Source organism: Channa argus, chromosome 15 (assembly GCF_033026475.1).
Source record: "Channa argus isolate prfri chromosome 15, Channa argus male v1.0, whole genome shotgun sequence".
NCBI lineage: Eukaryota > Metazoa > Chordata > Actinopteri > Anabantiformes > Channidae > Channa > Channa argus.
This window is the reverse complement of record NC_090211.1, coordinates 1,328,362-1,400,042: the sequence shown is the minus strand read 5'-3', so window position 1 is coordinate 1,400,042 and position 71,681 is coordinate 1,328,362. Positions and strand designations below refer to the sequence as shown.

Sequence of the window (71,681 nt, the reverse complement as noted above, 5' to 3'; positions counted from 1 at the left end):
CTGCTTTCTTTTAGTCACAGTTGTTCTCCCATTGGCCTCAGACAAACTCCAAGTATCGTGTTTTAGATAATTAGCAAATGCTGGTGTATTTGTTTGTTATTGAAATTAGCAAATGAGTAACTCTGCAGACTTTTCTGTTGCCGTTGCTGTTTTATTTGTGTGGTTGAACAAACCTGCTTTGCATTACTTCTGTTTAAACAGGAATATTTCCGTGATTTTATTCTGAATGCCAGATGATAATTCTCAAGGCTTGACTTCTAAATGTTTACTTGGTTTATCAATATGTGTGATTTTTTTTAATCACTGGTAACATTGTGTTGGTGGAAGCAGAAATCCTTAAAACACCAGAGCAAATAAAAATAAAATGATGTGCAAGGATAGACACCATTAGTAATTGGTAGGAAAAGAAAATAATTTTCCGTGGCTGAATCTGTTTACATCTTTGTTGCTTTAACACTGGGAGAACTTTTGTTAATAACATTACTCGACAGTTTACTCTTTTATTTTAGGTGCTATGTAGTTTGCTTTAACTGATACTGACCAAGCTCAGTTTTTGTTCTATCAATTTAAAATGAAAACTACAATTTTTTTTTAGAGCTCAATCATTAGTTTGCTCGGCTTTGTAGCTGATAACGTTGTACTCTCTAGTACTTTTAAAGGTTTCAGAAGGCCATAACTGAACTGCTGTCACAAAAATACACAATCTGCAAACACTTTAGCCAGACTAGCTTCTTTATTTGGAGGAATATACATACACTTCTGCTAGCAGCTCCATTAGGCTGCACACTGATGTGCTAATGAAAATAATGCAAGCTTAGCAATATTAAGCAGCTGTGGGCCTACAGTAATGTTACTGTTATTGTGAACATTGTAGATTAGCATGACTGCGTGCTAAATGAGCTGATTCATTCGGATTTTGACCTGATGATGGTGATGGATAAAAAGTCACAGGATCATCTATGTTATTACAATGTATATCTGGGGGAACATCAATGCTGGAACCACGTGCTTGAGTTTTTCTCTGGATGAACAACCTCCATTCCTATCACATGCACAAGTATGGCAAAAAAATATTGAGTGAATCCTTTACTGCAGAGAAACACTGTACGCTCCAATCAGTTTACTTCATTAAGTTTGACTAATCTGGTTTTTACCATGTTTGATTATCTAACTGCCGATTCATTACCCTGTTTTTCTAGCAAATACTTCTGAAATCTCAGTTCTTCCTTTGGTGATAGAACTGGGTAATACTACTAGAAATGGTGAACAAAATTATCAAATCAAAATCCAAGTTGCAAGATTCTGTATTTAGCTTTTATAAAGAAAATCCTGCATGTAATCCAAGAGTGTTCAGTTTTATATCTTCCCTCCGGTGAAACAGATGAAGTGATCAACGATGAACTCCCTGCTTCTCAATACTCTCCGACTTCCCCAATTTCAGTACAGGCCTTGCTTTCAACTTTGTTCTTTTGGAACAACTTTTAGACTTAATTTTCTCTTGCAGCTAAATAACCTGAATCACAATGAGTTCCCAATGAAGACCTAAATCTTCACTTCACAATAAAAGCTGTAAACACAATTTAATGTAAGGATGCAACAGCAGGAAACGTCTTTAGGGAGTGATATTAGAAAGAAATTACAAACAGTAACTGGATTGCATGTTACATCCTGAAGTTCCTTAGCATTCAACCACTACAATATATATAATAAAATAATTGATTGCAAATGTTTTGAATTGCTATCCATAAAGAACACCACAAATGCTATCAAATGTATGGTCTAATTTGATGAGTATCTAAGTATATGTAAGAAGTATAACTTCTTTGATATTATGTTATATGGAAACGTGTTACTTGTGTCCAAGCGTGTAATTTAATTTGAGGGTGTCGGGCATTGGAGTGGATAAGCTGCCATGTTGTTCTGTGCTGGTGCTGCTAGTTGCATTTAAGTTCCCAAAGGAGATTTCCAGTGAACAACATGAACCCCTGGTTCACTGTGTTGTAAGTTACATGTATGTAGTTATTTTGCATAACTAACGTTTTATATTTGTATCTTTTTGATATTGTGTATTGTGAGAAGAGATGAGCTTTTTCCACTTTTTTGCAGTTCACTTTACTGTAGATTATAGTTGTGTTCCTGAGCTTTTCTCTAACAAAATGACTATGCATTTGATTATTATTTTATTTTATTTTTTTTGATAAAATGAAGATCTAAATGCAGCCAGCCGGGGGTGGGCTTTATCTGTTCCAGTGTCACCATAAATACCTCACTGTTACTTAAGGACATGTGTGAGAGAGAATAAATCAAATGATAATATGAAATCTAACAGACTTGAGTTAACTTGTGCTGGTTAGGTCACATGTTCTGAGTAGATAACCTTTAAGTGTTTTTCTATGAACAATTAGGTCCATATACTGTGCTTTATTTTTAGACTGTAAGCATGTAAATGTAAAGCAACAACATGCAACTCTTGAAATTGAAGCAGCTGTTACATTAGTTGTGAAATCAACCCACCTACGGCACCAAATACTGATGCTGTGTCCAAGTACTGCATCCCACAGCTATATGTGGAGAACCCTTTTGGGCAGCATGTGACACATGGGGCTTGGCCTTCTCTGGCTATAAGATCAAGTGTCACTCTAAAATCTTGAGAAAGGAATATCTCGGCCCAAATGTCAGTACTGCTCTGTAAATCTGTGTCACAAACGTGTCAACAGCACATCTCCACTCCATAAGAATTTATGGAGCAGGTCTATTCTGAAAAAATATTGATGATTTGGACAAACTAACATTTCCATATGGTTCATCTGATATTTTCTATTGAACCCCTAAATTAAAGCAGTTTACACTTTGGCACCTTGTCTCATTTCACATCTGTGGATTTCTCTGCATTCTAACTACATCCGGCAAATACATGAATATTTACATTTTATTGCAGAGCTTTTGCATATTGGAGTATATTTACATTGCAGTGTTGGCATTTTCATTAGTTACGGATCTGAATTGTTCACGGGGACACGTTTACTTACACCACTATGCCTAATTACTGTTTTGAAGGATAGCTACAGTTCATACAGCAAGTATTCACAGCACTTAACTTTTTCCACACATTATGTTACAATGGATCAAATTCACTATTTTCCTCAAAATTCTACTAACAATGCCTCTTAATGACAATGTGAGAGAAGGTTGTTTGAAATTTTTGCAAATTTCAATGTCCAGAAACATCCTAGATGAAAACCTGTTCCAGAGCGGACTGGATCTCAGACTGTGGCGTCGGTTCATCTTTCAACAGGACAATGACCCCAAGTACACAGCCAGAACAAAAAAGCACGGGCTACAGGACAACTCTGTGAATGTCCTTGATTTGTCCAGCCTGAGCCCACACTTGAACGTCTCTCGAGAGATCTGAAAATGGCTGTGCAATGACACTCCACATCCAACGTGATGGAGCTCGAGAGGTAGAATGGGAGAAAATGCCCAGAAATAAGTGTGTAAAGCTTGTAGCATCATAATCAGAAAGACTTGAGGCTGAAATTGGTGCTAAAGGTGCTTCGACAAAGTATGAAGTAAAGGCAGTGAATATACACATGTACATGGGATTTTTTTTGGTTTTTAATTTTTTATAAATTAAATTTTATAAAGATTTCAAACAAACCTCTTCCACATTGTCATTATGTGGTATTCTTTGTAGAATTTTGTGGAAAATTATAATATTGATCCATTTTGGAATAAGGCTGTAAGATAGCAAAATGTGGAAAAAGGTGTAAATACCTACAGGTTTTAGAAAGCAGCTTTTATTAAAGGGTTTATAAACTGTGTTCAGGGGTCATATCTTCTAGCTCTTCAGTTTATTTAGAAGACAGCTCAAACTCATCAGTTAACTACTTTATAACTGCCGTAAAGCAAACACCTACTTAGTCACAAAAGCAGATCAGATGGATGGATTTAGTCATCTACAAATGACAATTTGCTTAAGTTTCCTGCTGCTTATTAAAAAGTGAAATTGATTTAAATGTAGCGACACATTTTTATAAAATGAATAAAAAAATAAAATAAATAATAATTATAACCATGATTGCATCATGAATTATAAAGCAAAAGGCAGGAATTAATTTATGAATGTAAATCACGTAACATACATAAATTTCAAAACAAGGCAGTGATTATGGAGCCTTTTATTTGAAAGAAAAAAAAAAACCATTAAGAAAAAAAAAAAAACATCTGACAGGACTCAACAGTAGTCTCTTTTCCTAATTAAAATATACCGTTGAAACATCAATAAAATACTTCATCGCATCAACTGTTCCAAGAGACAATCCTCGTCTGTCAGCTCATTTTTTTTAGCAGGAAAGAAAGCAAGAAGGCTGGGCTGACAGTGGGAGACATCGACTTATCCAGCACAAGGACACTTTAGGAAACGGATTTTTCACCCGTGTGCCACAATTAAAGGCCATAAAACTATACACACCTCCTTTATACATCAACACAAGTTTATACCATAAGACCCACTGAGGAAGGAAGCAGAATTCCACCAGTTCACCACTAATATACACCCTACAACAGCCAAACTTATTCTGGATTCCTCTGCAAGTGTATGACACCAGTTCTCAACTAGTCAGGACTGTCATAAAATGAGCATCACTAAAAATATTTAGACAGACAATTAAAACTAACAAAGTATAACGTATGTGACATTTTTCCCACAAATAAAAGACACTTTACATACAAAAGACAGACCTCTATCTGGACAGAAAAACCTGATTTTTATACCCACAATCTTCTTAAGGGCAGTAATAAATGATAAAAAAAAAAATGGATTTCAAGTTAGCATTTGTTTCTGAAATATAATTGATTATATTTGAAAGGTTTGCATTGCGGTTAGAGGTAGGCGAAAGCCTGGAAAGACATCCGGCTTTGTCCGAATCAGTCTTCATTTGTTTCATAGTGGCACCTCACCTCTACATGGCACAAACACCTGGTGAGAGGTTCATGTATGCTTTCAAACGCCCTTCTCCACTGCAGCCTTGCAGTGATAATAGCAGTAGGCCTCTGCATTTTCACCTCATTACAGTATAGTAGTGCATGTACAGGTTACTGGACTAACACAAATACAATCCATAATTTTTTTTATAAAGAGCGGTGCCATTATTTATGCAGGGTTCTACCACAGGTGTAGGTTTTCAGTCTTGGCAAAGCCCGGGTCTTTGCGGAGCTTCCAGTAGGTTCCATTATATAGCCACACCTCTCTGCCAGCCTCATCTTCAGCTTTCCTGAGAACACAATCATAGCATTTTTAGTTACAGTTACTGTGAATCTCAAGTATTTTGTATGAACTATTAGGTCCATATACGGCGCTTTACATTTAGACTGTAAGGTTGAATGTAAAGCAACAAGTATTAAAAGTTAATTGCATATTCAGAAGCTCATTGGCTCACCTGAAAAACCTGGGTACATGCTCCTCCCCTCTCTTGGCCATCTCCTTCCTCCTGTCCCTCTGCTTCTCCTCTACCTCATCCTTCTTTTTATCAGCCTCTGCTACCTTCCCCTCCTCCAGGAGCCTTGTGCACAGAAAGAAAAAAAAAAATTAAACAACTAGGCCAAATAGAAGAAATGTTTGAAGAAATGCAATCTTATTGTCCTACCTCTGATCTGGTCTAAAACGTGTGTCTGTAGGTGGGAGGACAGCTTTCAGTTCCGGTGTCAGTTCATTTAGTTCTCTAGCATAACGTGAGAAGCCGTAGAACTGGAAGTGGTCATCAGGCTGTACATCTAAACAGGATCAGATCAAGAATTAAAAGTGTGGGCTAGTTTTATACCATTATCAAAACATTTATTTGTTATAATTAATATACAAGGTATTTTTATATTCTTGTAACCAATTTTCCAAACATAAAGTCAATATTTTTATAGTCAAGGTTTTATATTTTACATTTCAAGAGATTTTACTTACTGGGCTTCCAGATGCACTTAGGTGTAGGCATAGTGTCACAGAAGATTCCTTCATGCCACAGGCCTCCAAAACGATGGACCACCTCTCCAGCCTGGTCCAAAACCACACCTTGCACCTCATTCTTACTGCTGTCAGAACTCCAATAGCGAGACTGAAATATGGGGAAATAAATGGTGGTTAAAAAAAAATAATAATAGGAAGAAGGATTAAAAAGTCCATGTATGTTTGTGCGCATCTGACCTACATTATAATTGTTAACAGAAACTGTAACAATAAAAACTAAATTCAATGTAAACAGTAAAATAAAGCTAAAACACATAATGTCTTGTTTTATAATACATATATAATAACAATTATAATATTATTAATTAATATAATAATTAAAAATCAAATCCCTGGGGCACTTTACTTGCTGTTTCCTCCTATTTGCCAAAGCATTTGTAGAAAGATTATACACATTTAACAATATAAATCAAAACAAAAAACATTTAAAGTGACATGAAAACTGACACAAACCCAATAATAAATAAATAAAAATTTGAAGTAGAAAAAGAAATAAAAGCTAAAGCTAACGATAAAACCACTTCTTCTGACCTTGACAAAGGTGATCTTGCATGTGCAGACGTCACTCTTTGTGTTTCTGATGACCACCTCACCGTAGTGCTCCAACCAGCGCTGCTGACTCAACACGTTGTGGATACAAGTCACTGCCTTGTTCCACTCGTAGTGATCACCATACCTACAAAAACAAAACAGAATTATTGAGAAATCTTTTTAAACCTGTTAGTGGTCATTTACTGATTTGGGGGATTTAGTTTTCAGTCAACAGTGTATTTGCAGTAAAGACCTTAGATTACAGCTTTTCAAAAAACAGATTCATCGTGTGGCTGTAAAAGTAATGTAGCTTTGGGGGAATGGTGACAAATAACTCTCTCCTGTGACGCCAATCTTAAATTACACTGACAAGTTTTGTGAGTCACAAGTTGGCTGAAATCTCTTGAACTTGCAATTAATTACAAATTAAACGTTATAATCAACGGCTTTCAGCTTGTCCCTCCAGGGGTCACTGCAGCAGAACATGTTCCGCACATTGATTTGGGATGCGTTTTTTCTTGTGTGTGTGTGTCCGCTGCCGTTCCTGCCGCAACCCTCCCATTTTATTCGGGCCCGGGACCTCTACCAAGGTACCCTGGATGGTCACACGTGGTGGCGTGGGATTCCAACCTTTAGTTTAGACTCATGAGCTGGAACAGAACTGTTTTTACTAGAAGCTTGTGTGTGTGTGTGTGTGTGTGTGTGTGTGTGTGTGTGTGTGTGTGTGTGTGTGTGTGTGTGTGTGTGTGTGTGTGTGTGTGTGTGTGTGTGTGTGTGTAATTGAACATACACAGTGATGTTGCCTCACACACAGACGTGTCTGTTTCACGTACAGATGGAATCCTTCTGTATGTGCCAACCAGTGTTTGCTGTTTTTCGTTGTGTATTGTTAGGTTAATTGGATTAGGAGATATATGTTTAGGCGTACAGATGATGTCATTAGTGACTTTGATGATTGCCTTTATAGTTTCCCTTTGTGTCCAGTTGTCAAGGAAACAACAGAGTTCAGATGTAGACTAGAAGAGACACAGTAACTGGAGCAAAGGAACTGACTACAAGTTAGTGGTGACTGCAACAAGGCAGAAGTGAAAGGTTAAGTGTGTAGCTGTGGAGGCACACAGTTTATTACAGAGTTCTGTGGGTTTAGCCATTGCTTGGTAAACTTGTTTGACGAAACAGTGTGTAAACCTGTTTGAGAGATTACTGTTCGTAAACTTTGAATGTAAAATTAGTCAGTTATTGGCTAAGTTGACAAGCAAACACAATAAATGTTCAATGTTCGTCATACAATGATCTCAAGTAATTGCTGGACCATCAGATACGAGTAAGATCGCCTCTACCCCCTCTCACCGGTTTTCATCTCAAAGCCACAGGGGCTGTAAATTAGGTATTGCTATATGTCCTATGCAAATGCCATCAGTTACATCGGTTTACAGTGTTTAATTGTATTTGTAATTTTGTTCTTGTTAAGAAGCCTCAGATATCTACTGATGCCCATTGTCTTACCTGCAAGACACAACATACAATGGTAAATGTTCTGGACTTATATAGCGCTTTTCTACCTATTGGCACTCAAAGTGCTTTACACTGCTTCTTATTCACCCATTTACACTCACAACCACACACACACTGATGGGGGAGCTGCTATGAAGCTGGCCAACGTTCATCTGGAGCAACTGAGTTGGGGTCCAGTGTCTGACTCAAGAACACTTTGACATGTGACAGGAGTAGCTGGGGATCGAACCAACAACTGTGGGATTGCTGGATGACCGCTCTACCTTCCTGCACCACAGTCACGCCAAGCTGTTGTCTGTTTGACTAGTGCTTTAACAGGTAACAGTAACACACCTGGGCAGGGCAACATTGACTGGTCCTGAAGAGATTATCTCTACGGATTTTCCCCAGAACTTGTTCTTCCATCTCTGATCTGAGAGCATACAGAACAACAATAACAATCAGAGCATTAGGGCTTAACTGAACTACTGTGGTACAGGTGGATTTAACATTGAGCAGTGAGAACACTGTTCCTACCTTGCCAGAAAGTGAAGTTTTCGGATTCAGCATGGCAGGCAGAGATAGGTGGATGATGACTGACCTGAAAACACAACAAACATCAGTTTGGTCCAAAGCCAGAGGAGTAACTAAAGTATTTGTTCATATTATTTACCTGCTCGCTGGTGTAATGGAAACCTCTGTCTTCTCTGTGACTCTCGTATGTTTCACCCAGAACAGGGTTGAAGGGTTTGTAGCGATTCCTCCAGGATGCCCAGGCATAGCCAGAAATGGAGAATGCTCCCACATACACCTGCAACACACCATTATTCAAATGTTTTTTTTTTTTTTTCACAATTAATAAAGTTAGCAATGAACTCATGTGCATCTCTGTTTGAACTTGTTAGGCATCTAAGTAAACTAAACTTACCATTCTCTCATATGGATCATCAGTGTGGTTGGCAATGTCCAGGAGTTCAGAGTACTCCAACTCTTCACTAAGTCTCTGCAGCAGAGACACTGGTTCATTAAGAGCGACTGGCATGGAGACTCTGGACAGGTCCTTCCCGATGTTGTTGTACAGGATGCTCATGATCCCAATGTGGCTGTTGTCGGTTGATGGGGCAGGGAGGGTGGTGCGACGACCTACAACACAGAAGTAGAATTTACTAATGAACAATAGCAGAACATGACATCAAATGAGACATAATAATGGCACTGAAAAATAACAAAATTAGAGTCCATAAAACCTGTGCGGCTTTTTTGAAGCAGAGCATTTAATTTAGATATATTTTTATTTTATTTTAATATTTATTTGGCCTTATTTGTTTGGGTTTTTTTTGGTTTCATTTTGAGGTTTGTTTGTCCTTTCGGCTTATCCTGTGAGGTAAGGGTCACCACAGCGGACCACCGTCCGCATGTTGATTTGGTATGGTTTTTATGCCGGATGCCCTTCCTCCGTGGTCCGTGGATGACTGCCTTACCAACTGAGCTCCAGCCGCCCCAAATGGCCTTACTTGTTGTATTTGGTCAAAAATTGCAAGAATGTGATTGCAATCATTAACCTAAATTCAGCTAATTCCTGTGAATTCTGTGCAACACTGCCATTTTATTCAACTGCAACTTTCCCAGATGTGTACTGTCCCTAAACACCTTACACTGGAGCTGTTAAGTGCAAACGATAGATCCACTTATGACTAGAAGCGAGGAAATACAGCCTATACAATGCATTTTAAGGGGAGTTTGAGTAAATCAGAATGATTAGTAAATGGCCATTTATATAGCGCTTTACAATGTTCATTGGTGGTAGAGGACAGATATCTGGTGGAGTACTATAAACCACAAAGTTATAGAGGCATGTTTGACTGTTTGCCAGAAATATACCAATAAAAAAAAAGTGTTTTTTGCCTATTTATGATTGTGGCTACAATTTCATTGCAGAAAGGACCTAAAAACATCACAATATGCAGCACGATTAAAAGTGTGCAAAATACTGGAGGGAATGGTCAATGGCACTATCTTTGTCAGTTTTGTTTTTAATCTTTCTATATTACAATAAATCTACTTCACCCAAAGTATTTCACAGTCATCCATCGTATGAACTGATACAAAAGACTAAAGCTCAATAACACTATGGATTAGGTGTGTCCTTAAAAAGCTGCAAGTATCAATATAGGCTCTTAAAGTAGTCTCAGTACTGGAGAACATAGACTGTCGACCAGCATTACAAAAGAGAACCATCATCCTAAATACATCAAATGGTGGTGTTACCAGTATCAGTGGCCACTGGTCTGGGTTTGTCAGGAGCACTGTTCAGACTGGCTCTGTAGCTGAGGGTGGCAGCGGCTGGAGGAGTAGAGGGGAAAGTCAGTCATTATTCCATTCCAAGTTAATGTTCAGTTGCTGGTCAGAAAGTGTTGGGAGTGGTGTAGCAGGATAAACTGATACTACTGTCGACAGGGTGGTAGGCAAACAATTACCGTGTCCCTCTTCTGGCTCAGAGTTGCTGGTGGTGGTAATGTCACTCAGGCCAGACTCATCTGAAGCCTCAGCCTCTGAGGAAGTCTCACACATGATTACCTCACTGGCGTCAAAATACTCTGCCATCGATTCGGCCACAGAGGGCGCGCGATGACTGTGGCGACCTATAGATGGGGTCCTCTGTGATGGAATGCAAAAGAGGAGAGGAAGAAAACAAATTTGTGGTGAATGGGTGGTCTGCAGTGTACACATACAGTCATATTTTAATTCAGATACTACTGTTGCCCCCTAGAACACATGTCTACTCCAGCTCTAAAGCAGAACTGTCCAAACTGTGACTGTGACCACATCATCATTATCCCTTAGATTGGCTAGTAAAGAACATGGTGAAAATGAATCCAGTAAGATAATAGATTTGACAAACATAAACAAGCTTTCACACACGCCCCAGTACACGCCCCAGTGCACGCCACAGTACACGCCACAGTACACACCTGATCTGGACGGACAGTGCAGAACGATTCCTCAGTAGAGTCAGAGGAGAGGGAAAGCGAGTGGACTTTGGTCAGACGTGACTGTATGTCAAGCTACACACACACACACACACACACACACACACACACACACAAACAGGAAACACAGAAAATAAATAATCAGATCATCATGCAGACTCCAGAGCATTCACACAGCACATGATGTTTTACTCTGTTGCTCTCCTCTAACTTAAAGTTTAGGACACATTTTGCCAATTAGATCTTTTCAATGTTGTGGCAGGACCACCTACCTTTGGTCCAAACCTTCAGATTTATGAGCTTGGCCAAAATCAAAACACAGGTATGAAAAGTGTCTGGACCGAAGAACCAAAATTTGGTCAGATCAAATTCATTTTACTTGCATAAAGTTGAAAAAAAAAAAAAAAAACAAACAAAAAAAAAACTAAAATTGACACTTGACAAAATTCTTATATATCCAGAGACAAAAATGTCTTTCAATGCTGACAGTACTGGTCCACTTATTTATATATAGACAATTGTGGAATTACTAGTAATAGTTTAAAAAAAAAAAAAGTCACCCAATCAATAGGTGCAACAATCGCATGGGTGGCATAAAATGTATTTTCTGCTCTTTTCTCAAGAACAGGAGCGAACCCACATGCTAATCACGGTGTGTGTTGCTCACAGGAAGAATGCAGGGTGACAGCCTGCTGCTAGGCAACCACACAACAAAATGAAGCCCAAAAGTACATAAACACACACATCCCTTGAGAACAGACACTGAGATGCAGCTTGGACATACAAGAGGCAGCTACGAAGAAACCCTCATGCAACACCAAACACAAAGGTGAACAAGAGCCATATGCTTGACAGAAATTAACAAGCCGCTCGACTGAAGCAACAGGGCTCAGTGTCGGCATGTGATAATAATCCTATTATTTCTGTATGAAAAGAGAGAAACAACTTGAGGTGTGTTCACACAGGTCACACCTGTGATAACTTGTGCCTTTCCTGCCTGGAAACAGACCAAACCTGATTTGCAGTTTCTCACAGCAGCTCACTAATAGTGAGGGCAGGGCCCCTATAATTTCTTTGTAGGCTGATACCAATATTTTGTTCCAATAATGAGGTTTTAAATTCTCTTTTTTTTACTGCAGGAGGAAAAGTAAATTAATTTTGGTATACGTGTCTGATTGTACATAAATAAATCTGGAAAAATAGTGTGTGTGTGTGTGTGTGTGTGTGTGTGTGTCTTACTTCAGACAGTGTGCTGCACAGAGTAGCAAGATGGTGTGAGGTGTTCTGCCTCAGGTCAGGACTGGTCCAAGCCTGCCGTAGTCTCTCTCTCTCCAAAGTCAAAACATCATGAATGGACTTGAGAGAAGCATGAACTGCAACACAACCGACAGAAGCTTCTTTAAAGACCAGTTAATAAAAATAACATTTGTCCTGTAGCAATGAGTAATACATATTGGGTTGGACATCACAGTAGTAGTAGTAGTAGTAGTAGTAGTAGTAGTGTGGGAGGGTGCCTTTACCTCTCTGGGAGACAGTGCAGATGTCCTGATGGAGTTTCTTGGCTTCAGGTGAGGTGACCTGAGGGTTGGAGAGCTGAGTGTAAACATAGTCAGGGATGGACTGAACAGATGACCCCAAAGCAGAGCTGCCACTGCTACCTAGGTGACTGGAAGTGAACTGTAGAAGGCAAGACCGAGATGAAAAATGGTATAGTTGATCATACTATGATCAAACTGGAAGACACAGAATGGACAGTTTTCTGGAACAAAAAATGAAAGTTAATCACAATACTGCAAACAAGGTGAAAGTACTAAATCAGATGTACCATTCCCCCCATGGCTTCAGCTCGGGATAATGTCCTGGAGTGACCCAACACTTTCCCCGTCTTCCTCTTAGGTTTCTCCAGGGAGAGATTCTAAAAAAAAAAAAAAAAAGGAAAAAAAATTTTTTGACAAATCCTCAAAACATGTAATTTTAATTGTACAGTAATATTTATGGTTCCTTTCTGTCATGTACATTTAAAGAATTTCATAAGTCTGTAACAATGTTACTAACCACAAATTGTGTCAACCAAATAATACTTTTCTATTGAAATAGTAATTTAAGCAACTTTCCACAAAACACCCACCTGCATACTTATTCGCATCTCCAGGTCTGTGTTTGTGATTGGTAGGCCTCCTTCCAGCCATTGCAGTCGCTGAATGAGCTGAGCCAGTTCTGTCAGCTCTGCTTGACAGCGAGCCAGCTCTGACAGAGGTTAAAGGTTAAACTTTTTAGATTTTTGGATTAGAGAACAGATCAGATTTCTAGGGTGGGGAATACTATGTTTGCTTTCTGTATTTAAATATTTTCACAGACCTCGTCATTGCCAAATATGAGAAAAATAGGATAATAAACCAGACTTTGCTGTGCAAATCAAGTGGAATCATCTCACCGTTTGAGGTTGCGTCAATTTCGTGAGTCTGCTGCAGCCATGCTGACACCTTGCTGGTCACGCCCGGGTGGGAGGGAATGGCAGGAGAAGGCCTTTCCATCTCTGGCTGGTATGCTGATGCTGAGCTAGCATAGTTAGGAGGCTGCAGGATCGAACACAGCATAGATAATGTTCATTAATAAAAAGCAAGGTTAGAAAAATTACATTTTCCTTTATTCAACTATAAAAAGACTTTCACTGTGGGTGATAAATAATAGTGGAATGGTTCGTCAATTATTCCATCGTAAGTTATAAAGACATGCTTGCAAATACTAAAATATTACCTGCAAAACTCTACCTCATTTTATCAATATTAATAATTGTGAGTCAAACAGGTATGTAATTTTAAAGGATTATTTAGAAGACAGCTTAGTCATATTTTAGTCACACAGAAGTTATTTGAAGCTTGAGAGTCACATGTTCTGCTGAAACCTTTTTGTAGGGGGTAATCTGCCACCATGGTACTGCTTATGTTCCTCTGTCTATTTAAAAGATATAAGCTTCCTGTGAAGGATGTGTACAGTGTAAAAACTGAAAGCCGCTGAGTAACAATAAAACTGGCACTGTGAGTGGGAACACCACCCTCATGTAGCAGCCAGAGAGTCACTCTATACGAATAGTCTGCTTTGATTGACAGCTCTAAAGCCATGTGTACACAATTAATGGTATTAAGAGTAATCTACTCACTGTTGCTCTGTTTTGGTGTGCAAGATGGGCCATGGCTGGCAGGTTACTCTGCCCCATGGAGAGAGCATGAAGGACGCCACGATGGACACTCATTGCCTCATTCTTCTTAAATACACGGTGGGCACACAGCTTGGTCAACCAGATGTAGAAGATATCAGAGCTCTTTGCCTAACAGCAAAGAAAGAACAAAAACAGTCTGTAAGTGTACATCAGCTGTAAACTGGGTAATGATCCTGTAACTACAGTACAAAATAATCCCAGTGAACTTTGTTACCTTGAGGTGGTAGAGGTTGTCTCCAGCATCCAGGTCTATGCGTTTGGATTTTTTGTTGATGGACATAACAGCCAGGCTGATGTCCAGAGAGCCGTGGAGCTTCCCTCTCTGAATCTAAAACAATGACACACTCATTTTTTTAACACTTGTCTTGCTGGCTATTCAACATGTTTAACAGATCTGTTACACCAGACTGGAGTTAGCTAAACAAACACAGCAAAAAGTTCTGTTGGAAGCTGAATATATTTGAATGACTTACATCTTGCTGTGTCTTTGAATACCTAAGAATTCCCTTCTCCAACATGAAGTATCTCTGAAAAGGACCAATCACAGTGAAGTGGTTAAAGAGAAACTAAAGATGACTCAGAGAGTGTAGTATTAGTATTTAGTCATAATCCGTTTTCCTCTGAGTTTTTTCACTTTGAAAAGTTGTTCTCCTTTAACCATGAAAAACTTCAGAGCTGTTTTGCACCAAATCAGTACAGAGAGATAAATCTGAGTCTGCTCCCAGACAAATCAAATTCCAAGTAACTTGAGTCGGTACTACTATCACAATTAGCGTTTATACTGCAAGTTAAGGGTCACCACAGCTGATCATTGGTCCGCATGTTCATTTGGCAAACATTTGATTCCTGGCGTAACCCTCTCCAATTTCATCGGGTTTGGAACCAGCACTGCACGGCTGGGGGCGTTTGGGGTTCAATGTCTTTTTCAGGTACACTTGAACATGTGGTCTGTGAGAACCGGATGTGAACCTCCGACCCTATGATTGTCGGTTGGTTGCTCTACAAGCAGAACCACTGCTTCCCCATCATAATTGGCATTCTTACTATTATAAAAAGAAACTAATATGTACTAAAAACACAAAACATGTATTAAAGTTTAAGAAAAGAAGCCTCTGAAGTCTCATGCAATGTATTTATTAAGTTAGTTTAGGGTTTTAGTTTCTTATAAATTATAATCAGTTGAGTAAATTACCACAATTTCAATTGTTCTACTCAGCATTTCAAGTCTTCAACTAATGTTTTGGAAATCTGACAGCGAAAATTTGGGAACTGAGTTTTAAACTACAAACCTGAAATATTTATGTTAAATAAATATTAATAGAAATTGTTTAAACACTGAAAGTTTGTGGAATCAAGTTCAGATAAACAGAGCTGAAATGTTCAGATGTTGTCCAATCTGTGCTGTGCTCACTTTATGCCAGCCGTTGAGTGGGTACTTCCGCTTCTTCATCAAGTATCCCTCACAGATCCCCGGGATAGTGAGGTCCAGAGAGGCACCAGGAGCTGCACACGTCTCCAAATGCTGCAAGTCATCCATCACCTCCCAGTTTCGAGACTAGGGCAAACAGAAAATGATTATTACAAAGTAAACAAAATTAGCAGCCAGTGTGCATATTTCCAGAGCTCGGATGTTTTCTAAAAAAACAAAACGCATGAGATTCTGTGGTGGTGAACTTGTTACCTGCTTTGGGTGTCTGGAGGAGCCAGTGCTGCTGTTCCGTGAGTGGCCGGGTTTGAATGTACTGATTGGAGATTTGTCAATACTGCTGATCATAGACTGGCTACTGCTCAGAGGAGGTGGACACACCTGGGGGTCCATTGGTATAAGGTGATGAGGAAAGCGCTGCATTGAGTCGAAGGCCACTTCAGGGCAGGTTCTATCTCATGGCAAAGTACACACGACTGTGGGGGTCAACAGTTTAATCAGAAATAAATTAAGAAGTTTGCAAGAAAAGTTGTTGTGTTTTTCTAAGTTAGCATTTGTAGAAACCAACAAAGACTGACTCATTAAAGTCATAATCGATTCATAGTCGATTACAGGTAACTGACAAGAAAAAACAAACAACAAAAACAAAAGACAGACAAAAATACTAGAAAAAAAAAAACTTGAGCCTACTTCTTGCATTCTAAACACCACAAACAATCCGTCATACAGGTCACTGTTATCTTTTCATCTATACATCCAATTATGTCTTAACTATATTTCTATGTGCTTTCACAATATTTGCCTACTCAGCTTTTTAATCAAATAAGATACCTTAACTCACTGAATGTGAACATTTTAAGAGTCAGACTTCTCTAAACATAATGTTGGATACTGGATTTTACGGCTTAAACAGAAATCTCTGGACATCTTTAATAGATAACACACATTTACACGTGTGAAAATACTCCTAGCTAATCATCAGTGCTGATGTAGGAAGTATGGAAGCCACTAGACGACTGAGTAAAACAATGAAATGCAGTGGCTTTTCCTGTTCCTGTGGAAAAAAAAGCAACACACCCTCCTATGTAACTGCTAGCATTCCATTTGTTCAGCAGATGACAACAGTCCACACACTGTTCACTTAAATTCCAGTCTACACTTTCGAGAACCCTGATAAGATTCTGGTGTTGATGGCTGGGAGCCATTATCACATGAGGGTTTGTTCAAAGAAATGGTAGCCTAAACCAAAACTCCAATAGATTTTCATGCTAGTTCATAGTTGCATATTTTATGGTTACAATGTCATTTATGTAGAGAGAAGCATTTTAAAAAGGTTCAAAAATTAGCAAAACAAATCACAAACACACACCTCAACACTGTTGATTTTCATTGTCCAAAAACAACTACTAGAAACTGAACTTGCATGTAGTTCTGTTGATTTCCAACAACATTAACACTACCTGGTAGTGTTACTGTTGTGTTGGACAAGATGTGATCAAATGTGTGTTCGGACAACTACTGATTATGGTTGATTGTGGCCAACTGGTGTAAAATGCAAGAGGTGTTACTCAGAGGTCTAACTTTTACTTTGCTTTTCTCTTTGCCTTATAGTTTATAATATCAACATAAGACAAAACACTACAATACATTTATGTATAACACCTGCCCCCAACTTTGAATGTATAACAGTGTCAAGTGCAAGTGGTGATAGTAATAATAATGTCGCCAACACTAGCACATAACAAAATGAGGATATGGACACCAACACTTCAGAAATCAGAAAGTGTCTTGATGATGCTAAAGAGTAAAACACACCTGTGTTGGCCCAATGCCTTATCAAGCTGTTCCCCCGGTGGTGCACAGGAAACTCCTTTATCGTGGTCTCAACAATGACTGCAGGGTCCCAAAACGTTACCTCCAAATTCTTCTTTAAAAAGAAAAAAAAAAATAAGTGTTTTTCTGTTTAGATTCCTTCACCATTACAGTGCTCTCTCAAAATCTCTTTTCACTGTTCATCTGTGTTGCACTGAGAGCAATGCCACACCTGACTGATGAGGTGCTTGTCAGACGGGTGCATATCAAAGCCTGTGGGTATCTGGGCGGGGCTGAAAACACAGCAGCACTCTCTACCTGACCAAACAGGCCTGCGAGTTCTACCATGACGAGGATGAAAAGATTGGCAAGCGATTTCTTGTTACTAGATGCACCATTAAACACATTAGAGCTCTTAAACCTAGTCAATCAATTCGGAGGCAAAATGTAACTGCTGTGAGTGTGACTGTAAAAGATTAAAGATGCGTAGTGCTCAAGCTGAGACACTGTAATATGTTCGTTCACTACCATAAACACAGAGTTTGTTAAAAACTATAATGTCCAGCTGTTTTAAAGAAATTACTGCAACTCATGACCAAAATGTTGCATTACAAATATTGAGAAACAACTCTTCACTAGGAACCAAAGGGTTTGGAGCTGAGATAAAGCTCCTAAAGAGTGTTCTTTTTTGTATCATAGTTTAAATTCATTTTGCAGTCTGTCTAATACATTGTAAATTAGCTCCTGGTCGGTTCAGTTTTTCGTGCACCATTATGAAGGTTGGTCTTGAATTCAGTCCCTAACTCTTTTCAGAATTTGTCGCGAGCAGCTAATGAGCTTGACAGTGGTACAGTGTGGGTCCAAAAGGTTCAAGTTAATCGTGTTAGAAGAGTTAACTCTTCTAAACTTTAGACAACTACCAAACATGTTCAAAGAAAGAAGTTCCATTTTACAAAGCAGTTACTGCGCCAACAGATAGGAAGTTTTAAGTGGCCTCAGATCATAAGTGACTTTTTAGCTAAAAAAAATAAAATAAAAATAAACATTTCCACAATTGCAGGCAATCCACACTATAATGAGGCTGTAAAACATATGTGGTAAACTATCAGTATCCCTTGGCCAGAAACAGCTGCCATTCACAATAGAAACCCGGCATAAACACTTAATACACCCACTGTGAGGCGGAGACAAAAGGGACCCCAGAGACGTAACAGTATAAGGTTAAAGAAAGGCCCAGTTTATGCGAATATGCTGTGATGGAGTTTAGCGGCAGGTGGGCAAGAGTTAATTGAACAGTCTTGACTGGAGGAGAATCAAAGCCGAGTTCACTACCTTTATGAATTAATTTTAAACAAATTAGAGGAAAAGCTTATTGCTGCAGCCTCAATTTCCTCATTTACTATATGTGTTTAACATTTTATGTAACATAAATTAGACAGAACACAAATGGGTTGTCTGTGTGTCTGCTGTGACTACTGTGCAGTCATAGCATAACATGTACATAAACATATCCACCCTTAGTAATACAGCTTCACCAGAGCCCAGCAAATTGTTGCTGCTGGTGTGAATGTAGCATAACCGTACTGTAGCGGAAATAATGAAACAGTCTGCCCGTTACTTTACAATTAATAAATTTATTTTAAAGAATGTAGTCAGACTTATAAATAAATATGGTGCATGTGTCTGATATCTATATAAAGATTAACAAAATGTATTATTTTATACAGTACATGTAGACTGGACTTTTAGGCCAAGTCTGCTAGGATGCAAAATCTTCTCACTGTGTATCATCAAATCCAGTAAATGAGTTTTTTGAGTGGATGCCAAATTTTCTTCCATGCTTTGAACTACATGTTATTACCTTTTTTGAATAAACTGGCTTGAGTTTTCAGACACTGAGTATGTTGTGTGGGAAATACGTTTAGGTCCATTGCTCGGTAACACAAATCAGGTGTGTAGTGGTTGGACAGAAGCTACTTTGAATAAAAGTGGTTAAAAACAACCTTACTAGGAGGTTGCCAGGTGGCATTTAAAGAACTCAAAGCAGGAAAAACAAGAAGAAAAATAAAGAAAAATGATTTTCAGGTCTGATAAGACAAAAAAAATGTTACTCTGACCTTTAGGTCCAAAAAGATGACAACAAAACACAATGCAAGAGACCAAGGCTTCTTAGAAATAATGCAAAACAGTTCAACAACTTAAGACCAGTCAAGTTATCAACAGAATAAGTTAGTAAATGATTTAATTTATTGTCTAGGAAGAATTCTGCGAGATGCACAACTGTGGGATATCCTTTGTATGTGGCTTAACAGATCCAAGATCAAGTGAATATTGATGGATGTTCAAATCCTGAATCACATAATCCGGTTGTTTTAGTTCTTCAAAACTCACTTGAGAACTGGATTAGAGCAGATGGATTTTATCATCTGGGATAATTATGTAAGGCAGAAGGAGAAAGATAGAATAAAGAGGTCAATTGAGAGGAAGAGATGGGTGAAAGAGAGGGAGAGCACATTTGTAGAGCAGCTATGAAGAATTTAAAGACGCTGCAAAAACCCCAAAAGACGGAGGCAAAAAGTGTCGGACAAATTACTGGCACCATGTCCACTGATCTGACCGTGAATCGTTTTTTAAATGTCTGCATTTAGAGCAATTAAGCACAACGAGAATGTTGAAATGGGTGAAAGTTACAAGAATATTCTAAATTATCCGACTAACCAGTTAAACCACATTTGAAGAACGGGGCCTCGATCATCTATAAACTCATTCTTTAAAACGCTTCTAAAAGCAAATTGATAATCTTTTAGCACTCTGTCCAATCATCCTTTTACAATCTTTAACTGCAGCTCGTGGACAATGACCCTTAAGAGTCCTGCATCTACCTCTTAGATGAACAACCATAATGACACGTATTCAGAAAAATACATCAGATGATGTCATAACCCAGGAATGACAATGATGAGCCAAGTCATTAATCGGGACTGTGAAAGAAACTCAAGACAACCATGACAATCATGTCATCTGACTAGTAAACCAGAGATGGCGCATGGGCTGAAATACAGCGCTACAGGAATCATTAAAAAAAAAAAAAAAAAAAGAAAGAAAAGAAATGTGAACTAATATTTAAAAGATCTTGTCATTATACCTAATAATTGCTCACTTTTCTATCCCGTCTTCTGTCTAGTATGTATTTGCTGATTTGTCTGAACTTAAACCACCATGAATGTAATAGGTTTCTTGTTAATTTACATACAACTACCTACTGTGAATGAGCTGAAACGTGGTTGAGCGCAATTATACGTACATTCAATGTATTGTTTATTTATTTAACTCCCCAAATATTATTACTGCTTGGACTTTTTATATTGAGTTTAAGTGTTGTAACAAACACAGTTTTTTAATACAATTAACTGCTTTGAAAGAGTTTCAATAAACATTTTGGTATTGAAATACACGAACACAAGCACAAAAAAACTCACACTTCTAGTCACCTGTGTTACCAACTCGGAAGCTTTCTGCCTTCACAACTTTTGAGAGTACTTAAACAACTGTGCACAAACGGTCTAGTGTGTATAGGGAACAGCAGCCCATTTTTAGCTGTAAATGTGTTTAAATGACCAATTCATTAAAAGCAAGAATCTACATTTTAGAAGGTTTCAAAATTAGAGGTGGATTTAGTTGTCTAGAGTCTCAAGACTTTCGCCTGGTTGTCTATGGTCAGAAATGAATTGATGTACATGTAATGCTTTTAGTCACCTGGCTACAAATCAAATTCTCACTTGTACAGGACAATACAAAAATTGATTAGGATTAGCACCTATTCAATTCAACTTTATTTACATATCGCCAATTCACAACAAAGTCATCTCAAGGCACATAATAAAGTCAAGACTATAAAGATATATGGAGAAAGCTAGGAAAAACATTTCATTAAGGGTTGGAAGGACAGAGTTCTGAAGTAAATAAACCCACGAATCTCATGAAAACAGTAATTCTCACATGTGCCTGTGTCAAAACAAACATGGCGACTGGCAACCAGAAGCTTGTAGTTTTATAAACAGAGCAATCTGCACTAAAATTAACAAAAAGTAAAAAAGACAAAGCACAAATTTAGAGCGAGATCCCAGGGGCACGGACAACATAGACCATGTAGCCTACAGAAATTGAGGTAAAACAATTTACTAAACCAACTTCAGGTAAGCATGTAGATTTTGTTTATCTCCCTTAGCTGTCACCAATGTCAGTTGTAAATATTAAAGATGCTATAATACAATAATCTAAATGACACTGACTGGATGTTAAGATTGCAGCAAGCGATAATGCAGAAGTTTTAGGCCCTTAAGGTCATGACATTATTTTTATTTTATTTTTTTTTATAGTATGAAAATGCTACTGAAGAGATTTATTTTAGTAGAATGTGATTTCTAACTTTATAGTGAAGATACAATAAATATCAGCTCTGACAAGGATACAATTATGCTTCTTACAGAGAAGACTGTTGTAGTCTACTATCTGAAATGAGATGTGAGACATGACAAAGTAAGCAGGCAGTGATGCCATCAATGGGGCATTTTGGAGCCTTTATAGAATGAGTCAGAACAAGAGCCATGCACTGAATAAACCTTTAACCTGACAACAGAGCTTTCGGTTATGTAGCCTAAAAGATGACTTTGTTGTGAATTGGCGCTATATAAATAAAGTTGAATTGAATTGAATAAAACTGGGAAACTTACTAGAATGTGCCGTACAGACAGACACCGTAAATACATTGTGTGTGATAAGGGATGAAAGGTGAAAGGACACATCCTGAGAAAGATGTTTTGTCTGATAAATGATAGAAAGATTACATTTCCTTTAATGCCACAGATTCATAAGAACATAAAACATAACAACTGGGACTGATGTCAGACCTGAGTAGTCAGTTTGTCGGGCGTAAAACAGGTAATGTTGCTGTGATGTGTGTCTAAAGAGTATGATCAGCTGTGGAGTCCAATCAGGAAAAGATTTCAAATGAAGGAGTGCCTCATTCGAGTGAAAGACTTCCTCGAAGGGCAACGAGATGTACAGCATCTCCTGTCAAGTCCTTGCTTCTCTGAAAACCAATTCATTCTGAAAACCTACATGACAGTGCACCACTCAGTCAACAGCCGTAGTAGGTACAACGAAGTCACACCAAATGTCAGATTTCTAAACTAGTGCAGCTTGCTACATGTGGTGTGATTTAAGGGAAGTGCTAGAACAATCTGTACTGTAACATTCATGTCTAGTTGAGGCCATGCCAGACAGGACTGTTACCTGAACAGACTGGTTCTCGCCCTCTCTCTAAAGGAATGTAACAGAGCAACATACACAGGCTGTTTGGTCACATGTGACTCAATGTTTATCATACTGTTTACCACCCACCATTACACTAGCAGGGGGATCATAGTTAAATATGAATGCTGGCCATGATTAACAGATTTCAGAACAGCTTGCTCTATATGGGATGTCAAAGTTGCACAAAGCACAAAATTAAAACTACAAGGGAGAAATTATTATTTTGGCTGATTGGTGTGTATCTACTTTAGCCTGATGTAAGGGAATCTATCAAGTACCTAACGTTTTACAAATTATAAAAGGAGGAAGGAGGCAAAAACCCTTAAATTAATGGTTTTAATTGACTAATTTGTTAAATGAGAAGACAGCTTCAGCATTTAGTTCTAATTTAAAGTCAAACATTGTGCAATATTTGACCAATTTATTTGGCCAATTTATTTTCTCACACTGCTTTTGTTCAGACAACAACAAACATTCGAAATTTTTCAAATTCTCTTTTTGATCCAATATTTTCATTTTTTCCTAACAAACTGTAGTTATGACATCTGTGCCGGTATCACAAAGTAATGGAGCCTACTCCTAACCTCTTGGCCTCTTGTCTCTCAGATTATTATGTGCAACAGAGTTCTAGGAAACTAGTATAACAGAGACATCTACCACCTCACAGCTAGAAGGCTGCGTTTTCGCGTCCCTGACCGAGGCCTTTCTGGGTGTTCTCCCTGTGCTTGTGTGGATGTCCTCAGTTTCCTCCCACAGTCCAAAGACATTTATGTTTGGTTAATGCCCATAGGTGTGAATGTGAGTGTGAATGGTTGTCTGTGTATGTCTCTCTCTGTGTTGGCCAGGAGATAGGCTCCCTGTCTAGGATGTACCCTGCCTTTCACCCTATGATGGCTGTGAGAGGCTCCATCCCCCACGACCCTAAAACACAATAAGCTGTTAAAAGATAATGGATGGGTGGATAACAGATATCAACAAGACGTACTGATGGCGAGGTACGTGAAGAAATACACAAATCTAAGACTTATTCATGTCTGAGTAGTACAGGTCCACGTTTTGTGTGCGGTGTGTGTCATTTATTGACAGTATGTTTGTTTCACAAAGCTGAGCGTCCCACTTTCCAACCCACACACGTTGTAAAACCAAGGAAAAGGTGTTTACCAGTTTTATTGGCATTTGAGGTTTCTTAAATAGGTTACATTTTATTGCAAAATTAAAAAATATTATACAACATATTTGGCTTGTGTGTACCAAAGAACTAGTCTCAGTGTTAAATAGGTTTTTTTTAGCAGTAGGATTAGGAAATGCCACTGTAGCTACAATGTGTTAAAAATATTTTTCTTAACGCAATAGGGAAGATTACTGTTTTCAGGATGACTAACGTTAAACTGGTCTTTCGGCAAAGCGACAAACACATTCAGATGCGCGACAATGATTTTAAGACCCACTATGAAGTTTTTCTCGTCAGCAAAATCTTACGGTCCGCTCAGTCATTCTAATGGAACAAAACACAAACTGTGACTATGAGCAGAAGATAAAGAAAAGAGTCAAAACACTTACGTGAATTCAGCAGCAAGGGCAGCAGAGTTGAAGTCTCCCAAACCAGACAACACCGCCAACTAGCATCTGTGGAGGAGGAGGTCGCGTTATTGTGCAGCACCGCTGATTTAAACAGGTTCGGTTCGACTGGAAAAATGTTTAGCTACTTGTGTAACGCTGAACTACACGGCAGAAGTTCTCGCTAACCGTCTTTTTCTGTGACGGAATTTTTTATTTTTATTTTTTAATGGTGAAAACAAAAACATTTGCCCACATATTTTAAATTTGTAGAACAACTCAACCATACGACGCGCATATACACTACGGCCTCGGACCACACACTCCACCAAATCCTAAAACTCTCTGTTTCCGTTTTAAAAACTGAAACGTTAAATTATGAAGCATTTTCTTCTCACTAACTGGTCCAATTCACAATTTCTTTCATCATTCACTCACCTGTTACTATTATCAAGCTACCTACTAACCGGCGACTGCACCTGCTAAACTGATGAAGACCCTCTGCTACATGTAACCATCCGCATTCACCTGAGTCTGCACGCGCGCACATAGGAGTTTCCAAATGAACCAGAATGACAGGTGCATCATGGGAAGAGCTTTTCTTTCTTTTTTTTATGTGCTAACAGATTATGAATTATTCAGATTTACAATTAGGGAACATGACCACTTCTTTGTGTATATTAATACAATTAAAACATTCGGTTTTTTATAAATTTAATAAAATAAAGATAAAATTACAACAGTTAAATGAATACACTATTTCTTCATTTAAAGATAATTGAATCACATTTTCATAATTTATATTACGAGTTTCCCTGTTAGAAATTACACTATCTATCTTTACTAAAGCATTCTGCTGCCAATGACATAGGAATATAATTGTTCCACCATCATTGCTTATTTCAAAACCTGAGATTGATTTATAAATACTGCACATTAAGAAACAGTAATCAGAGAATATATTATACAAAGTCAAATCTCATCTAGATTTTTGTATGTAGATTTTTACTTGCTGTGCAATTGACCTAAAGAGATGGACGGTGGCGTCTGGTGTAGCCATTTTAAGAAAATTGATTTAGAATATTAGATGAAATGTTATTATTTACAGCAGAGATATTAGCAATACCATGGAAAACTTTGGTGGAGAAGATGAACCAATCAATTAACTTTCAGTGAATAAGCAGCACATGTAATTAAAATAAGAAAAACTCATTTCAAGCCTAGATTCAATATTCTAACAGAAGGTTTTCAGATTTAGTTTCTTTTTCAATCTACAGAAATCTCATTCTCATGAAAGGTAAAAACTATTATCACCAGAGGAAGGACCTGGAAAGAAACCTGGAAGCACTTAGCCAAAGTGTTTTTAGTCTTTATGCATTTAGTTTGGATATCTGGAGAAAGACTGAGAAAGGCTGGAGTATTTACTCAATACTGCATTCACCGGTCAGCCACAACATTAGGTACACCTGTACAATCTCATGTAACCAAATCTGCCATGAGTTCTACTTGTCCAAGGTTAGAATTTCTCAGTTTTTAAGTCAAAACTGTCAGAAGCATCATAATTCTTCTGTGTGTTTGATCTCGTCATAGTGGATGTGGAGTGTAAAAACTACAAAACAAATTCAAATCTGCATCAAGTAAAACATTTCAAGCTACCTCAGGTCTTATTTTTCTGTATTAAAATGTATTGCCAGCCTTTTTTAAAACTTTTTTAACTGTTACTGACCATATACTCTAAACTCTGTATCTGCCTCTCTGTTTGAAATTATCCCTTTTGGATAGTGACCAACATTAAGAAAATTTCTCACTTAGTCATACCTCTCATTTGTGTTGACCTTTACTGGATTGTGTGTGTTTGTTTAAAATAATGCAGCATAGACATAGTTGAAAATCCCTTCATAAACATTTTCAAACATTGCAGGTCATGCTATAGCGTAATCACAGCAGTGGCGACTCCAGTTGTGTCTGTGCCACCTGTGTTTACATATTATGGCACCATCTTGTGGTTGAATCAAAATACATAGCTCCAGGCAAAATTATACATCAAAAATCGAAAAATGTCACTTGAAAACCAAATTAATGTGATGTCATAGCAATAAAAGGTCACAAATCATGTTTGATGTTGTGAGACTTGGACCAGAGTATGAGAATGCGGGACAGGTGAAAAGGGTTTATTTACAGAAATAAGTCAATGAAGGTTCTCAGTCGTCCAGGATTGGTTTCACAACGGTTGAGTCATAGCAATTAAATTGACTTTCTTCTTAGTCAGAAATGTTTCTCTGCATATCCGAGTCCAAGAGAAAGTTGGCTGTGGGACCTCCAGGGTAGGTCCTGTTTCTCACCTGTCCTGAATAGGCTTGTTAGGTGGATAATAAAGGAGGAGAAAAGACAGGATGTGATTATCACACCTCTTAACACCCTTCATCACCTTAGGGTAGTATCATAAGGTGTGGCCTCTTTAGTGGATGTGTGAAATGGTCTCAGTCTTTTCTGGTATGGGTGAAAGGGCAGCACTGAAAATGACTGTGCCGGCTCCTGTGTTGACAGAAGGACTTTCAGTGTTGTGATGGCCTCAGGCCCAGGTTTTGGTTCTGCCCTGTCCATTCCTCTCACTTTCCTCCCCCCAAGCCTGTCTGCTGACTTCAACTGTTGTTTTGTCTTACACCTATATGTATAGTAATTTCAAACAAACACTAATTATAACATGTTGAACTATTTCAGAATTATGTGAGGCCTCCCTCGTTTTTCACATATTGTTGGACCAGGTTGAGCCCTGTTCAAACCATGTACACTGTTTTCCTCAATCAGGCGTCCTTTGGTCCTGAGGTGTTGCTTCTCCTGTGCTGACCACTGTTCACTGCACCTGACTGCATACACCATGAAGCTCTTCTTGTGCTTAGTTGTTCTGCGTTTTGGGGGAACAAGTCTCTCTCTTAATATGCTACTGGGTTTCAAGTGAACATGTACATGAACATGTGTAGTGTTTTTAAAAAATCTCTTTCAGCTTCTGTAACCCTCCAACCATGTAAGGAATCACAAGGTTTATTCTGACTTTGAGTCTATACTCTGTGCTTTGTCCTCTGTTGGATCTGGATGAGGGCCACGAGATGTCCTCAGACGTCTGTCTTACTTCTTTTTGGCCCCAGTGGAGCTGGGGATGATTTTTTCTCCACTTTCTTCATGTACAGGTTGGCAAGAGGTGACACTAGAGAACCCATGGCACAGCTTGGTTTCTGGCTGTAGAATGGGTATTCAGACACAATTCCAGCAGGGACCAGATCTTGGTTAAGGTTGCGTTCAGTGTGCAGGACTCTGACCCAACCTAGTCGGTTGTAGGAAAGCTGGTGAAAAGAGATCAAAGGATATCATGGTTTCATCAGCATCTAGTTTCAGCTCTCTGACCCTGGCTGAAAACTCTTTTGAGTTATGGAGTTTCTTTTGTTTTATTTACAAAAGCTCACAATGTATTTTCTTGATCACAAAAGGTTTGACATAGCTCCAAAGGTTGATTCTTGACCACAGAAACAGGAAGGAAAGGACATGAGATGAGATGAGATGAGATGAGATGAGATGAGATGAGATGAGATGAGATGAGATGAGATGAGATGAGGTGAGGTGAGAGTTCTGAGCCTGGAGCTTGTACAGCAATCTGGTGATGAGGGGCAGTGAGTGCAATAGGTAAATGCATATCAAAAGATGAAATCAACGATTTGGTGGCCAGTGAGTCACAAATGATGCAGTTGGTGCTGTATACAATAAGCAACGCTAGTCTCTACTGCAGCAGTAGTAAATGCAGATGTTTGATATGTGTCAACATCACCACAGTGTGTTCACATTGTTTTTATTAGTCTTAGTAAAATTCTGCATTGAAAGTTTTATTTTTTTGGAAAACACCAAATCTAATATAATACATTATAATTTTTTTTGAAATATAATATATTTTTAAAAATGCTCTCCTCAGACAGAGACACAATGAATTAGAAGCTGATAATGTCAAATCTTGAATGATCATGTTTATCTCTGTTTAGGATAATAACAGGACAGATAATAATTACAAGTGTCAGTATTATAGCACAAACAGAATTGCATATGAAAATAAGAAAATGATTGTAGTTGTTAAAAGAAATTCTAATTAAAAAAACTTGAGATCTCTGTCACCTTTTAACAACTGACTGACCACACAAACAGTATCGTTAGTAAAGATGTTGGATAACAAATTAATATCCAATGGGGATTTTGGTCTGAATGTGCTCCAGTTTACGCGCTACAATGTTACAATGTTGCCAGATCTTACACTTTATCACTTATTAGACATGTATACTGGAGTGAGACAAAAGAAGCCCAAAATATGCTACTACATTTTACAAACAAGCCTTAAAATCCGCAACCCGCGACTACAAATATTTGTAAGCGACTTTGTGGGAAAAAAGGCGAAAGTCACTCATAATAAGAAGACTTGGCAACAATAGCTGTCGACTGTATGACGAAGGAATCAATATTCAATAAGACAAGCATAAACAAATTCCAGACCATGTGAGAATGTCAGGATCAGAATGCAGATGTTACAACCATGACCTATCTACCTATGTCAGGCCTATCTTTGTGACTGACAGTTATCTAATGCAATGTACATAATGTTTGAACTCTGTTCTCATACTGTGTTACTCCATTGTTTATTGATTTGCTCCATTGATTTTTTTTTTACTTGTTTGTATAACATTGTCTGATTTGTGAGGAGCAAATGATGACAGCAGTCAATGAACTGCTCCTAGAAACACTGTTAGATATGGGAGATGAAGACCAACAAATCTTCAGGTGGTTCCTGCAGCAGGCTGAAATGCTGAAAGACCTCCCAGCTACCCCAAAGTGGCATCTGGAGATGGCAGCCACGCTAAACACACTGGATGTAATAGCGCAGACGTACAATGAACGGTGTGTGGAGGAGATCAAGAAAGTGTTGAGGAAGATCACCAGGAATGATCTACTGCAGGTTTTTTCCCAAGTGAGAGTAATCAAATTTGTGATGTGAACAAAGAAAGTGTATAAAATATCGGGTTGGGGGCATTAATTTTGTTTTGTTTTTTATCACTCAGTTAAGCTGCATGATGTTTCACACACCAGCAAGGCATCCTCTTTTCAATTACATGCTGCATCTGGTTCTCACCCTCCTACCTGTAACAGACAGGCTTAAGGTCTGATCCAGAACCAAATGTAAACCAAAAACGAAACGTAGGCATCTTTTAGTGGCTGATGCCGATGCATTGTAGTAAATTAGGCTACATTGTTACTGCACAGTAGCCTACATTCAGTCAGCTTTAGCTTTAGCGTGTTTCCAGTAATTGATGATTAGGGAACAAGCTCATTGCGATCAACTCTAAGGTGAATGAGAGATCACGGGCAGAACTGATGTTACTGTTATTCTGAGAGTTTAACTTAGTGAACATGTGTTATGCATATGTTTGCTGGAACTAGATTCTAGTCATCTGGAACCCATTGCATCATACCAGCAGATACTTCAGTCACACCACCAGAACAGGTTTATGTGTGCACAACAAGGATGGACAGAAAGGATGGAGGAAAAAACATCTAGAGGACACATTCATAGAATCAGAAAACCCTACACTGCCTGCTAAAACAGACAATAAGTACTTCAGAAGCCAACCAGGAGAGAGTGCAGTGCATCAAAGAAAAAATCCAGGTGAATCCACCTTCAGAGAGGTGCATCAACCTGTTTCCCTTTCTGAATGAACTCAGTGATCATTCTCTACTGGAGGGGATCCAACAGTACCTGAGCTCAGGAAGCTTCTCCACAGACAAATTGCCTCCTGCTCAGTGGTCAGCTCTGGTCTTCATCTTACTATAATCAGAAAAAGACCTGGATGTGTTTGATCTTAGGTGGTACACTGCCTCTGAAGAAGGTCTACTGAGGCTGCTGCCAGTGGTCAAGAACTGTATTTTATTCAAGTTCATTCACTGATAATATTTAATTTCACACATGAAATGAACTTCTGACAGAAGAAATGATTTGTGTCCGTCTGTCAGCCTGTAAATTCTTAACAACCACTGTTTTAACTGACACAAATTGAGATTTTTTTTGTTTCTGCTTCAGTGCGAGTGGCTTTTAGCCTGTCAGAGATGAACTGTAAAGCTCTGGCTTCAATTCTCAGCTCCCAGTCCTCCAATCTGAAAAAGTGTGTTTGTGGAGGGATTGGATGGTCATTACTACTTTAAGGAACCCCCCCTCCCAAATCAATCCAATTGATCTCACCCATACATATTTTTCATCCTTTGTGCTACTGATCACAGTGTGTCAGGATTGTCAAGATTTGAAAAGGTTCAGTTTTTCCTCTGCCTCTTTTAGTGATAATGGTATATGTAATAAGTGTAAGGTTTTTGCAGCTTTGGAGGCGAGGCTCACGGAATTGGAAGCGTGGCTCTGCACCATGGAAAATAATCCAGCTAGTCAGGCCCCGGTAGCTGATGCTGGCCAACCTAGCACAGACCCTGTTAGCTGTCCCCCGGCAGTTCCCGAGCAGCCGGGAAGCCAGTCTGTCTGAGTAACGGTTCGTGAGAGATCTAATGCTAAACAGACGCCTGAGGTTCACCACCAGTCGGTTCATGTTTCTAATCGATTTTCCCCACTCAGCGACAAACCCGCTGAGAAACCAACTCTGGTAATTGGCAGCTCCATAGTCAGAAACGTGAAGTTAGAGACTCCAGCAGCCGTAGTCAAATGTCTTCTTGGGGCCAGAGCGGGCGACGTTGAATCATATTTGAAACTCCTGGCTAAAGATAAACTAGGTCTAGGTGGTGTCCAGCAAACGATGTGGGCTACATAGACAATTGGAAACGTTTTTGAGGATTCAGCAGTAGAGCTGCTCTCTGCTGGATTAGTTCATCCTAAACTGGAAATTCTCTTTAATAATGAAATGGATTCTTAATCCTACAAATGTATGTTTGTTTAAATGTAATTTGGAAATAAAACATGTTACATAGAAGGAGGTTACAGAGTTTTCATTTCAAAATATGCTGTCTTTGAACGACCATTTGAATTAGATCAAATTGTTGTCCAGTAACGGTTCTTCTTTTGAACTTTTGGGATTCAGGGCTTAAACTGCTCTCTGATAGATTAGGGAGCCCACACTCAGGTCAAATATCTGCACATTAATTATTTAAATTGTCCTTTATATGCATTTTTTTCTCATTTATAAATTTTAACACAGCTTATTTTGTTATTTTGTTATAGGTTTTATCAGTATATATTTGTAATTTTCTCTTTCTTGTCTGTTGTTGTCTCCAATACCTTAATTACCAAAAGCAAATTGTAAAACAACCAATTTTAAAATTTGCCAACCCGACCAGATATAGGCAGAAACAATAGGAATAATGTGCATGTGTTCATTTGAACTTACCCTGAAAAAAAATGCAGAAAGCTAGAACCTGACTTTTAAGCCTTTGATTTGTATTGTTTTGTTTGGTTTTTTTATTAGTGTTTCTTCCACACATCCACAATCAAACTGATAGCACACTGAAGAACCGTCAAAGTGTATCAGCAATGGTGTTGCACAACTGGAAGCAAATGTGACTCGTTTTGTTTCAAGCGGGGAAGCAAGAATTGGAATTTTGATGCAGCTGAAGCTTAAAACTTTGGTTCTCTTTTGTACGAGTGTGTGTGAGGTTGATGTGAGGTTGTCAGGCTGACTGCTCACAGAGGAAGGCTGCTCATCTTTGAATTTAGCCCTGAGCTCAATCCTCTCCCATCTAAGTGAGCTGGATCCGAGCTACAATCATCCAGGAGACTCAGAAGACAAGCTGTTCTCTGCTTGACTGGTGGATCCACAGTGGAGGCTGTACACACTCAGGTATGAAGAGCCAGAAACTGCTAATGCACATTTTCTTAGTCTCATATTTAACAAGGTGACGACTGATAATGCGTGTAAAAATATTGGTCAGATTATCTTATTTGGTTTCCTAGGTTGGACCACATCTGAACACACTGGTTGAAATCTGGTGTGACGAAGTGTAAGACGGTATTCAAAAAATATCCCTCAAAGACAGTTTTCTTAATTTTAATAATAATAAAAGCAAGTAGTTAAAAACACATCTATGTTGTTTAAGACTGTAAAAAACTGACCATATATTTAGTTTGGTTTAAGTTGTTCTAACAAGTGACAATCCTGGGAATTTTTTTCCTTCGTCTTAACTGTTTTTTTTTTCTCCATCAGATGTTTTAAACCTTAGACCCCAACACAGCCAGTAAATACTTGTTTCTGTCCAAGGATGACAGGACAGTAAAACTGGTAAGGGAGAGTCAGCCATCCAGAGAGATTCCACCACTGGAAACAAATCCTTTGTGGTGTCTGTCTGGCCGCTGTTACTGGGAGGTGGAGAGGGATGGGTGGGTGTCTGTAGCAGTGACTTACAGAGGAATCGTAAGGAGTGGAAAAGAGGTTGAGCTCTGCTTTGGATTCAATGAGAAGTCATGGAGCGTGTGCTGCTCTCGTTGCCATCACTCTGCTTTTCACATGATGTATGCATGAATATCTACTTCCACCTCTGAATTTGGCCTGCTGGCCACGTTTTTCAGTTTCTAGCTGAACAACTCCTCCAGATGAGGAGTTTTTCTTCATTAGGAGTTCAGATGATGTCCTGTTGGGGAGTTTTGGAAGAGCAGGTTGATGATGATAAGAAACTGCATCGTGTTAGCAACAAGATGACATATTATAAATTGAAGGTTGATCCAAATTATGTCATTAGGAGGCTTTTTTCAGCTAGAAGTAAAGAAATATTTTTTAATCGGAAGTTTAATGGCATTAATCGTAAATGCAATATATGCAATAGGACTAATTTTATTTTTATGAAGCTCATGCTATTAGACTGCTGGTAGCTGCAGGATTAAGCTATTATCCCTTATGTGTTTGATTATTCTCATCTGATCTGATCTGAATTACAAAAAAAAAGAGGAGTGTGATAACTTTTATTGTCATCCAAATGAGGCAGACAGCACATGAGGGAAGGGATTTTCTAATTAATTAAGTCTCATTAGAAGATAACTTGCCAGTACACTGCAGCTTAATTTCCTAGAATATATATGCTCATGAAATATATGAAATGAAATTTATATAATAATAATTTTGAAGTTGCCTCAAATTTACTATTTGTTTTTTAATATAAAATATGTCTTTAAAAAGCTACATATAACATCACGTAACAAGAAAACATTTGCAAACACCTTGTAAATTTGCTAAATTAACAGGTAATTTGTATGCATATTTGTGTGTTTCGATACATTTACAACCATTGAGTTGATTAAATTAACAAAAGATGATAAACAATAATGTGTACATGTTTCCAAACCTTTTCTTGCCAGAGGATTTGAGTAAAGTTACATTTTAATCACTTTATTTTTTTAAATGCATCTTAGCCTTACTATTTGCAACTTTATACTTGTTACTAACCTAATTCTTTTTCAATTATTTCCATTCCAAGTCTGGCTGGATGCACATTCATTTACTTTATTAAGGTGTTATGACACATTATTATCAATTATCTCCTATGAAAGTCTGTCAAATGTATTGTTAGGAACTTTAGATTACTTTGTTAAACACTGATCACCTCTGTGGATAACAGCCATTTTGACTTTATTAGAGAAAAGATGTTGTCATATTTAGTTTGAGGGGAAAATGTTCAGTTCCTGCCATTAATAATTAAGCTCCCCTTCCATAAATTTCACACTGTATGTCTGTACAGACTCATATTCTAATCAGTTCATCCATGATTTCAAATGGATGTTTGTTCCAGAGGTAATTACATTACTTCCAAGCAGTTCTGAGATATAGCATTGACAAGAGTGTGAGGGATGTGAGTTCACAGTGACTTTGACCTCTGAGAACCAAATTTGAATCGGTTCATACTCGAGTCCAACTTAATGTGAAAATATTCCATCAAGGTGTTCTTTTGATATTACATTTAGAAGAAAGAGAAGAGCAAAAAGTCACAGTGACATTGACCTTTGATCATCAGGTCATTCTTAACAGTCCATCTTACCACAAGATGTAAACCAGTGGTAAATCTACGAAACAAGAGTTTGTCAAAAAAAAACAAAACAGGTAAAATGGCCTGTAGAGGTCTCGAACAACAACACATCGTATATTGGCTGTTTATTCAATATTCCATTTAGTTTGGAAAACAAATCAAAACTAATAAACGGATCCAAAATTTTTGAAGGATTCATTCAACCTTTTAGCTAAACCAAAGATATGCAGGTAGCTCATTCTAACCACTCTAGCAGGCACAGGCAAACAGATCTTGAGATACCTCACAAGATGGCGCACGTGTCCTGTTCATAGAAGCACCTGATTTAGGCTTTAAGATGCTTTTGAAAAAAAGATACGTCCAATCCTATAATCCAAGGGACATAAATGTGCTAGGTTTTGATGTACATAAATAAAATGCAACAGATTATTATAGTATAATAGCAGTGGTAGGTAGTAGCACAACAGAAAATGGTATCTAAATATGTTGTGGTTTTAGATTATAGAAAATTGTGTGCATTTGTTCATCCACAAATTCCGTATGTACAATAAAAACACCTAAAAGATAAATAAAAGAAACATGGATTATCATTAAATTTACTGTAAATTTATATTCTATAAGCCTTTGTATAGTTAAGGTTCAAATGACATGATGGCAACAGTTTTCTGATTCTGCTTTGTATGCTTTGTTAAAAAAGATCAGAAGAAATCCAAAACACAAACACGCACAAAAAGTACATAACTGGTCTGAATCCGCTGGACATGTTTTAGGTCAACCGTAGCTTAGTCCCTATATTTCCTTTGTCGGTTGGGTTGGCTCTGTTTTTAACAAAGAAGTTTATTAAACAGGATGGTTACAGTTAATAGTGAAGTCACCAATCAGTAAGGATCTTATTTGATAAAATATAATATTATTGTATAAATACAGTAAAACTTTGAGATGCCATTAAAAGTACTCCTTTGCGAGTGAAGTCGCTAAAGTTTTATTTTGTACCCGTCTATCAGTTGAGCCATTTTAGAGTGGCTGTCGTGTTCTATTTGAAGTAATGTTAGGCTAGTTTAATTCATATCTTTTCCCAAATGTATGTTGGATTTAGAGGAGACTCATCAAATTCTGACAGTCACTGCAGACAGTGTCCAAACAACCCACTGGGTCATCAGAGATAAAAATCACAGTATCTGATGCAGCTTTAGCAGGACTCTGATGCCACCGATACCTATTCGCGACCAAGTCATTGCTATCAGACCTTGAATCCACAGCAAAGAAATGTGCAATGAAGATAAGGGTCAAGTCTCAAAGAGGTTTTCATTTCTTGGAAAGGTATATGACGTTTCTCCTCCAAGGTCTGAGGTCGCAACATTGTGTGCTTTAAAATGATCCAAGTCCTGCCTGTTGACAAACCAAGACTGTCTTAATTCTGCCTAATTAACCAATATGTGTATGAAAGTATTGTTTTTCAGCAACACATAAATAAAATGCAACAGATTATTATAGCAGAGTAGTAGTAGTAGTAGTAGGTAGTAGCACAACAGAAAAGGGCATCTAAAGAAAACTGCATTTGTTAACTGCTTCATCCACAAAAGTTTCCCCCACTTTCGCATTTCGGTGTTGGTCTACAAGAAATAAATACTAGTACAAAAATCGGGACTGAGCATTTTATTCTGTATTTTTCTTTAACTTCTGTACAATACAAACATTGTCAAGACCTGGAATGGACAACTTCCATCAGTAATCCAGGCTTTACAGGTTCACAGAACAACCCTGCTTTAATCACAACACAACACGACCAGACATGGATATGATCTCTTTAACTTCCACTTCGAAAAGTCAGTTGCAATCAACATTTTGGCAATTACATATATTCTGCTAGGAACTGCACATCATGTAACAATTCCATACAACAATAAAACAAATAAAAAGGAATGCCCACGATTATTAATCCCATAAGAATCATCAACCTACTCCCCACCAGCGGGCCAGGATTCCTCTCTCCACTACCAGGGGCTGTGGAGAGCTAAAGGCAGGCACTGGAGGACAATGGAAGGCAGAAAGAAATTACAACAAGCACTGCAGTCATTTACTGGACTTACCTTGTCTCAACATGCTGAAAAGTGTTTTGGGAAGAATATATGAACTATACTGGAGAGGATGAGCTTCAATTTGAATTTAAAGGAACAGTGCAGCATTTTGTACACTAAAATGTGCGTAATGTTTCCTTACAGAGTGTCAGGTGAGAAGACACCATTGTCATATTTGTGTTTACATCAGCCAATTAGCTTTAAGACTGGAAAAATGGCATATAACCATGTGAAATATCAATGTCATTTTTACAATTATTACATGTATAAAACAGTAGGTAATCCATGTCCTTTTAATTTGAGATTAGTCATGCTGATGAACTGTATTCAGTTTCCGAGAGGACAGGCTAACCATTCTAGTCTTGATGCTAAGCTAACAGGCTGCTAGATGTACTTATTTACAGTACATACACGAGGTGTCATCATGAAGACGTCACTGCCAGAAATCCAACAAGCAGCATTCCAACCCTAGCTTCAAAGGGTAAGTGTTGATTTTTCCAACACCTGAATACACTTAAAGCAGTTGCTGATTAGTATAATTATTCCTCATTTCCAAACTGGCTTTACATTGCTCCCTCACTAACATTCAGCATAATTTTGTAAAGCTAACGAGCTTTCACCAGTTTGATTAAAACAAAAACGTATCTTTTGTTTATATGTGTATTTAAGTACAACAATCCCTCTTTCCCTTGGTGTCACCTACAATTACAAGGACACTGACTTGATTTGTGGAACTCAACGACTGCCGTAGGAGTGACATAATTGTGTAGGCCAACCCGGAAGTAAGCATCTCCCTGGTCCCCCTGGTCCCCCTGACAAAAAGCCAATGGGAGTGAAAAAAAAAAAAAAAGCAACTAAGATTTTGGATTATTTTAAAATATAAGCATACTTACATATTTGTTTAGCAAAATAAACTTCGCAGATGAAGACCAATGATATCATTTTCAAAGCTAACAAATACTAGAAGTAAAAAGCTACTGGTGGACTATAAATGAACTACAAAAGACTCCCATGACTTCAACATCAACACCACTAACCATCCAAGTGGTAATTTGATTTAGAGTGCTAACCTCTTCTACAAAAGCCTTTCTCGGAGTAGTGAGTAGCTGGAGAATCTGTGTTCAGCACAATGTCTAATGCTCTAGACAATCAAAAGTGTAAAATTGCTACTGTATTTGATTGCCAGGTCATTTTTACGGCACTGTAGTGCTGAAGCATTATTACTTTAAGATGTACTGGAACAAGGACTGTAGATTTCTCCCATAATTAAGAATTTAGTCCAGCAAGACAGAGATTCCTTCACTGCCAGGGTTAACAGGTGGAATGACTAAACAACCAATTAACGTTTAATGAACATGTAGGCATGTGAGGATTGAAGCTATCCTTGAGTTTCCTCCACTCAAAGCCCGGACACAGTGCCCCACTTCTCTTATTCATTGCATTTAGATCCAATCAATGCGGAGCATGAAACAACGGGTAAAAAGGATGTTTCTCAAATCACTGTTATTAGATGGGATTCACCAATTCGGTTAACAACAGGTACCTTTTTTCTTAACGTCCTAAATTAAATTACATAATATTAGTTTAAGACTTGATCGGCCTTCTGTATGCACATCTTTAAGATGCAATAAAAACCTTGGATAAGGCCTTCACTTAGATCAATGTAGACATGCGAAACCCTCATCTCATCTTTGACTCCAGGTGGATCTTTCTACAGCACAGGGTGATTTGGTATGTACCTTGACTGACGACAAGAGCTAACAACCCAAAGAACAGCAGGTTTTCTGAATAGACTACATAGCGAACACACAGCAACTTAGCATCATCTTCAGCAAAAAGAATGAGAAAACTAAAAAACAAAACAAACAAAAAAAAAAGGTATAAAAGGTGGATGTCCTGTTTCTCTAAGGGCTTCTTACCTGGTAAACAGATTTACTGTCACTTCAGAAGCACTGTTAGAAAGCCCAACAGAAATTATTGTATATTACACAATAACCAAGAGTCGCTGATGGTTGTGTGTGGCCTGCTCGTGGAGGCAGCCGAAGTCCACTCTGAAAGAGGTGTGGTGTGGTTTCACCCCGGACAAAAGACACTAGGCAATGTGCCTCAGCTAATCTTCACTTTCTCCAACTCGGTGTCCATGGCAAGTTTGTGTCCTATATTTTTCCCCCTTCTTGTACTTAAAGAAGACGAAGTTACATAGAGGGAGGGGGCTTGCTTTGATGAGCACTTAGATCATCATTGGTCAGTCAACCCAACATCCCAAGGACAAGTCCCTTCATCTAGTCTCCACATATCTCCACTCTCCTTGACTTCTGCCTGTTCTCCATCAGTTTTCCCTTGGAAACAGGAGTACGAAAAACTGGCTAAATTTCTGTTTGGACTTGTAGAGCAAAGTGGAACTTCTTTAGAATATTGTTGTGAAGCAAACATTTCACAATCAAAAGGCCTGGTTCAGATACCTTGGCCGCAATCTTTGAGAATAAACCAGGACATCAAAACAGAGCTACAAAATGTAGCACAATGATCTCATACTTGGCCAAATTTACCAGCATTTGACCAGTGGATGGTGTTGATTTTACACCATCAAGAAACCAGTTAGATTTCTTCTCTTTTTGCAATATCCGTACAATAGAAGCTTGATTCCAAACCTGAACTCTCGACTCACTAAAGCCTTGAACATAGATGCATTCTTTTTATGTTTATTTTGTTCCTCCACCGCAAACAAAACAGAAAAAGGGGTCTTTATTCTATGGCCTGACTTGGAGTACAACTCTGTTTGGGAAGTCAGGGCTGGGAGCTGCCTTGGCTATCAGGGTCCGTCCCTGAAGAGCTGGTGTCCGAATCAGAATCATCATCATTCTGGTCGTCCTCTGCCAGGCTTTTCTCCCGTATTCGCATGTGGGTGGCACTGAGGCGAACCAGCAGACCCTGGTAGTCGAAACGTCCCCGCTTCTCACCAAATGGGTCCTGGATGGAGGGGACACAGGTTTTAATATCAACAGCATTGTATTCAGGACTGTTCCTGTAATGGTAGATGTATCAGTCCCAATGAGTTTGCTGGAATAGACATGTAACATTATTTTACAGCACCCATCAGAAGTTTTCATCTTTAACTACGTTACGACATTAAAACATGGTTACCATGGCTTTTTTTGATACTGATTACTAGAAAAGACCCTTTCATGTAAAAGATTTCTAGAAATTAATCTAAATCATCATAAACAGAATTACCCTGTAAGAAGGAGAAGCTGCTTCAGCAGCTGAAATGGCAGGCTACAACTGTTGCCTGTGTTCAAACTGCTGCACCAGGTTAGGTCATCAAGGGCAAATAGCAATAATCCTTTGCAGTGGGCAAAACTCAGTTAAATGCAGGTGGGTGGTAGATGAAAGTTGAGAATAAAAATGGTAGAAATAAAGCTTTTCTTTAACTAGCACAGTTTTTGTCCAAGTATCATTGCTGAGTGGAATGCAGCTGACTGACCAGTACTTGACATTAGGCTGTTTCAAGTAAAATGTGATTGAAAAAGTTAACTTGGCCAAAACAGAAAATGTAGGCCTATTAAAAAATAAATAAAGAGAGATTTGGACAATGACTATATTTTAATAATAGAAAAACAGAATATTGACAGGTATTAATATATAATCTTTTTCAAAATGATTATTAAAACAGTAACTGTGTAAAGGGTTGTCCATCAATATTAGGGTAATTTAAAAAAAAAAAAAGAAATGCTGTACTGGATGTAATGTTTTTCAGTATTTTTTTATGTTAATTAAGAAGGTAAATATACTTTCGTGTTATAGTGCAGAACTACACTCATTCATTGGGAATTTAAAAGAAAATACAACTCACCTAAAACATTTTGCTGATTTATTTGCAAATGTTTTGTTGTTACAAACATCAGTAAAAAGCAGACAGACCCTTACTTGACGCACAGCTGCAGAGACACCTGTAGGTAGCACGTGTGATTGGATGGTATTTTATAGTAAAATGGTCTACTTCATTGTGATGTTTAAACAGTCACAGTTTTAGGCAACTGGTAAAAATGTTACTATGCCAGACTTTATACAAGATGAACTGGAGTTTTTAGGTTTTGGTGGAGTTGACACAGATCACATTTTGCAGAGCTGATGTGCTTTGGTCACTGATGACCTTGAGTGTGGACAAAATTGGGAGTCAGTTTCAATTTACTAGTTAGTTCAGTCGTGATATTTGAAACCATTTTGATGTTGAATTGAACATTAATGGCGAAGAAACTTGTTTACTACTAAAATAATGTTAATTGTGGCAAACCTATACTGCTGTGGCAATTTAATATAACATTACCTACTGAAAGAAAAAGTTCCAGTGGCTTCTTTCAGTTGCTGCAGCGTTTGGTCTTTCAGAGGGGAGACATTCAAAGACTGGCTGTGTGATTGTTAATGCAGCTGTTTTAACCAGAAATAGCAATGATCCCCAATAAATGATCAGTAAAATGCAAACCTCTTCCATGAATATTTTTAATGCTTTGCTTTGGCCTGGTGCACACGTTATAATTGTATAGTGACAGAAAATGTGGCTTTCTGGCTTTTTTAATGTGTGTGTTCGTGCTGCAGCAGAGTGACACCACATGGGGAGAGAAAGGAAAAGAGACGAGAGACACACACAGCTCATCCACATAGGGAACTATCAAAACTTTACAAATCTGTGGGAGGACAGTGACTTATTTCTGTTCCTACCAGGCACTATGTGTCGGTAAATATTTCTTTTTTTAAAATGTTTTTGGTCTTTGTTTTGAAAATGAGATGTGCCAAGCTTTTTGCAACTTGCAAAATGTGACCTCTTTGATCGGTGCCTACATTTATGTTGTTCTATAATGCAATTTATCCTCACCACCAACTACAGTGTTGGATTGATGCTTAGTATCCCAATTAGAGCTTTAAACCTGACAAATCATCATATAAGATATGCAAATGTTTATTTCTTAACATTTTACTTTCTGTATTTACTGTATTAATAATAGACATTTGAGATTCTCCCTCTTATGTTCTGTAGCTGAATATAAGTGCAACAAAAACAATTGTTAGTCCTAAGAAAAGGTCAATCTTTTTAGATAACGTAAGAAAAGAATGTCTTCACTTATGAGACTAAAAACTTCCAACATTACAGAGTTATAGGAGATGAGTTTCAGCCTAGTTATAGTCTAATGAAACAAAATGCCTTTTGATTATGTCATTTTATGCGTTTGCAGGCACCGTGTGTTGGGACTATCAAATCTTGTCAGTATGTGATGCGAAGAAAAGTGCATTTTTCTATAAGCGTTAATTGAGAGAAACCTCACAAGTGGTAAAAGTAGCCTAAAATATCATAAGCTGCTCAAAACATTCTCACCACAGAAGTCCAGGAACATTAAAAAAATGACTAATGTTTTGGACTGCATGTTGAAATCTTATTATCTAACCCTGTCTACTGATTTTGCTTGATTATGTACAAATTCAAACATTTAGGGATAGATAACACATAGGGTATTTTTTCCTTCCGAGTGTATTATCTGAAATGCAATCTGACAGATTGACCCGATCTGCCCTGTTATTTATTACAAGATAAAATGGTTAACTGATATTCTATACTCTTGTGACAGCAATAGCTACATACAATAGCCATTTTCTTTATTATAATTATAGATCGTTTTAAAGAGATTCGGATGAGGCACTTTATCAGTTAAAAGCAGCAAGTAAGTACTCAAACATGTCTACATTCACACTAGAGCAGGCCAATACGGCCAAAAAGTTTTTTCAGCATTCTGATACAGGATTTTATTCAAATGTTTTATCCTACATGAACTCAAGACAAAACACTACTCAAAACGTGCTATATGCTGTACGCCAAGGAACATATGTGCTATATTGATAAAGTAGACTAACAAGACTGTTGTAACAATAACCTTAGGAACCACTCTGCAACATTAACAAAAAAGTCGGGCCTGGCCGTAAAAATTACATATTGGGCTCTGAACATGTAAAAGTGCACTGTTTTCCAGTCAGAGACATGTCAAATATGGCTAAAACACAAAAAAGTTCATTTGACTTGGGAATGTTGGTAAAAAAAACCTCAAAAGAGCATATGCCAAAAATGTACATGCTGTAATTTTGCAAGAATTATTTATGTATAATGAGCCACATTATATTGGCTCATTATACATAAAGTTCTTTTTGTAAAAATTATTTATTGTATTTATGTATGTAGAACATAAAATAAATATTCAACTCTTATTTTTTTTTCCATTTTGCAAAATGAAACTAAGCACAAAGGTGAGGTACACACCCCCCGCACAGATTAAAATATGAATGTAGGCTGAAGTATGGTAACACTTGGTAGTGGTACCATCAAATGAGCCCCAAGCCCATTTGATTTTTTTTGGACATTGTTACATACCTATGTTGGATGCACATTAGGACATTTTCAATAATACTCATTTTATATTTCCCTTACATTCTTAGATGAGAGGGGAAAAAAAATTATTAATAGTCACCTGCATATTCTGTCCCTGTAGATGCAGTCTCTCTTTGCAGACTCCTTCATAGAAGTCATAGTATTCCAGGAAGGACTTTTCCATCACACTCCTAAAAACACAGATGCATACACCAATCAGCTGGTAAGACGAGAGGACGTGAAGAGTGAGTGAAAGAGCAGTGAGAAAATAGGAAGGTTAGAAGAAATGAAACCACGTCACAGGCAAAAAGGAAAGTAAAGAGATGGGAGAAATCTCACCACAGAGCATCAGGACACGGGACTTTGCCTTCCATCATGTCACACACTGCCACCCTCATGGTTTCGTGGCGGATACACTCGTTGTAGTTCTTACTGTCTCCTGGGTGACGCTCCTGAAACACACATCACAGCTTTATGTAGCATGTAGCCTCTCCTTTCGGCTTATCCCGCAAGTTCAGGGCCACCCCAGTAGCCACTCTACCAACTAAGCCACTGCCTGCCCCCCACTCTTTTACTACGTCTCAATTAAAAGGAACCATCTCATAAATTAAATGTCCCATATGATGCCTGCAAATTATGTCTGACAACATTAAAAGTCATTTGTCACGTCAAACCTGCAGGCAAATAAACCTTCACCTGGCAGTCATGTGAGGGGTGTGACACTAAGGCCCACCCTGCGTCACAGGTTTTGCTTTTGTTCTGTGTACACAAACCCACTCTGGGTATGTGTCCCTGAAACTAATAATTTGGCACTTTTCTTCTCAGAAGAAAAATAAACAGCCACTAATAAAGCAGGATGTGTGATTTACCAAGGACAAAGACAAGATGTTCTGATTTAGACGGTTAGGGTTTTCCTGCCTTTGTGTCAGTTTATACGTTGTGTGCACACAAGTTACAAATTTCAGACAATGAGACAATTTTAGCTACATTTCCCAGGAGCTTTCCGATAATGTACATATTTTCAAATAAGGTTTTTAAGTAGGGAAAAAGTAGAAACACTAGATGCACAAACCTGATCCTTTTCAGAGACAGCATGCAAAAAGGGATGAAATGTCTGTCAACTAAATGAACCCGAACCTTAGTGCTAACTTCTAACCTAAACCTAATTCCAATGCTGAAACCTAGTCTTAACCCTAAAACAGCCCTTAACTTACCCTCAAATGGGTAAGACACACACTCACACACACTCACCTGCTCAAACCCAGGTTCATTGTGATAGGGGTTCTCAGTCATTAGAGACTGGATGGAGATGAGGACAGATGAGATACTCTGGGCTGGACTCCATGCTGGGCCTGTCCATGTCCTACACAAATAGGCATATGGACAGACAGAGGTTAGAACACTGCACAATAGTTTACAGTATTGACTCCAAGTTGCAAGACAGAAACGCACACCAATTATTTCTCACTATGATGGATCACATCAGTGATTTTGCATTTTCCACAACTTGGGTCTACTTTTTCTGAGGTGATGGGCAGAAGAATACCTACTGAGACCTTTCTGATTCCCTGGGTTTGTATAAAGACTTTTTTGACACAAGAAACAATTAAAAGTACAGGAGTTGCCTTACAGACAGACGCATCAAAGACGGCCTCAGACTGGCAATCTCTAGCTATGAACCAGACTATAAAGCACCTTCAGAGAGTTTTCAGTCAAAGCCATCACGCTGACAAGTATTGCAAGGATTAGAAGAGTTTTGCATTCTGATGGCATTGTGAGAAGTGATGCTGCATAAGATGGGACATGCGAACTGCTTAATTACACTGACTGGGAATTTTATAAGCAAACATTACAGTTGCTGTTATGCATAAAACTTGATGTGCCCACTGCAAATGTGTTGTTTTGACACCAAATTACCTTGAATTTTTGATATAAAATTTTTAAAGCATAGTTCTGACCTGTTTGATATTTTGGCTACAGTCATTTGATTCAAAAACAGTTAGTCTAAATAAAAGGTTTTAAGTTAAATGTATAATCTGGGCTTTCTATTCAGCACTCGATGCACTTTACATAGCTTGTGTTGTTTTGTAGCACCTTGGTTCTGGAGGAACGTTATCTCGTTTCTACTGTGTACTGTGTATAGTAGAAATGCCAATAAAAGCCACTTGACTTGACTTTAACAGGTGGATCTTACCTTTCACCAAAGTTTAGAAATCTTGTGCTTAAAATTGGTGACCACTGCTGTATTGGGCCACGTGCATTAGTCAGGATACAGCATTGTTTATACACAGGAAAGAGACGCGAAATCAACCTAAAGCTAAGGAGGTGGAGGTACAAAGCTGGAGTGAAAGAATTAAGAAAGTTGGATGCAATCTCTGTCCAATAACATGGACAGGTCAATGGTAATAATCTAAGAACAGGGTGAGACATGCCTGACCAAACTAAGTCCCATCTCAGTGTTACTGAATGGTTGCCCAGCAGGTTCTTTGTCACTGCTGAAATCTGATTATAGCCTCTATCGCTGCCAGAATACTCAAGTGACTCAGATGAATACATTACTGATTTACCAAATTGCTCAGCATAAAAACTACCTGTCAAGCTGGTCACACTGTTGCCTTTCTCCAGAGAAAATAAAAGGAGTTTTGTTTATCTATTGATCAATCCATCTATCTATCTAACTACCCATCTATTATTCAGTGCTTTGTCTTACAAAGCATGCAGCCATAATGAAAGCCTTACTGCTTTGCCAAAATAATATTTTCCTAACTGGATGTTTGTTTACTAGCTAGTACGCAAATTTTCTATCTCTGATCACTGAATAACAGCACACATCTAAGAATCATGTGGAGTAATGTTGCATTTAAGTGGTGAAGGGTTGTGAGAATGGCCCCCAAATGAGGTCCCTACTTCTTTAATCACAAATGTTTTTTTTTAAAACAATTCTCATTATTCCATATTAGTATTTACATCCCTGTTGAACTTCCTAACTTTGCAGCTTCTGAATATAATGCTAAATTGCAGATGCATGAAGAAGATTAATCATCACACCTTCACTTCAGCATGTGAATGCACTATTTACTATGAAAGGTCTGAAGCCTGACTTACCCCAGGATGCTGAGGCAAACCTTGCCATTGCGGTAGAAGTTCGGGTTGAAGCGGACGGTGTTGTGTCCTGTGGTTATGAGCTTGACTCTGGGTGGATGGATGGGGTAGTCGGGGGGGCAGCGGAACAAGAAAAGGAAGAAACCGCCTTCGTATGGTGTGTCGAATGGCCCTGTGATCAGGGCATGGATCTGCAGGAAATGAAGATTAAAAACAAATGTTATGACAGGGGGTTGAAACGTAGGATTAATGGGTAAGAACAAGCATAAGAGATGTACACAAAAGATATGGTAAGGATGAACAGACCATGAAGCAGAAACTGTGACCCAGAAAAATAAATAAAATGAATAAAAACATCCGCATTACAACTTGCTTTGGGGAACCAATGTTAAAAAAGAACATCATCATTAGTTATAGTCACATCATGACTGAGACACTTGGCTCCAATCCTGTTTTTAATAGTGGTTTCCAGTTTAGTTTAACGTAGTAAAACTGGAAAACCCCATTGCGGCAGAATTGTGTATTAAGAATCACACAACATTGCCAATAATTTTTTATGACTTGATCAAAACATACATACAACTTGTTGTCAAAGTTGTCAGTATTCATCAGTAGATGGATTATGCTCAGTTGTCATGGAGATGCCTTCTACGTGACTATTATGACATCTTCATGACAACTGAGACGACTCCATCCGCCGACAAAGACTTTTAGATGCAGTGCAAAGTACTGATAAGTGGCACTAGAGGTAAAGTAATCTCATCATATTTATCTTTACATTCTCTAGTGTAAAAGAATTTATAGAGAAGGATTATTATTGCTGCTAATTTAGTTGTATGACAAAGACAGTATATTTATAACCCGGTTTCTAAAAAGGCTGACACAAAATGTTGAAAATGTGAAATTGGATGAGCAACACAAAACTGGAAAAGTCATATAATGCTAAAACAAACAAACAAACTAAAAACATTTGGTGGAACGTCTCAAAACTGATAAGGTCAGTTGGCAACAGATCAGTGTGACTGGGCATAAAATGAGCACTGTAGAGAGGCTGAGACTTTCAGAAGAAACGATGAGACAAAGTTCATCATTCTGAAAGATTGCATGGGCAAGTTGTTTAACAATTCAAGAATAATGTTTTTTAATGTAAAACGTAAACGTGTAATAGTCTCTGCATACATAAGTCAAGGCCAATAACCAGCACTAAAGAGTTGGGATCTTTAGAAACAACCATATATAAAAAGAACCATTGACACTGATGTCTTAATTGAAAATGTACTAAAGTGATGTAATAAACTGTACTTTGGTCTGATGAGTCAAAAGTTTACTTTCTTTTTAGAAATGATGTACGCTGTGTCCGCCATGCCAAAGAGGGACTATTATACTTGTTTTTAGTGCACAGTTCAAACGCCAGCATCTGTCATGAGGCAAAAACACATACAGCATGGGACACACCTTGCTGTAGGTATAGGAACCACTGCTAAATTATATACACAGAGCAACCAACTTATGCTGCTATCCAGAGGAGGTCTTGTTTATTTCAGGAACACAATGTTAAACTATATACTATATACTATGACCTGAGTCATGACAGTCCTGTAAACTGCTGAGGGACCACAGAAACATCCATTCACTTCAAGGTTTACACTAATGTTGTGGTTCAAGAAAATATGGCCAGCTGTGATCTACTTTTCTTTTAAGCTCAGAGCAATGTTTGACCACTTTGTAAGGACTAGTTTTCCACAAAGTAGACATTTTAGACACAGCGCACCCCTAACTGAAATTCATACAACAGTATACATATAATGTATACGTATAATGTTCAGATATACCATGTTTCACATTACTGAAAACAGGTGCAGCAAAAATCCAACTCTGGATTTTATGAATTTATATTGAATTGTTTAAACGGAGAATCGCAATTAATCAGAAAATCTATTTGTTTCTCCAGTTATAACAGATACAATAGTCCCATAACACAACCAATGAAACCTTAGTACAGGCAACATAAGTATAGATCAAATTAGCAAAACTGTCAACTAGCTTTAACTTTGCAGATGCCATCTAAAGCCCAGACTTTATCACCAGGATCAAATATATGAAATGGCAATTCATACCAAGTACTGATGCTTCTAGTATGACTTGCTCAACAGTAAAATCCCCATTAATCAACTGCACAGTTAAAATTTATGAGAGACAGTGGCAGATATTGCAGGACCAAATAGTAGTGGGGACATGCCTGAAGATTAGCTAAGAATTTTAAATTCTGGACAGTTCATACTTAAACATTGTTTCCACCAACTGTCATAGACTTTTAGTCTCTGAAAGTTTGGAAGGAGAAAACTCCTGATGACTGGAAGCTCTGAAGGTAACAAACCTGTGATTATGTTGATTATGCAAATTCTCAAATCTGGCAGCGACCAGCATTTTATTAATGGAGCAACTTTTGCTCAAAATTACAAACATTTTAATAAATAAATAAATGAAAACAAATATTCAAAGTGAGACCCTGGATAGAGAAGCAGGGACAACATGGACTCTAAAGCCTACAGATGAAAACAACAAGAAAGCAAACTTCAAAGAGCTCTACTATAGATATTTACTACAGATATTTACTATAGATCGCTTCAGTTTCCCCCTGGCGACAATATTAAACAAGTTTACAATAATCTTAATATAACTGTTAGCAACTAGATGTGAACCCTTTAATAGAGCAAAGTTTTGCAGTAGACTTAACTTGTCAGCCCACTCAGCCAAAGGGAGTTTAATTTGGTATCAGGTGTAGTATCTGAGAAGCTTTATGAGTAAGACTATGAACACACAAGGACAGTATCAGATCGAATACCCTTGCTGGTATTGGTTTCGGGACATCCCTAATAGTGGGCATCCTTTGTCCGAGGGGGACCTGGCATTTTACCTTGGTCATGTCTTGAGGATCAGGGACAACAAACATTCCCGGTGGAGGTTCCTTGTAGATGGACATGATATCTCTGCAAAGAGAGGGACAGATTATGTTCTTGAAAAGTGATCATAGAGAATTTTACACAGAGATCTAATCAAGGAGGTCACTGAAACTTCTGCAGCTACATGTTAAGAAATATTGACACTGATGGTGAATCCTTGACTGGATGCTAAGAGGCATGTACGAAACATGTATTTTTTTAATTTTATTTGGATGAACTAACAATAACTTAATAACTAACGTTAATAAATGTTGATCTAATGTTTAAAGTAAGTTTAATGTTTTACTTTGATGTATACATCAAACTAATTCAAGTGTGAACGTTTTCAGCATGTGATCTGTGTAACGTTAAGATATTACTGAATAAAATGCTGTAAGTGGAGAAATTTCCTGTAATATCCAATCATTGGTAAAGTCCCTAATGTTTTCGGTGACGGCAGAACCTCTGTTGAAAGCTTCCACTTTCGATTTGAATCACTCTATGAATCAGTCTGTGACAATTTCATTTTGTCGACTATGAATCATTCATCTTACCTCTTTATCCTCAGGATGCACTGCTGCGACGCTTTCTCGTTGTCCCAGTCCGTACTGAGTGTCGGGTCCCAGGAGGTGGCGTGGATTTGGGACAGAAGGCCCGCTCCTGCCACCCCGGCCATCCCGCCTACCCCTAACCCAATACCGCTGAGAGGAGAGGAGCCGTGTACGGCCACGACTGGTGGCGAGGAGCCTGGCGTGAATGTGTTCCCAAACCCGGCTGTGGTGGCAGTGACAGCAGACATAGGGGCCACCACAGCGGTAAGGCCACTCTGTGCGGCCGCAGCCAGAGGAGGAGAGGCCGGGTTAGGGCTAGAGTGAGCGCCGCTGGCAGCCGCGTACCCACCGGGCAGAGAGTTGGCCAAAGTCGGCAGCAGCGAGGCTCCGCTCCCCTGCCCGGTAACGCCTATGCCAAGGGCTCCGCCACTGGACTCCTCTCCAAAGCTGTCCGCCATGGCGCGAAAGCTAACAAGCTAACAAGACTAATTTACGACGCTAGCTAAACGCTCGCGGGATTAACAGTGGAGTGCGAAGTTACCTCGGTTTGATTTGTTGTCCAGTTCGTTCAGAGAGCAACAGAACGGGGCAGAGGCGAGGCCACAAAACAAGACATTTCTTCCGACGACATAGTGGCTATTTATCGTTAGCTTAACGTTAACTGTGTTTTCCACGGGCCTTCAAAAAGTATCCAATTTTCAGCCAAATTGCTTCGGCTTAAAATAACCTTACCGCCTAGTTGTTGTCGGTCTAAAAGAACACGGTGTCACAATATCTTGTGTTATACCAACCACATCCCTACGAAGCCATTACCACAACGCAACTTCAAGATCGCTGCTCTCTCACTCGGCAAGCAGCACTGTAACGTTAACACACTGGACATCCGGCAGGAACTTTCAAAGTAAAGTTCCTGCTGGAACATGTTTAAAAAAAACCAACAAAAGACATTAAATTAAAAAGGTGTAAATGTAATAAACTAATTAAATTCATATTTTACCGTTGAGTATTTTCCATGTTAACACACAGAACTTGAAGGCTAATGTGAATATTTGGCACCACTGGCTGAACGCAGCAGGCTTATAAGGTTATCACCACTCAGTAAAAAAGAAATGAAAAACACGCATTAAATATGCCAAGTTAAAAACTTATAATGTGTACAAATATAAAACTTTATACTTTTTCTTAAACCTCTGGAAGGGTTTAGTGGTTTACTTGATAGGGAGGAACTGATACCTAATCTGGGACCAGAAACTGGGATGGTCTAAATTTTCCTCAGTCTAATAAGGTTGGGAAGTGCCTCATTTTGGATTCAATTTTCCTCTCATTGTTAGATCATAATTAAATATAACCACCATGCCTGATGTGTTTTATAAGACATTATAATTCAGGAGTTAGACACTGAACAAAGAAATTTAACTACATTTATACACAGAAAGACTAAAAGACATCAAACCAGAGGATGGGTTACATAGGTATGAACTGTATTATGTGAGTAGCTACAAAATCTCCAAATTTAGAATTTGACCTTAAAGCAAGACAAGATCAAGTAATACAATATCAATTCATCATATTCCTACAATGACCAAGGAAAACAAAACAAAATATTAATGACACTCACTGAGAGAGTGCTCAAAATGTTTTTTCTGTGAGTAAGGAAAACTTAGTTCAATGGGCAGAGATTTTGTTGGTCAAGATTTTTTTACTTGTTACGTACTCTTGCGGAGATGCTCCGAAACCTAAAAATTTATAATCATAAGTTGGGTTTGTCTGTGGCCAAAAGATTAAATTACTGGGATCTTAACATGTATTGACAAAGTAAGTAATCAGATAGGCAACTTTGGGCCTCCAATCTAAGGGTTATAAGGCCCAAAACATGATCAATGCCAATAATTATGTAAATATTTAACATTTTTCTTAAATAGCATCTTTTAAATATCTTACTGAGGTTCCCAATTTGTAATTTATTTTCATAGATGTAGACCACATACTTCAGAAGCTGTCAATTGATTGAATGAGGAAATAGGAAACAGTAATGTTATCAGCTGACTCACAATAACATTACCTGTAAAAGGTACTCCTTTAAATTATGATGCAATTAGTGAGTTGTTAAATAGCCAAGTTATAATCATTTACAGAAGAGCTTGATCTCTCAGTCAAACCTGGGGAAATACAATGTCATTGTCCAGTATTTTCAGAACAGTTAAAAACTCGTTCACAGAGTAAACAGATTAATAAAGTCAAAATCCTGAAATAAGATTCAAAGCTCATTTCATTGCCTAAAGTAATTTACATTATTCGTTTAGTTTTAATATATTCTGACTCAAATATACCGATTTGAATTTCAAAATTTGTTAATCTAGGAGCACCTACAAGCTTGCGACTGGAAGGTCGCAGGTGCAAACTCAAGCCCAGCAGCATTAAATCTGGTTGGTCAAATGAAGCAGCAGTACCTGCCCTGCTTCATGCCATTGTGGTGCCCTTGAGTATGACCCTTAACCCCAACTGCTCCAGTGGAGCTAGTCAGTGATCATGAATCAAACTGGATATATTAAGCACTGTACTACCTCACAAGTTACTTTAAGTCAACTCTGGGGACAAACAAAAACGCTGAATGATTTAACCTACTTTACATACAGTTCAAGTAATGACTGTCCTGGTGAGGTCATTTGAATGCTGTTCAATTTAAATCTAAACATTCATTAAATGTGTATTTCAAACATATTTACCCTGATTTTGAAAGTGTTAACCACATTTGGGGCATTGCACTCAAAAGTGACAAGCTGCTTTTAAAATAAATTACACACAAACACCCTGTAACATGCTGTTGTAGTCTCTAGAACATTTGTTCTGATCGTGCCTATAACTACAGGTTCAAAGCTCTGCTTTGTTATTTTGTGACATTACAACTGACCAATTCCCTGACCTTCAGTTTCGTGATCATTACTTAAAGGTAAAAAACCTGGGACAGAAACTAGAAACTCAGTACTTTGAGTGTGCAACAAAAACTTAAAGGAAACAGAGTAAGTTATCCAACCATTTATTTTGGACAGATTACAACCGAAGCTAGGTCTTACATAAAACTTCAGAAAAACAAAAATAGCAGTAGGAACATAAAAATGTTGATGTGGAGGTTTTGTTAACCTTATATGTAAATATTTTTACTTTAACATTACTTCCGTTGATTGGAATGGCCTATCAGGATGTTCAGAGTTCCCATTCTGGAAACCCCCCCCTCCAGAAATAAGGAAGGGAAGTAATATGGGACAAGGGTAGGGAGGCAGGGATTGTGGGGAAGGGGGTAAATGAAGGGAACAGGTGTGTGTGTTTCCAGGTTCACATGGCAAACAGGATAAGGAATGCCACCATCAGACAGAAGAGACCCATAGCCTCAGAGAGAGCAAAGCCCAGGATGGCATAGGAGAAGAGCTGCTGCTTCAAGGAAGGGTTCCTGTGGAAGATAATAGGTATCGCAGGTTAGCAGCTAATCACTGTTCAGTTCAAATCTTCAAAGTCTTGTCACAACTTTACAAAGTCTACATTCTGGCCAAGGCACAAAACCTTTAGGAATCAAGCTAGATGTAGCATGAAAGATAAAATGAATGATGCTGTGAGGGGAATTATTCTAAATGTTATATGGCACAGACCTAGACAAAGCATGCAACTGCAGCCCACCTCCTCACCAGAACAACAACTCGATTTACCATAGACAGGCCACAGAATGTTTAAATGAGTAATGAAGACATTAAGCCAGTTGTGCCAGTGTCATGTGCGTGTAACTGGGCACGGTTCTACTCTTACACATACTGGAGACATATTGTTCTTGCTACAGATATAAATTAATATGAACCTCTGTCAGAGTAAGACTGTCTTCCTGAAAAGCCACGATGTTCCAAGAGAAACAAGCGACAGTGCCTATGGTGTCATGTCAAAATAAAACAGCAACTGGGACACAGATTCATGATCAGGGACATATTCAGGACAAGAAAGAAAGTTACCTCAGTGCACACATTTTGGAGGGAAAAATAAAAGAAATTGCATCTCTCTACATCTCTGGAGCAACTGTTTGTCTTTCTGAGTGAGGGCAGCGTTTAGCCAAGTCCACATGGCTGCAGCAAATAAGCAGCAGGTAAACTCAAACTTAGTTTACTCCAACACAAGTGGACAATCTGTGCTCATTTGATTAAGCACTAGAAAACGCAACAAGTCTTTAGCACATACGGAAGGGAAACATGAGTAATCTGTCAGGACTTTTAGCTAAAGTACATCACATACAGGCAGAGAAACTGTTTAAATGAGTCGCTAGCAGGCTGGAACCCACACACTAAATTATACAGATTTTTGAATGATTAGGAGAACCATTAGTCAGCTGATTGTTTATGGGTACATTCATAAATTCAATCTGAAATCAGAACCGTTTCTCAGAAATTCAGTTTTAATTTCAGACTATTCAAAACAAATGCAGAGTTGGTAATTTGGTGCTGCAGGCAAACTACCATAAATTAAAATCAATAAAAAGTTACTGCAATGCCACATAAATGAAAAGTGAGGATGAATTATCAGCACAGTGTACATACATTTACTTAACATTTGTTTAAACTCTTAAATTCTTATGTTGGATTGTTTGAGTAATTAATCATATTTTGCATCTTTACAATCTTACATTGCACAGTGCTATTTTGCACTCAGAGGGTCAGATTAAAATAGATACCCTTTATAAATTTTGCCATATTTTTGTTAAAGATGGAGCAATCAACACTCTTTCCTCTACTAGTGCTGTTTCAGTTTGCTAGTCAGTAAAGAGTTGAGGTAGTTCCCATTAGAAAAAATATATTTTTTTAGTAGTTCCGTTAAAAATGTAATGCCCATCTATAAGTGGCGTTCAAAAAATAGACTGGTCACTGAAAATACACATTTTGATCTAATTGACAAAATGCACACATGAACAATAGCTCAATTTTCCCTGAGGTCTCTGATTCTTCTGTGATTGGTGGATACACTTTGAAAGCAAATTACATAAAAGGGGACCAAATGTTAAAGTCATGTCATGACCACAGCTTTCCACTGCAATATCAAAAGAGCCCCATAAGCATTGAGAAACCCTTCCAGCTGCTGTGGATTAAATCCTCAGATACAACTGTAAAGACATTACCTGGCGTAGCCAATGATGAGGCTGCCAAACACTGTTCCGATTCCAGCTCCTGAGCCAGCCACACCCACTGTGGCAGCACCTGCACCAATGAACTTGGCAGCAGTATCGATGTCCCGGGAGACTACGCTGGTCTGGAAGGAGCGGGACAGGACTGCAGACTGGCTGACTGGCAACAGGGCCTGAGAGAGGAGAAACAACTACACCACATCAATCAAAAACCAGAGGACATAGCAAACAATTTCCACAAATTTCAGTTTGCAAAAATGGCACTATAACAATATTAAATTTATTTATAAACATTATGAGGGCTGAAAAGAAAGCAGACATGGTTTAAACATTGTAAGATTGCTAAAGTGACAAGACTGACCTGCTGCTCCACTGTGGCTTCAGGTCTGTTGAACAGGGAGACTGAGACTGGCCGGGCGAAGACTCTGGACCCCCAACGCAGCTAAAAATAGCCAAACAAACTTTTTTCAAGTAGACACACGCACATATATATAACAATATATTAGGTATAATTCTACAGTATGGTATCCTATGGCAAATATATTAACTACCTATCAATCCAAGTCACTATGGTAATCAATTCTAATTATAACTACACAACTCCACCCTTTTCAACCAACATCATAACCAAAAGAAAAATTAAGCCAAAACAGTGCCAGTTGCAAATACCTAGGTGGAGCTGAATTTGAGACTTAAAATTTATAGTTGCATATAATTCTTGTGATTAATTTCTGTGGAGCCTAGTATGTGTAATTTAGAGGGTAATCCATTCTTTTATTTTCTACTGCAATTGGTGACAACTGCTTTAACAATGCCAACTAAATTTACACAACTGGCCAAGTTGTGCCTTTGTGACTATTTTAGCTAGAAGAGAAGGAAGTTGAACACAGATTTCTCACAGCAAAACCAATAGGCAATAACTCCATAGTACACCTTATTGTAATGATATGGCCAAGACTCTCTGCATTTCAGCTCCAGTACCAAAACTGTGTTGCCCCATTACAGACAATCAGTAAGAACTGGTTCATGGTACATGTTTATTCTAAATATTTCTCCATCAATAACAAAACCTTGTATGTCTATCTTAGTAAATGTGTCAGTCACTTAAGACTTCACTGAGATGCCCAACATGCTGCAATGTTGACCACCAGGTGAGCATGGACCAAACATGGCTGTAATCTAATTGCAATAATAAGAACAGTATCCTTGAACTCAAGCAAGAACACGAAATACCTCATGCAACCATTAATTAGGACTACCTCACTGAAATTAAGATTACTTGTTTAACACTGATATTAACATCTGAAACAACCATCAAAGCAAGAAGACTCAAACACATCCAACAAACGTAATATTACATGCATAAAGATAATTATTCCTTCAAATATGACAGCTGACGTACCAGAGCAGGAGAAGTTATAAACTTGGCGCAGGCATTCATGGCTGGAACCTGGAGAGAGCAGAATTATTTACAACTTTAGTCAGTGTTTAAATACAGCCTTGTAGTTGGTAAAGCAACAGATTTGCAATCTAGTTAAAAGCTTGCATGTTCACAGGGAACAAAAATTGATCTATAAGTTATGAACAGATATCAAGTATCAACAGGTCTACTTTTTTGTTACCCACATGGCAATTACAGGTGTGTGCATACATAGACAGTAACACAGGGATTTGTCAAGGATTAAAGAGTTTTGTTTGAACATATGAGGACTAATCTATTAAGGTGGACTCTGTGCCACATGTATGTTCTTTACTGACCTGTAGCCATGGTACATGGTACCTGGCTGTCTTATATTCCACTTGGGGTCAAAGTACACACTCGACCAAGTAAGTAAGCCTACAGTGCATCAAGTCATCCACTGAACAAAACATTTGTGTTTTGTCCAGTCACAGAGAAAGGTCAGGAGCATGCACTGGTCAAGTCTGGCAATAACTTCCCCATGGAGAGTGCAACTTTGGTCTGTTGGTCAGTTCAGACATGAGGCTAATCCAATTGCATGAACTACAGCAAGAATCCGATCCAATAAACCACTACAAATCCATTAGTGCTCAAGTATGAATTGTTGTCATTACTCCTACGTGCAGACTCGATTAGAGAAATCGCTTTAAAGTTTAAGTAACGTTACCCACAGATGTTGTAAATATCAGAAAAAGTTAAGTTCGCAGGTCAGGTTCACCTGTTAAGATGTGGCTTTGGTTGACTGTCGTCCTAGAAGCAGGGAAGCGCCGGAGCTAAGCTAAGATTGCTAAGCTAATCTACCTGCACTCGTGAAGGTCATAAATTAGCTGCAGACAGTCACTTAGGGCCTGGACAAAAACCATGGTAAACTTTCTACTAAAATAAACGTTACCTGCGACGTGGTGCAATGTGAAAAGGCACCAAGAGACACCAGGACCCTGGCAGGGGTGTTTTGCAGCGGCTGACGGGTTCAGAGTTACTGTAGGCCTTGAGTGTCAGACATTTTACATTTAACGGTCTGTCTAGGGAGCCTGGCCGCCCTGTGACCGGTATGTGACACGCTGCATGCACTCGTAGTACAGCCGTAATATCACGGCATCTGACCGAGACCCACTCTCGGCGATTCTACTACTCAGTGATTCGTCAAGTCGATAAACGGAAGATGCACTTAAGAAATTAAGTCAGAAATCATTCCCAAGAACCAAGCCTTTCAATGGCCGACTTAGCTTGCTAACGTTAGCTACCGAATGTTAGCAATGACAGCTAGCTTTCCAGGCGTTTCTTGACACTACATACTTACACGTCTTAATGCTATACACATGTGGATTTAAAGTGAGCCAAACGTATTGTAGAAGAAGTGTGCGAGTTTAAAAAATTACAAACATTACCGGTTTGGTAGGGCTTTACGGAGGGTCCGGGATAATCTGCTCTCGCACTCAGCGACAGTGAATGAATATAGGATGAGTAGGCTGTCACCTTGTCATTTATAAGCTCAGTGCCTACGTCCTAAAAAACGATTGGTCAGAGAGAACCCTCCTTTATTCATAATTGGCCCATCGCCCTGTCACGTCGGTTTCGTCAGCCTATCGAAGAGAGTTTTATTAAACCACTGGGGTTTTGATTGGTTGGGAGGTTTATAAAGGCGGGAGCAAAGAGCCTTTCATTAATTCTATTGGACAATATTCCCGAGACTCTCGACTTTACGAGGAGCGACCTTTCAAAGCACATCCAGTGTCCTATGTATGTATTGGTCCGTCTGTTAGAAGTCCCGCCTACAAGAGAGGGACCTTTAATTCATTGATGTGCTCAGGTGTTTTGAATATTGCTTTTTTTTATCCAAAATTGTGCTGACACTTGACATTTTATTTTTCATCAAAATTCTTACCTTTTATTATCGAGCAGTAAAAAGAGGCAATGTGATACAAACACAATGGCCAAAAAATATATATATTTCAGCTGTTTTACAGTGTGACAAATATATAAAATTAGCCATCCATGCAGTGTGTGTGGTATTTGAGGAGTGAATGTGTGTGATTCATAAGTTTGATTGTGTGGGCCTGGGTGTAGTATTAAGTTTTGTGCATGCATCCATCTCTCAGTGTGAGGTTGATCTTAGATTTGGAAGTACATGTTACTATTCATATCATGTATGTTTGTCTGAGTATGTTTTTTTGTTTTTTTTGTGAAATCTGTCTTACCCAACCATTACTTCTTCTTTTCCTTTCGGCTGCTCCCTTTCAGGGGTCGCCACAGCGAATCATGTGCCTCCATCTAACGCTGTCCTATGCATCCTCTTCTCTCACACCAACTAACTTCATGTCCTCCCTCACTACATCCATAAATCTCCTCTTTGATCTTCCTCTAGACCTCCTGCCTGGCAGCTCCAACCTCAGCATCCTTCTACCGATATATTCACAGTTTCTCCTCTGAACATGTCCAAACCACCTCAATCTGGCCTCTCTGACTTTATCTCCAAAACATCTAACATGAGCTGTCCCTCTGATGTACTCATTCCTGATCCTGTCCATCCTCGTCACTCCCAAAGAGAACCTCAACATCTTAAGCTCTGCTACCTCCAGCTCTGCCTCCTGTCTTTTCTTCAGTGCCACTGTCTCTAAGCCGAACAACATTGCTGGTCTCACCACCGTCTTGAACACCTTTCCTTTCATTCTCGCTGATACTCTTTTATCACACAACACACCTGACACTTTTCTCCACCCGTTCCAACCTGCCTGCACTCGCCTCTTCACCTCTTTTCCACACTCACCGTTGCTCTGAACCGTTGACCCTAAATACTTAAAGTCCTGCACCTTCTTCACCTCTGCTCCCTGTAACCTCACTGTTCCACCTGGGTCCCTCTCATTGAGACACATGTATTCTGTCTTGCTGCGGCTAAGCTTCATTCCTCTGTTTTCCAGAGCAGACCTCCACCTCTCTAGATTTTCCTCCACCTGCTCCCTGCTCTCACTACAAATAACAAAGTCATCTGCAAACATCATAGTCCAGGGAGATTCTTGTCTAACCTCATCTGTCAGTCTGTCCATCACCAGAGCAAACAAGAAGGGGCTCAAAGCCGATCCTTGATGCAGACCCACCTCCACCTTGAACTCCTCTGTCACACCTACAGCACCTCACCACTGTCTTACAGCTCTCATACATGTCCTGCACCACTCTAACATACTTCTCTGCCGCTCCAGACGTCCTCATACAATACCACAGCTCCTCTCTCGGCACCCTGTCATACGCTTTTTCTAAATCTACGAAGACACAATGCAAACTCCCTCTTACCTTCTCTGTACTTCTCAATCAGCGTCCTCAAAGCAAATACTGCATCTGTTGTACTCTTTCTAGGCATGAAACCATATTGCTGCTCACAAATACTCACCTCTGCCCTTAGCCGAGCTTCCACTACTCTTTCCCACAACTTCATTGTGTGACTCATCAGCTTTATTCCTCTGTAGTTGCCACAGCTCTGCACATCTCCCTTGTTCTTAAAAATTGGTACCAGTACACTTTTCCTCCAGTCCTCAGCATCCTCTCACTCTCCAAGATCTTGTTAAACAAACTAGTCAAAAACTCTACTGCCACCTCTCCTAGACACTTCCATACCTCCACAGGTATGTCATCAGGACCAACTGCCTTTCCACTCTTCATCCTCTTCAATGTCCTCCTCACTTCACTCTTACTAATCTTTGCTACTTCCTGCTTCACAACAGTCACCTCTTCTACTCTTCGTTCCCTTTCATTTTCCTCGTTCATCAACTCTTCAAAGTGCTCCTTCCATCTTCCCATCACACTCCTGGCACCTGTCAATACATTTCCATCCTTATCTTTAATCACACTAACCTGCTGCACATCCTTTCCATCTCTATCTCTTTGTCTGGCCAACCTGTACAAATCCACCTCTCCCTCTTTAGTGTCCAACCTAGCATACAAGTCCTCATATGCTCTTTGTTTGGCCTTTGCCACCTCTATCTTCACCTTACGCTGTATCTCCCTGTACTCCTGTCTACTCTCTTCAGTCCTCTCAGTGTCCCACTTCTTCTTAGCTAACCTCTTTCTCTGTATACACTCCTGAACTTCCTCGTTCCACCACCAAGTCTCCTTGTCCGCTTTCCTCTTTCCAGATGACACACCGAGTACCCTCCTACCTGTCTCCCTGATCAAATTAGCTGTAGTAGTCCAGTCATCTGGAAGCACCTCCAAACCACCCAGAGTCTGTCTCAGCTCCTCCCTGAAAACTAAACGACATTCTTCCTTTTTCAACTTCCACCACTTCGTCCTCTGCTCTGCCTTAGTCCTCCTTATCTTCCTCACCACCAGCATCATTTTACACACCACCATCCTGTGTTGTCTGGCTACACTCTCCCCTACCAATACTTTGCAGTCACTGATCTCTTTCAGATTACAGCGTCTACACAAGACTTCGTCCACCTGAGTGCTTCTCCCTCCGCTCTTGTACGTCACCCTATGTTCCTGCCTCTTCTGAAAGAAAGTGTTTACTACAGCCATTTCCATCCTCTTTGCAAAGTCAACCACCATCTGTCCTTCTGCGTTCCTGTCCTGAACACCAAACCTGCCCATAACAGTCTCATCACCTCTGTTCCCTTCACCTACATGCCCATTGAAATCTGCACCAATGACAACTCTCTCACCTCTGGGGATGCTCTGCATCACTTCATCTAACTCACTCCAGAATTTCTCCTTCTCTTCTAACTCACATCCTACCTGTGGGGCATATCCACTCACAACATTGAACATCACCCCTTCAACTTCCAGCTTCAGACTCATCAACCTGTCTGATACTCTTTTCACCTCTAGAACATTCCTCACAAAATCCTCTTTCAATATAACTCCTACTCCATTTCTCTTCCTATCTGACCCATGGTAAAACAACTTAAACCCTGCTCCTAAGCTTCTAGCCTTGCTACCTTTCCACCTGGTCTCCTGGACACACAGTATGTCCACCTTCCTTCTCTGCATCATGTCGATCAACTCCCTAGCCTTCCCTGTCATAGTACCAACATTCAAAGTCCTTACTGTCAGTCCTACATTCTTACCTTTCCTCTTCTCTCTCTGCCTACGAACACACTTTCCTTCTCTTCTTCTTCGTCTTCGACCAACAGTAGTCCAATTTCCACCGGTACCCTGTAGGTCAACAGCACTGGTGGCGGTCGTTGTTAACCCGGGCCCCGACCGATCCGGTATGGAAGTCATTGTCACGATTCGCATGTTTGATTTGGCATGTGTTTTACGTCGGATGCCCTTCCTGCCACAACCCTCTGCATTTATCCAGACTTGGGACTGGCACAAGAAGACACTGGCTTGTGCCCCCTTGCAGTTGCATTCTTACCCAACCATTACAAAACTACTAATTCCTCCTCTTAAGTCTATTATCCACTTACTTGTTTGCAAATGTAAAAATGAAAAAAAGACAACCATGTCATCATGATAGCAATGTTTTTCTAGGGAGTATCTAACAATAACATGTTTGTAATGTTTGTGAATTCAGTTTAATTTTTGGCAAGAATTAGTATTAGGAGTATCAAATTTAAAAAATAAATATTTTTTTTTTTTTATAAAAGGAAAAATTAAATGCCTGGAAATCGTATCATCCAATGCAGATTGCATATTTACGATTGTGAGATGTACAGTTGACCTTTCTTGAATTCTTTTCCTTTATGATACTTTATCTAATCACTTTTCTTTAGCACTTTTTAGCATGTTGTTGTATTATGTTCATTTGGGAAAAATAAACCTTTGTATCCTTAAATGATTTTATTTGAATATTCAAATTTAGATTAAATACTAAGATTATCAAAGACACTCAAAGATACTCTTCATCATGCAACCCAGACTTTGAGCACTGATCTCTATCTTTCTAATGTTATCTAGCTAATATGTGCAGCCAACTCTACCGGTGCACCCATTTCTGCTTTCCCCAGATGAAAACGTCAGCTAAATGTTAAAGATGAAAATAATTCAGAGCCATTTAATGCCACCACTCAACTGAGCAAGCAAGATGTCAGCTGATTTATGTTTAACATGCTGCCAGCTGATTGGCTAATATCAGCCAAAGGCCTGCTAATAAATATTCATTATATGCCATAAAAAATATAGATTTCTCTTCGGCTGAAAGAGTTTAAGCATTTACCCTCCAGTGCAGCAGAGGGCCCCAGAACACAAGATTTGGTTCGGTGTAGGATACTGAGTGTTTAAAAAACTGGTGCAGTATGTAGGTCTGCATACTGTATACATATTTATTCTAGCATATGCTGAAATAGTGGCGCAGGATAAATAAAGATTATCTTGTTGTCAGATAAGAAACATTGACCTCTGGCACCTGGTGCATCTGAGTACTTAAAGCACATTTCTAAACCACTGTCTGCCCCAGTTAACAAAAAAAAAAAGTTTTAATAAACACAGGAATATTTCAATTCACAATAATGCTTGCTGGGCAGTGTGTACTTTTTAAACTACTATTTTAATTCCTAATTGATAATTGTTTTTGATGTATTGCTTTGATTCTTGAACCAGCTTTGTATTAATTTAAGAATACATCACAGATAGCATCATATATATATATATATATATATATATATATATATATATATATATATATATATATATATATATATATATATATATATATATATATATATATATATATATATATATATACATATATATATATATATCACCACATTCAGTAGTATCAGTATAGCTATACAATTCCTTCCCAACACACAAGAGCTACAGGTAAATCTAAATGAATAAAGACAGAATAATAACTCTAATATTAAACATGGAAATAACATGCTCTTTTATTAATAATCAGAAATGTTTGGTATTAAAAAAGTGGGAAGGGGAAGAAACACAAATGCTAAAACAAGTAGTAATCTCATTTGAAAAAGGAAACAAAGGTGAACAGTCAAATTATGACACAAATGTAAACAATTATAACAGTTTACAAAAGAAATAGTTCTTGCCTCAGCTTTAACGTGCTATATTCAGTGAAGGTGTGTGATTTAACTGTTCAATAAGAATAAGATGTGTTATCACTTTCTGTTCGACCCCTATCCATCCATCAACTTATCTTGTTAAGGGGGTGCAGGGGACTAGAGCCTATAGTGGTTTTTGGGTGAGGTTGGGTACCCTAGACAGACTGCCCGTCTATCTCAGGGCCACACAATTTTACCAAAATCATGCCAACATAATGGCATGAAACCCACACAAGCATAGGGAGAACCATTTATCGGTTACCGCTTATCCTCCTTGGTTCGCAGGGGGGCTGGATCCTATCCCCGTTGTCATCAGGCGAGAGGCGGGGTACAGCCTGGGCATGTCTCTAGTCCATTTCAGGGCCACAGACACCTACGGGCAATTTAGAGTCATTAATTAACCTAACCGGCATGTCTTTGGACTGTGGGAGGAAACCCACGCAAGCATGAGAAGGCCAGGAACGGCTGGCCAAGCATGAACCTCCAACCTTCTAGCAGTGAGGCGGCGGCGCTAACCACTCCACTTTTCAAAGTGCTAGTTGTAGTGGAAGTAGAAAAGAAACATTAGAAGGCTACTGTGATGTACATGTTTGATTTCATCTGCTTAGAATTGGCTTATGTAAGAAATGCCTGAATAAACTTTACAATATTTCATTCAGGGTCAGTAAAGTCAGGTTCCTCCTCCAGATTCAGTGTGGCTGTATAGGAGAACATTGCACACTTGTCACAGTCCATGGTAAATGTAACCACACCCAAGTAATGCTGGAGACAACGAAACCGTTTAAAAGTTGGTACCATCTAGGTGTACTAATACACACTGTATCTAGAAGAAACGTTTTTGAACATTGCCCGAATGCTGTATCATAAAATATTTTGAGATGCTGAATGCCTGTTATTCAAGCAATTGTCAATAGATAACTGAACTTTCAGTCACTCTCCTGTAATGTTGTATCACTGACATCCTGGTTAAGGAAGAAGATTTTATTGATGTTTGTTACATAATAAACACAAGTATTCAATTTACTGTATATATAGTCCACCACATTCTCAATCCTGAAGTTAAGCCCAGCTTGTGACTCTCATGTGGTACATACATTAGACTCACAGTGCTAACTCTTTGGATAACCTGAAAAGCAGCACATGGCTTCCAGTTATAATTCTTTCTTGAATCCTGAACTATTTTAGTTCCATGGAATCAAAAACAGTCCACTTCGGCCTTGGAAACACAATTTTTAGTCTGTTTCTCGGTTATGACTATTTCTTCTAAACAAAAACAAAGCTGGCCACAGGAAATAATGCTGTGTAACCCAAAGTTGAGCACAGTATTTGTTTGAAGGACAACATAAACGTGATGATGGCTGCATAAAGGTACAAATAATAACCATCAAGATAAAGGCAAATTATGTTTTCATCATTTCCCATTGCCATCTTTGTTTTTGTGGAGAAGAAATTGTCACACCTGAGAAACAGACTAAATTTATAATTGTCTTGTATCAAACTGGATTAATTTTTAATCCAAAATGCTAAAAGAGTCTATGAGGAGTTGGGACAATACATAAGTGTTTTTTAAATGGACACCATGAACTGCTTTTCAGGGTATCTGGAGAGTTAGCACTGTGACATTTATGTATGTATAAGGTGAGAGTCTTCAGTGGATAATCAATTATGTATATATGGAGAATATACAATATAATTATGCAAACAGTAATAATTGACCTGCCAATTGTTTGAGCATAAAGGGACATTTTGCTGCAGTACTCCACTGGATTAAACTGGTAGTAAGTTTAGGTCATCGACCGATGACAATAATGTCATCGACATACAAAAAATCAAACTTCAAAGTGATTCAGCAAGAAAATGTAACAAATTTTTTGTGTTTTCTACTGAGGCAGACAGATTGAGCTCTCCATCTCTTTACCATCCAGCACATACACATACACACACACACACACACACACACACACACACAGAAACACACGAGAGAGTCTGCGATCTTCATTAGTGCTGAGTGCCAATGTGGCCTCTGGATTTATTGGCAAGCAGACACACACACACACACACACACACACACATCTCTTTAGCATTCCACTCCCCAGTAGCCTAGTAATAATGACCAACCTCAGTGGGATCAATAGAGTAAAGACAGATGAGACTGGTTGACACACACACACACACACACACACACACACACACACAGTCATGTCTTTACCATGATGGTCTAGTCTAAGCTGAGTAAAGATGGATAGCCGCATTTCCACTGCAATTAATACGATTTTTACAGGACTTGGAGATCTATAGCGTGGTGGAAACATGGCTGGTTATTCCTCCCTCACCCTCCCATATCCATTTATCAATTTTCTAAACAGCTTCTCTTATTTATGGTGACGTGATTCTGTAGCCTGTCACAGCATGCAATGTGCAAGGACTGGGGTTGTTGACTGGAGGTCCGTCGCTTCTGTTGTTTCATTTGTTTAAAATGAAAAAAACGGATCAAAATAATTTATTGCAGTACAATTCAGATTGCTTTACACCTTACTGACACATTTCCTCTTATTATTATTATTATTATTATTATTATTATTATTATTATTATTATTATTATTATTATTATTATTATTATTATTATTATTATTACCAATATGTGACATTTTACAAGTTCAATAAACATTCTCTTTATATGTGTGTTTAGTTAAGGGACAATAGTATGTGACCAAATAAGCTTTTGAGACTGAATGTCTCAAAAGCTGAACTGAATGTCCCTGTTATACTGTAACTGACAGTTTAATTGTCAGGTCAGAGATTTTGAAGACTCCCATTTGTCCAAAATATCATTGTAGTGTACAGTAATGTATCTGTAGTGCCCCAAAAGAATTGTCTTCAGGATATAAATGTGTCCCAGATAATTTGCTACTTTTTTATAATTACATATATTAGTGTTTAATGTATTACCATTAACATAAAAATTCATCTACATATTAAAAACAGACACATCTTTGCACAATATTTAGTATGGCACAAATATTACAAGACAAAGTACTACTTCTTTATATATTACGTATAAGGTTTGACTCACCATGGTGGTGGAGTGGTTAGCACCAAAGGTTCTGGGTTCGATGACCAGACTGAACAGGCCTTTCTGTGTGGACTTTGAATGTTCTCCCTGTACTTGTTTTCTCTGGTTGCTCCAGTTTCCCGTACCCCTAAAAACCTGTGTTTTCGGGACCAGGTGAGGATGGCCCACAGTGGCGGCATACTCAGTCGCAGTGGCTCAGGAATAACCCTCCATCTTGTCATCTGATGCAATATCATTGTCCACTTTGTATGTATAATGAATAAAGCACTTTACTTTACCTTTTATTCATGAATGTCTCGAATGTCATTGAGCAATCCAACTGCTCTGACCATGCCGAATGCTGGAGAGAACTTCATTTGCTGGAGTTAAACTCCATTTAACAACAACAATAGACAAATATTCCCCAGCTGTTCAAGAACTTAATAGTTAACAAGCTAAAGAGCCCAAATGTAAGGTTCTGCACCAAAGTCTTGTAGATCATCTGAGATGCTCCGAAGCCAGAGGACGTTTTGAAACCAATAAAGGGGAATATTACAGAAGGCCCAGGAGGCATCATTTTCTGATGCCCAAACTACCTCATCTACCAGATGCTTTATACGCTGAAGCAGTATTATTTTAGATGGAACTATTTCAGGTAAATTGAGGTTTTGCATTTGGCAGAAGGTTTTTCTAAAGGACTTGAAACAAGATGGATGACTGCTGATAGTGTTAGAAAATCCAGATCGCTTCATGCTCCATTGTTTCATGCCTCAACTTGCCTCAAAGTCTTGATACCTCCGTCTGCAAATGAGTCCTGAATTTTCTCCCATGTAAGGCACAGTCTGTCTAGAGCAGCAGCTACACATCCAGCACCACTGCACTGAGGTCTTTAAACACTATAATGGGACAAAGGTTTAGTTTTGCATATGAAGTCAAAATGGTAAATGGTAAATGGTCTGCATTTGTATTCTATCTCTAAGATTGCTTTAAGTTTTCAACTTTTTGTTAAAGTTAGTATCTTTTAAGGATGTTTCCTGAAGGAGCTAAAATTAACAATCAGGACAAAACTCCACTGCAGTAACTACAAACAGTTTACCACAAGATGTAACTCAAAGTCCCCAAAACAGGAAGACCAGTATACATGTAAAAACCTGTTTAGTACTGGACCAACATCCCATGGACATATGAGACATCAGAAGAATAGGAATAGTTTGGTGAATGGAAGGGACTGCATACCACAGAAGAAAAATGATCAAGCCGTCCAAATACTTATACTCAAGTCTATTTCTGTATCACTGTATTGACACTGCCATTGCATACGTCTACTTGTGTTTGTGTACATGGATGTATGTTCATGTGGTACTTATTACGCTCTATGTCTGTGTGTGTGTGTCTGTGTGTGTGTGAGGGAGTTTTACAAGCAATCTCTTTACTGCTTTGTGTGGTGCACACCTACTTTTACTACCCTACCACAGTGAAAAAAGAGCAGAACATAGACTGAACATACACACCCGGAGACAAACACACACACACACACACACACACACACAGGCGGTTCCAATAAGAGCCATGTGAATGATATGGGTCGGTTGGTTTGGTATTGAGTTCTCTCCGGCTCATTTTATGAGGAAGCTGCAGTGAAGGGTTGGGTGGGGGTGGGGGGTGGTGGACTTGGGCTGGGCAGGGACATTAGTTTAATTGTACTTTGGCTCTGTAAGATCTCATCTCATGCATCACTCATGTACAGTGCAGAGCCTCTTATCCACATTACAGTGAGTAAGACTATATTTCCTTTGTTCTATAACTAGGAATAGAGGTAAAACATTCATTATAAAAAGGCAGCGACATATAATTAAGATGTCATCAAAAGACTGGTTAAATTACAAAGAGCATTATTTCTCACTTTGCTCCTATGGTTACCCTCATTTATTTTTATGAAGATAGTTAGTTTTTTATTTTATATTGGTATATATAATACAGACCCTCTGACATTAGAGAAGGTGACTGGAATTGCTGTGCTCACAGAATTCAACTTGTAATTCAAAAACACAACATGTAATTCCCGAAACAGCCATTTATTGCTTTTCTTTGTTTTACAATTCTAAATTCAGTCCCAGAAATTGTCGTAAGCATTTTTTGATACAAAAGAACCTTCAGATGTAAAGCTAATAATAGTTGTGGCCTAAAAATCACTGTTAAGGGCCTGAAAAATTTGTCACGCTTCATGCTGAGGTCAAGTCTTATGTTCGATTTGTATTATTTTCTTTCTCTACTAATTTAATACTCAAAACAACAACATTATATAGGTAGAAAACCAGTTTCTCCTATTTTAGTTGTGTGTAAAATGAAGTGGACTACGTTGATCTGGACCGAAGAACTAAACCATGGAAGCTGCAAACAGGAAGTGAATCTGACTCTAATGTTTGAGTGTGCACCCAGTTATTTCTCTTCACTTAGCTGTATTGAGGTAGTTTAGTGCTGCAGGCTTGAACTGGTCTAATCAGCAATGCTCAGATAAAAACATGTCAAACAGGCCATAAAAGAACTATACACTGCAAAAGGCATCACAACTGCTGTAGTGGCCATCTAAGTAAAACCGGTATATTACTGCTGATCGGCCGTGAAAAAAAACAAGTAATACACATGGCAACAAATATTGTAAACTGGGTTACCAAACAGAACCAAATGACTCCTTTATAAGTATGAATTTTATATTGTCAAACTTAAGATTATTGGTTTTATAGTCAGTACATAAAAACACTAGTTTTTTCGGACCAGTAATACCATGTAGTTACTTAGTGTATTACATTTTACAGCAACAACATTTTCAGCATGCATTTTATCCTGCATTATCACAGTCTTTTCTTCCTTCTTGTAGTTTTAAACATGTTATAATACATAGACAATAGTTTGTTTGACATCCATAATTAAAATGCTAACCATGATAAAGGTTAGTGTTGAATTGAGCAGAACATAAATATGTTTGTGCGAGCAGTCTTAGATCTTGCATCATATTAATTCTCGTACCAAACGGCTCCAACAACTGCAGCTTTACATTATTTATACTCTATACTCTATACTATACTTATACTATAAACCCCTGCTCGAAAACATTCTGAAGCTTTCTACTCACCTTGAAAAATGTATGTGTCTAGAAGAACTGGAATGAAATGGAAGGACAACTTAGTTACATTGATACCTTTGATGAACTCATTGAGCTCAGTGAGCATCAGTATCAGTTTTCGATTATTCTATTAACACTAAATACTGAGAGACAGGTACAAACAAATACCACATTTTAATAAAATAAAAACAAAAAATATGTTTGTATATACAAGCAGGATTGAGAAAACCTGTGACTCTTTCGCTAAAGGAATTATATGAAATGACTGAGATTAAGAATCCCCGAAGAAGTAATGTTAGAGGAATTTACATGCTGTCTCAGCGCACAGACAGCATCATACTATATTACATTTAAAGTCTATTTCCATTTCTCATTGTTTATTAATCCAGGTTATCTGTTCATTAAGCAGCTACCTCCTTTACTGGTGCAGCTTTATTAGTTAAAATAAGCATCTGATATGTGATACTTGTGGTTGTGTGGGCACTTTGTATGGGATTAATGTGTGTGTTTATGGTTCCTTCATGTGGCTTTGTGGTTTGCAGTCATCTCTAGCACAAGCTACTGTTCCCACATAAAACATAGTGCTTCATTTGACCTTCATTTACACAGTAATTAGCACCAGATATGAGAAAATTTCTGCTGAAAACACAGTATGTGACAAAGGATACAGTTTATGTACCATGTGTGAGTAACGCTCAAGGTCATTGAGAAAGGACGCTGTGACAGTATTGTTACAAATAATAGCAGTACAATGTAACTAACCAGAATAATCCAGGTTTTTAGTATATTTTTTATAAGTTACCAGTAGGTGCAGTAGATTCTCAGAAAACAAACAAGACCCAGCAGCTCTTAAGTCTGTGCAATTGGGCAATTAGTTGAAAGGGGTGTGTTCAAAAAAATAGCAGTGTCTGCTGTTGACTGTACAAACTCAAAACTATTTTGTACAAAGGTTTTTGTTTCTAGGATTTAGCATCATGTGAATCACTGAACTAATATTTAGTTGTATGACCACAGTTTTTTAAACCTGCTTCACATCTGTGTGGCATGGAGTCAACCAACTTGTGGCACCTCTCAGCTGTTATTCCAGTCCACGATTCTTTAACAACATTCCACAATTCATTTACATTTCTTTGTTTTGTTTCAGAAACAGCATTTTTGATATCATCCCACAAGTTCTCAATTGGATTAAGGTCCAGGGATTGTGCTGGCCCACTCCATAACATTCATTTTGTTGGTTTGGAACCAAGACTTTGCTCGTTTACTAGTGTGTTTGGGGTCATTGTCTTGTTGAAACAACCATTTCAGGACATGTCCTCTTCAGCATAAGGTAACATGACCTCTTCAAGTATTTTGACATATGCAAACTGATCCATGATCCCTGGTATGTGATAAATAGGCCCAACACCATAGTAGGAGAAACATGCCCATATCATGATGCTTCCACCACCGTGCTTCACTGTCTTTACTGTGTACTGTGGCTTGAATTCAGAGTTTGGGGGTCGTCTCACAAACTGTCTGTGGCCCTTGGACCCAAAAACAACAATTTTACTCTCATCAGTCCACAAAACGTTCCTCCATTTCTCTTTAGGCCAGTTGATGTGTTCTTTGGCAGATTGTAACCTCTTCTGCACATGGCTTCTTTTTAACAGAGGGACTTTGTGGGGGATTCTTGAAAATAGATTAGCTTCACACAGACGTCTTCTAACTGTCACAGTACTTACAGGTAACTCCAGACTGTCTTTGATCATCCTGGAGCTGATCATTGGCTGAGCCTTTGCCATTCTGGTTATTCTTCCATCCATTTTGATGGTTGTCTTCTCTTCCACGTCTCTCTGGTTTTGCTCTCCATTTTAAGGCATTGGAGATCATTTTAGCTGAACAGCCTTTCATTTTTTGCACCTCTTTATAGGTTTTCCCCTCTCCAGTCAACTTTTTAATCAAAGTACGCTGTTCTGCTGGACAATGTCTTGAACAACCAATTCTCCTCAGGATTTAAAGTGCTGGCTTCATCCTTAAATAGGGGGCCACCTGATTCACACCTGATTTTCACAAGATTGATGACCTCAGTGACTGGAAGCCACACTGCTATTTTCTTGAACACACAACTAAAAACCTGCATTATTCTGGTTAGTCACATTGTACTGCTATTATTTTGAACAATATTGTACTTGTTAGTAATTACTACTTTTCAGATGAACTATTTAAAGGTATGTTTTTTTATACAACTGTTAATGAACAAATCAAGGGTTTTGAAACTTTTTTGACAGTTAAATGAATCCCTCCATTACTGCAGAATAAGCATCCAAAGCAACAGTCTTATTCTTTCCTTGAAGCTCAGTTCCTCTACTAGAGCCCTGGGAACTTGAGGGTCCTGCGCAGTGTCTTTGCCATTCCTAGGACTGGACACT

At 38.5% G+C, this 71,681-nt stretch overlaps 3 protein-coding genes across 11 annotated transcripts; all 3 read right to left on the bottom strand.

Moving 5' to 3' along the window:
• Positions 1-4,163: 4,163 nt before the first annotated feature.
• Positions 4,164-24,925, bottom strand: LOC137099966 (oxysterol-binding protein-related protein 7-like). 8 transcript variants are annotated; one of them, XM_067477455.1, is made up of 25 exons: positions 24,801-24,925; positions 24,366-24,431; positions 17,493-17,604; positions 15,933-16,153; positions 15,663-15,806; positions 14,725-14,778; positions 14,466-14,579; positions 14,192-14,359; positions 13,466-13,607; positions 13,160-13,278; positions 12,857-12,946; positions 12,552-12,708; positions 12,271-12,404; positions 11,014-11,106; positions 10,519-10,699; positions 10,310-10,384; positions 8,970-9,184; positions 8,715-8,852; positions 8,579-8,642; positions 8,396-8,474; positions 6,548-6,692; positions 5,954-6,104; positions 5,646-5,772; positions 5,439-5,561; positions 4,164-5,273 (listed from the first exon to the last, which is right to left on the bottom strand). In XM_067477455.1, exons 4-25 carry the CDS (start codon positions 16,098-16,100, stop codon positions 5,165-5,167), a joined length of 2,790 nt encoding a protein of 929 aa, XP_067333556.1. In that variant the 5' UTR covers positions 16,101-16,153; positions 17,493-17,604; positions 24,366-24,431; positions 24,801-24,925; the 3' UTR covers positions 4,164-5,164. The 8 variants fall into 8 exon arrangements, with proteins under 8 accessions (XP_067333556.1, XP_067333560.1, XP_067333557.1 ...); XM_067477459.1 differs by having other exon boundaries at positions 15,933-16,128; XM_067477456.1 differs by having other exon boundaries at positions 17,493-17,601.
• An 11,113-nt stretch (positions 24,926-36,038) lies between these two features.
• ube2z (ubiquitin-conjugating enzyme E2Z) lies at positions 36,039-50,347 on the bottom strand. Its single transcript, XM_067477115.1, has 7 exons — positions 49,486-50,347; positions 48,907-48,979; positions 45,993-46,180; positions 44,139-44,250; positions 43,227-43,339; positions 42,988-43,078; positions 36,039-39,445 (listed from the first exon to the last, which is right to left on the bottom strand). The coding sequence occupies exons 1-7, from the start codon at positions 49,938-49,940 to the stop codon at positions 39,263-39,265; spliced, it is 1,215 nt and encodes a 404-aa protein (XP_067333216.1). The 5' UTR covers positions 49,941-50,347; the 3' UTR covers positions 36,039-39,262.
• A 2,156-nt stretch (positions 50,348-52,503) lies between these two features.
• On the bottom strand, positions 52,504-57,609 carry atp5mc1 (ATP synthase membrane subunit c locus 1). Of its 2 annotated transcripts, none has more exons than XM_067477960.1 (5): positions 57,485-57,609; positions 56,040-56,087; positions 54,999-55,079; positions 54,632-54,828; positions 52,504-52,930 (listed from the first exon to the last, which is right to left on the bottom strand). In XM_067477960.1, the coding sequence occupies exons 2-5, from the start codon at positions 56,076-56,078 to the stop codon at positions 52,816-52,818; spliced, it is 432 nt and encodes a 143-aa protein (XP_067334061.1). In that variant the 5' UTR covers positions 56,079-56,087; positions 57,485-57,609; the 3' UTR covers positions 52,504-52,815. The 2 variants fall into 2 exon arrangements, with proteins under 2 accessions (XP_067334061.1, XP_067334062.1); XM_067477961.1 differs by having other exon boundaries at positions 54,632-54,810; positions 57,485-57,599.
• Between the last annotated feature and the right edge of the window lie 14,072 nt (positions 57,610-71,681).

Excerpts from the sequence above, each read along its gene's own strand:
- LOC137099966 (XM_067477455.1), bottom strand. The coding sequence starts at position 16,100 with ATGCAGCGCTTTCCTCATCACCTTATACCAATGGACCCCCAGGTGTGT. Across the intron at positions 14,360-14,465 it reads ACAACCTCTACCACCTCAAG|GCAAAGAGCTCTGATATCTT; the intron begins GTAACAAAGTTC and ends CTTTGCTGTTAG. Across the intron at positions 9,185-10,309 it reads ACCAGTGGCCACTGATACTG|GTCGTCGCACCACCCTCCCT; the intron begins GTAACACCACCA and ends TCTGTGTTGTAG.
- ube2z (XM_067477115.1), bottom strand. The coding sequence starts at position 49,940 with ATGGCGGACAGCTTTGGAGAGGAGTCCAGTGGCGGAGCCCTTGGCATA. Across the intron at positions 48,980-49,485 it reads TGCATCCTGAGGATAAAGAG|AGATATCATGTCCATCTACA; the intron begins GTAAGATGAATG and ends CTCTCTTTGCAG. Across the intron at positions 39,446-42,987 it reads TACAGGGACAGAATATGCAG|GACCCATTTGGTGAGAAGCG; the intron begins GTGACTATTAAT and ends CCCTCCATCCAG.
- atp5mc1 (XM_067477960.1), bottom strand. The coding sequence starts at position 56,078 with ATGAATGCCTGCGCCAAGTTTATAACTTCTCCTGCTCTG. Across the intron at positions 54,829-54,998 it reads AAGCCACAGTGGAGCAGCAG|TTGTTTCTCCTCTCTCAGGC; the intron begins GTCAGTCTTGTC and ends GATGTGGTGTAG. Across the intron at positions 52,931-54,631 it reads CTCATCATTGGCTACGCCAG|GAACCCTTCCTTGAAGCAGC; the intron begins GTAATGTCTTTA and ends TATCTTCCACAG.